This window comes from Ornithorhynchus anatinus, chromosome 14, assembly GCF_004115215.2.
Source record: "Ornithorhynchus anatinus isolate Pmale09 chromosome 14, mOrnAna1.pri.v4, whole genome shotgun sequence".
Taxonomy (NCBI): Eukaryota; Metazoa; Chordata; class Mammalia; order Monotremata; family Ornithorhynchidae; genus Ornithorhynchus; species Ornithorhynchus anatinus.
The window spans coordinates 33,192,675-33,264,505 of NC_041741.1; the positions used below are offsets into that span (position 1 = coordinate 33,192,675).

Genomic DNA, 71,831 nt, shown 5'->3' on the forward strand with positions numbered 1-71,831 from the left:
AAAAAGGAAGTTTCCAACAACTATTTTTCCTTGAACTATAATAATAATTGTGATATTTTTTAGAGGCTTACTAACTGCTAAGGACTGGATTAGATACAAGATAATCAGGTCAGATACAGTCTCCGGTTTCACGTGGGGCTCACATCTCAGAAGAGAGAGCAGGTTTTGAATCCCCATTTTACAAATGAGGAAACAGAGGCTCAGAGAAGTTAAATGACTTGCCCAAGGGCAAGTGGCAGAGGAGGGATTAGAACCAAGATCCCCTGAAATGTATTTTGTGAATGAGCCAGCAGTACCAGTAAAATCATTTCTCCAATAGCATTTCCAATTTCAAATATATGCTTTAGTCTTTTGGTTATTTTATCATTTTGAGGTTGATAAAGGACATCAACATCAAAAGACACTTCTCCCCCTCTAGACTTCAAGTAAGTTCTTTGTGGGCAGGGTACATGTCTGCCATCTCTGTTATACTGCACTCACCCAAGCGCTTAGTAGAGTGCTCCACACATGGTAAGAGCTCCATAGCTATGATTGACATCAGATACACACATGGTTTGGAATTTTCTTGGGAAACTTATTGTCCTACCATCTCTGTTTTGCATTTACTGTTTCAACTTTAGCTGAATTTTATCATGTTCTCAATGCCTTTGCTAGACTGCTATTTTAAGCGTATGAGGAAACTTTTCTCAAAGAAATGCAGTTTCTTGCAACCAATATTCAAAATAAACATTTCTGACCTTGACAATTCTCAATACGTTTGTTTTTCTGATGTTTGAATTTCAGTGGGAATGAGAAATAAATTAAAGCGAGATTAATATTTTCTCCTGAAGAGAAAAAAGTTTTCATCTGTACCATATTTTCATCACCAAGAATAATAAAGTGAATCACTCATTTAATGAATTCTGTAAATTAATGGCAGAGAATTCCCTATATATTATATTTAAAGCCAACTGTTACCCTTGTCTTTTATTTTCCAAGTGGAAAATAAATTACATGTGGTAGAACTGAGCATTCCTCTTAATATAGAAACTGAATCAAACTATCTTGCCACCCTTGGTTTGATAAATCTCACATAATTTGAACAAATGACACTGATTTCCTTACTCAACTCAGGGACGACACCCCCTTTTAGAATGTAATGTACATACAAGGCAGTAGATGAAATTTGAAAAGGAATAGGAAAAGCTATACAGAATCTCTTCCATATGATTCTGTCCAAATCTTGGAATTGAAATGGACAGAAATTGCTCATTTCTAGCCATGTCCCTGGAGGATGAGACATCCTATGCATTTAAGTTTTAAGTAGTAAAGTTTCCCTGATTTCCCACTGGAAAAAAAAAAAAACACAAAACAATTCCACTCCAAAATATCTCACTTTTGGCAACATTTGTAAGATATTCACCCCAAATCAGTGATTCCCAACTTCTTTAAAGGAAAACAATCCACCTGACCCTTAGCCAGCTCCCCAAGGACTTGGAAGAAAAATATGTCGGGCTTGGAGAAAGAAAGGAAGAATCCTGAGGGAGGGGAGATTGATTAATAAATAGCTTCAGAAAAATCAATGATATTTATTGAACACTTAAAGTGTAGAGCACTGTACTAGCTTAGTAGAGCAAATCAATCAGTGATATTTATTGAACACAAAGTGTAGAGCACTGTACTAGCTTGTTAGAGCCCAGTAGAGTAGGTAAATATTGTATCTCCACTCAGTGACCTTACACTCTAGGTAATGAAAATCCAACTTTCTATACTATATGTACTTATGAATAATGTAATTATCCCTGAAATGGATAGGGAAAATCAAGAGGCCCATTGAGCTATCAGAAAATTCCAAGGAATCCTTCTAAAATTGAGAATCAATATGGCCCAGTGGAAAGAGCACAGGCCTGAGAGTCAGAAGGACCTGGGTTCTAATCCAAGCTCTGCCACTTGTCTGTTGTGTGATCTTGGGCAAGTCAATTAACTTCTCTGTGCCTCAGTTACCTCATCTGTAAAATGGGGATTAAGACTGTGAGCCCCATATGGCGCATGGACTGTGTCCTACATAATCAGCTTTTATCCACTCTGGTGCTTAATACAGTGCCTGGCACCTAGAGAGCACTTAACAAATACCGTTAAAAACAATGTCTCGATAAAGGTAAAGGGAATCCTGGTTGCCTCTTGATTACCAGGCACTAAAAAGGATCCTGAGAAAAGGATGGCTGGAGAATTCATTCAATTGTACTTATTGAATGCTTACTGGGTACAGAGTACTAAGTGTATGGAAGACTAAAACAGTAAACAGTCACATTCACAAGCTTCCAGTCTAAAGGAGTCACAGTGATCCACAAAAGTAGGCTCGGCTGTGTGGGCAGGGAATGTATTTGCTGTACAGTTTTCTCCCAAGAACTCATTATAGTGTTCTGCACACAGTAAGTGCTCAATAAATATCACTGATTGATTGGTGGAGGACCAGTTGCAATCACCACCTCCCAGCCAGCTCTATCCTCCTGGTGTTTGTTCTGCAGAGTAATGGGAACCACTCCCACCCCCACCCCACCCTATCCTATTTGGGTATAAAACTAGAACAAGGAAGAAAAGCAAAGTCCTCAGAAGTGAAAGTGGGAAAATGAGTGGATGAGTGGCAAGAAACTCGCACTTTCCCTTTTCCCTCTGCTCCCTCTCTACCCCCTCCACCTCCCCTCAGCTAAGCCCCCTTTCCCCCTGCTTCTCCCACTCTCCCCCTCCGCACTGTGCTCATCTGCTCATTTGTACATATTTTCATTACCCTATTTATTTTGTTAATGAGATGCACATCCCCTTGATTCTATTTATTGCTATTGTTTTAATGAGATGTACATCCCCTTGATTCTATTTATTGCTATTGTTTTTGTCTGTCGGTCTCCCCCGATTAGACTGTCAGCCCATCAATGGGCAGGGACTGTCTCTGTTGCCGATTTGTCCATTCCAAGCGCTTAGTACAGTGCTCTGCACATAGTAAGCGCTCAATAAATACTATTGCATGAAGAAACAGAAAAGCGGGAACCTTCAAGATGTCGTTTCTTTCCTGTTTCTCTACTCTATAGACTGTGACTGTAGGACCCCTGAGGAACTGGAGAAGCAGTGTGGTCTAGTGAATAGAGTACAGGCCCGGGGGTTGGAAGGACCTGGGTTTTAATCCTGGACTGTCAGTTGCCGGCTGTGTCATCGTGGGCAAGTCACTTCACTTCTCTGTGTCTGTTACCTCATCTGGAAAATGGTGATTAAGACTGAGCTCCATGTGGGACAGGGTCTGTGTCTGACCTGATTCGCTTGTTTCTACCCCAGTGCTCAGTAGAATGCCTGGCATGTAGTAAGGCTTTAACAAATACCACGATTATTATTATTCTCTCTGCCTCACTTATCTCACCTATAAAATAGTGATTGAGACTGTGAGCTCCATGTTGGACTGTGTCCAACCTGATTAGCTTGTACCTACTCTAGTGCTCAGTACAGTGACTGGTACATAGTAAGCACTTGAGAAGCATAATGGCTTACTGGACAGAGCACGGGTCTCGAAGTCTAAAAGTCATGGGTTCTAATTCCCAGCTCTGCCACTTATCTGTTGGGTGACCTTGGACAAGTCACTTCACTGGGCCTCAGTTACCTCATCTGTAAAACGGGAATTAAGACTGTGAGTCCCAAGTGGGATGGGGACTGTGTTCAACCTGATTACCTTGTATCTACCTGAGTGCTTAGAACAGTGCGTGGCACATACTAAGTGCTTAACAAATACCATTATCATTAACAAATACCATCAAAAAAAATTTTCCACCTGTTTCTTCTTTCCTGTTGCTCAATATACACTATCACTACTATATGCAGTATAGATTCATCTAAAACTCTAATAGAGGAAGCTGCAAGGAGGACTTATAGAGACTCTTGGGTGGGATAAGAGTGAATTGGTGGATAACCGGGAGAGAAAATTCTCTGCTGGACTCTCTCTCTAAATGGAAAAATATCAAGCTGTTAGCAAAAAGATACTGCAGTATTTTATGGAAGCAAATAGTTTTCTTCTCCAAGAGGACAATGGCTCTAAAGGAAGGCGGGTAGGGGGAGGGCCAAATTAGTCCACGAGGGGTCCAAACAGTGTAGGGAAAATTAGCAAATCTCACACAATCAATAGCCAAGTAGGCTGGTGAACACAAAACTAAGTTTCCTTGGCCTGACAATTTAAGTTAATCAACCAGTATTATTGAATCCAAACTGCCTGTGAAAGCAAGGGTTTAAAGCGAATAAAAATGTACCCTATTCAGAATCAGATGAAAAATTTTAAACCCAGAGAACATTTTAGTACCCTCATTGTATTCATTGGGGTAATTTAAAAAAAAAAAATTCTAGTCAACCTCTTGAAATGAAAAGATTTACCTTTAAGAGGGAAATCTGAATTGTATCCTAAAAGTGACTTTCTTTTTATTAAAGCAATCTCAGAAAAGGCCCTAATTGGTAAGATGTGTGAAAATCTCAAACTTCACAGGGGTTTTTCCTTCCACTCAGTTGCTATTCTAAATTATACATTTTTATCCTCATCTTGGCCAGGCTTTATGTGTTCACTATATTAGGTGCTTATTATGTGTCAACTCCTAAGTTAGCAATATAACACTGATGATATCCTAAGTAATAATGATAATTATGATTATGGTATTTAAGTGCTTACTACACGACAGACACTGTATTAAGTGCTGGGGTGGATACGAGCAAGTCCGGTCACACCCAGTCCCCGTCCCACGTGGGGCTCACGGTCTCAATCCCCACTTTTGCAGATGAGGTAACTGAGGCCCGGAGAAGTGAAGTGACTTGCCCAAGATTACACAGCAGACAAGTGGCGGAGTCAGGATTAGAATCCACGACCTTCTGACTCCCAGACCCATGGTCTATCCTCGACATTTAGATTTGCCACTCTAAAATCAGGATTCATTTACTTAGTTAAATTTATGGGAGGCTTTTTTATGGTATTAAGTTAAAAACTCACTAGGTACCAGACCACGGTAGATAAGAGATAATTCATTTATTCAGTTGTATTTGAGGACTTACTATGTGCAGAGCACTGTACTAAATGCTTGGGAAGGTACAATACAGCAATAAAGAGACAACCCCTGCCCACAACAAACTCATTGGATTGGACACAACAGAGTTCTCTAATACCGCTTGCAGATGGTCTTGAAAAGATGTTAGAGTGATGTCCAATTGCATGCTTACATAGGTAAACCTCCATTTAATGGAATTCTAAGTACACTGAGTTTTAAGTCCTTTCCTACCCTTTACCTTGAAGGAGAAGGTTTTTTCTTTTTTTCTTTTTTTAAACCAGCCATCATTTTACATACTTGGAAATGACAAATAAAGAATTAAAAAAATGGAAAATCAATCATTAGTATTTATTGAGCACGAGCTTTCAGTCTAGAGTAAACTTTTTAAAAAAATTTTAGGGAGAAATCAAAAGACGTTATATTGCTCAGAAATGCTTAGAATGGCAAGCAGTTCCTGATGAACTGATAAACAGGAGTTTGAAAACCCATTCCAGAGAGTCAGGATATCCTTCAGGAGATAAGGGGTTGAAGAGACATAAGTAAAGTATATGGATCATCCTGGCTCCAGTATACTTTGACCTCAACTGGCAAATATTCTAGACAAAAGGAATTTTATTCACTGGAATATTTTGAATGGTTTAGGCCGTGATGTGCGTTAGAATACTAAATAACCCGAATAATGCTCTAGATTGAATATCCTGTAAAATTAAACTGGAACCACAGGTGTTTGTTTCAAAGCTATCTGAGCTAGATGCCCCACCTCACCTTTCCTGGGTCTCTGGCCAGATCTGAGAGTTTCCATTCAGAGTTTAAAAGATCCCAAATTTTCTGTTAGGTCTTTGAAAGCCCTCGCCTCCCTGTTCTCACCCTCCTCCCTCTTCCTCACCACCCTCTTTTGTCCCTCTACTTAAATCAAAATTTAGCACTGGAACAAAAGTGAAGTTAAAGAACTTCAAAACAATAGTAGTACAACCTGTCACCACGATAATGATAGGAAAAAAACCACAGAAAAACTGGAATGCAACAGAGTTGTGCTGGCTTGCTTTCAAGCAAAGGGCTATTAAGTATGAGATATAAAAAAGCAAGAATTTAAAATGACAGTCCCAAAAAACAAGATACAGGTGCTTATCGGAGATGACTACATGTTTGCCTGGTGTAGAAAGAACCAGGTGCCTTCAGTTTTCTTGGTCACATTTGAGGATCCTGTGATGGATGGTGGGTAGAAGCTCAGGGGACATGGGTTCTAATCCTGCCTTCACCATTTGTCTGCTCTGTGACCTTGGACAAATCCCTTCACTTCTCTGTGCTCCAGTGTCTTTATCTGTAAAATGAAGATTAAAACCGGGCCGGAGACAGAGACCTTCCAACCCTATTAGCTTGTATCTATTCCAGTGCTGGCCACATAGTAAGCGCTTAACAAATACTGCTATTATCATTATTATCATTCCTGGGTTCTAATCCCAGCTCTGCCACTTGCCTGCAGCGTGTGGACTTGGGCAAGTTATTTAACTTCTCTGAGCTTCGGTTTCCTCAACCATAAAATGGGGATTCAATACCTATTCTCTCTACTACTTAAATTGTGAGTCCCTCCTGGACAGGGATGGTATTCTACCTGAGTAGCTGGTATCTATCCCTTATGTTGTCTTGTTTTTGTCCATCTGTCTCCCCTGATTAGACTGTAAGCCCGTCACTGGGCAGGGATTGTCTCTCGCTGTTGCTGAATTGTACATTCCAAGCGCTTAGTACAGTGCTCGGCACATAGTAAGTGCTCAATAAATACTATTGAATGAATGAATGCTTAGAACAGTGTTTGATATAGTAAACATTTAGTAACTTTAATGATAAGAATAATAATACCACATACTTGAAAGGGGCAACGTCAACAGTAGCAATCGAATCACTGGTATTTAATAAGTGATTACTTTAATTTCTCTGTTTGATAAATGAAGACAATGTCTGACCTTCCCTGCTATCTATGAACTACTCTTAATACTTTTATGAATATAAAAACTCCAAGGATAAATAGGAAAATACATATGAACATAATTGAGCTGTTTGAAAGATACTTATATCATTAAAAATGAAAACTTCCAGATATCTCACATCGATGAACATAAGGAAATGTTTCATTTGTCCTAAATGCCAGTTCTTATTTTGATGACAAACTCCCAAAGCATGAGTCTGACCAACATGAAACCACTGCTTCTCTCCTCATAAAACCCAAAACCAGATGCTTCCTTGAATAATGTTTTAACATCAGCTGAAAGCCTTTTGTTACAATCTCTACAAACCAGGATGTTTGGCTACGTGACAGTCCACTGGGTCTCCCACTTAACCCAAGAGACTGCTACATTCCCAGTTGCTTCAGGTTCTGTGAGTTTCCCAAGAAATAAATGGCCAAAGTCATTAAATTGTAAATACAATCTGGAAGAAGGTAGAAATATATAAAAACTTTACATCAAGAAACTTTAGAAACTGCAAGTTTACCTTGGTTTGCCTGGACTCTAGGAATGACCAAGAGGTTTTGCAGGGTGGTGGAGGGAGTGAAGGAAGGGAGTAATAATTGGGTGAGAGAAGAGGATGGTCATTGGTTGAGGGATCCTGTGAGGGATGGTGGGTAGAAAGCTTAGAAATCGTTGAGCTGCAACTGTGTTGTTTCATCATGTTTCACCTGAAAGAGGTGTGTTACTGCTGTCTAAAAGTCACCAGTTTCACACTAAAAGATAGCTAGGCCTCAACCAGATACGGATTACTGAAGGAATTTTCCTCTAGAAAATTTCCTTTAAAAATTGTGACCTGCCCTAGGCAGGCCTAGTTATTAAGAAAAAAAACACTTCCCAGCTACCACATCATCAACCCCATAGGTTAACCCCTAAGCAAATACAAAATAGTTATCAATCAGAAGTACTTACTGAGTGCTAAGTACTGTACAAAATTCGTCATTAGCAAGATACCCGTGCCCTACCTTCAAGAACTGATCATTCAATGGGGGAGACAGACAAAAAAAAGTTTATAGATAATGAAAGCTGGAGGAAAACAAAGATAAAGTAGCATAGCCTATCGGATAGAGCATGGACCTGTGAGTCAGAAGGACCGGGGTTCCAGTCTCCACTCTGCCACTTTTTTCTGCCGTGTGATTTTGGCCAAGTCACTTAACTTCTCTGTGCCTCAGTGACCTCTTCTATAAAAGGGGATTAACCACTTTCTCCCCCAGCCCACTCAAGACCCACACCCCCAACCCACTATCAGTGCCTATTCTTTTCACCCATCTTTAGGCAAGACCAGTAGAAGAGTTTCCACCATCCAGTCCAAGAAGTTTATGGCAGTGACAGGAGAAATATGGAGTCTATAAAGAATTCACAGAAATGGTAGGTAAAATGCATTTTATTCTTTTAGCCTATAACTGTCAACAAGAAATGATGCGTGCCTGAGTTTCAAAAAGACAGCAACCACAAATGTTATTAAAACTTCAACTTCTGTTTTATGTGTGAGCCAGGCTTTTTTGGTTTGAAAGCTCTTATTCCTTCCATTTATATTACTTTAAAAAAACTTTTAGATCTGAATCTGCCCAGGGAGATCCCGACCTTAGCCGTAGAGCTAACGTTATCCGTCAATCAGTCGGTGGTATTGATTGAGCACTTACTGTGTGTACAGAGCACGGTACCGAAAGTTTGGGAACGTCCAACGCAACACAGTTGCTAAATCCATCCCCTGCCCGTAAGGGGAGAGGAATCTGCAGGGGGAGAATTAGCAGAGGAGATGCTAATCAACCAGTCATCAATCAGTGATCAGTCGTTTTTAATGAGTGCTTACTGCATGCAGAGCACTGTACTAAGAACTTGTAACATTTTCTAGAGCAACTGTTATTCCTGCCTCAGAGTCCCAGTCGATCAGAGGGCATTTCAGGCTTTTTTTCATTCTCTTAGTCCTCTTTAAATACTCAACTGTTTCTCCAGGGGAGATTCTGGGCAGTCACAAGTGAGACAATGAGTTGGGGGTGGAGGGTGGTAACGGGAAAAGAGGGTACAACTGAGATGATTAATACCCATTGCCAACTGCTGCCAATCACCAAGACTTATTACTATGGTATTTGTTAAGAACATACTATGTGCCAGGCAATGTAATAAGCGCTGGAGTGGATATAAGCAGATTGGGTTGGACACAGTCCCTGTCCCATATGAGGTGCACAGTCACAATCCCCATTTTACAGATGAGGTAACTGAGGCCGGGAGAAGTGAAGTGACTTGCCCAACACCTCACAGGAGACAAGTGACAGAGCCGGGATTAGAACCCGTGACCTTCTGCCTCCCAGGCCAGCACTCTATCCCCTAGCTAGGAAACACAATCTGCAAAAACAAAAAATAGCTGTTTCTCTGACCTTATTCTAACACATTATATTCCTTCTGTGCTGATTTGCATTAAGCACACCCCCAGTTGTTGGGAGACAGATATTATAAGGGCCAAGAAGAAAAATAAGGATTCTGGGTTGGTTTTTTTTTCCCTCACATTCCTTCTGCCCCTTGTGGAAGCAGTAGCATATACTATAATGCCAATTACACTTGCTGAACACCCTTATTATCTTACATTTGAAGGATCTTTTGATCATCTTATCCCCCCGTGTGGGACAAAAGGCGGAAGCAAGGTATTTTCCTTTGACAACCGTGCTTTTCGAAACTAGCCCTCCACTGTGTCTCTTCACAAATGTCTCCTTCAGCTAACTCCGGAGTTTCAATTAGGAAAGATGTTTCACTCAATGAAAGCCCAGCACAAAAGAAAGCTGAATGAAAAACAAAGCCTTACTTAGAGCTTGGAGGATAACTCATTCTGCAGCTTTCAGTTTACCATGAGGGAAGTGCATTCTAAGAACAATTCTGAGAAGACTGAGAAGGAAATCCCTACCACAGCTGTGGAGTAAAGTCAAATCACCAGCCTCTGAAGCAACTTCAAACCAAATTGCCCATTCTTCCACGTTTTTAAAGACTCCTGTGGGACAGAAGTGTAATCAACTAGAAGAACATAATGTCTGGGTTTTCACATCAGCTTTGCCCCACACAAACCCATCAAGCTGAACTTTCACACTTTTCACAAGATGGGATTACTAAATTAAGTTGCACCCAGACATAAATAAACAGCAAATGCAGTTAGCAGAGACCTTTGAACATGTATGATAAGTAACCAGAGATAAGCCATTTCATGTTAGGCAGCAAGAGATCTGTAACTTAAAGATCTAAGGTCTGGCAATATCTGAAATACGTAATTACCGTCGCCCAACTCACCCAATGGGAGAGACACTGTCCTTTCCGCTCAGCTGAGCAGCTCTGGGGTTTCTCTTCTTTCCCAAAACAGTCCAGCTTTGTCCAACAGCCCCAGATGACTTATCTCCACAGGGCCAGGTCAAGCCACCTGTGATTCTGAGGGGCTCCAGTGTGCTGTGTGACTCCGTTTTACATCATAAGAGGTCAGATCCCATTGAGCCATGACGTACTTCTCCACCACCACGAACCACTTCAGTCTCACCTCGGAGATCCTCAGTTTGCGGCCCCCATTTTGACTCTGTTAGAATGCCTAGGAGAAGTGGTTTTCTCTCTGGGCCGAATTTGGGGCTGCATTGCGAAATACCAATGAACCAGGACCCACGTTAGCAATCCTGTATCAGAACACCGACGACCACGGTGGAACTAGACTCCCAAACAGGTATGGTAAAGAATTCGAATTTAATTTAGAACAAGAATAGATGCGCTTCCGAACACGGAAGGAAAGGTCTGTAAGTTAACCATCCACATCCAGCTCCTGAAGGTTTTTGAGGATTGATTAACCAATCACCCACCTGGAAATCAGGCAGATGAACAAGGCTACGCAGTAGTGAGGCTTAACTGCGTGAAAGAACCTTGAAAATCTGAGTTGAGGCTGAAATTATCCACAGAGGACACTTATGACCAAGGTAGCCCAAACTAGGCTTTCTTTTTACCCCAAATGTGAATTTACTGGGGGCAGGGACCGTATCGACCAGCTCTGTTGTAATATAATCTCCCAAGTGCTTAGTACAGTGGTCTGCACGTAGTAAGTGCTCAATAAATACCACTGATTGATTAATTGTAGCTTGCAGAGAGAGTGGTGGTTCTAAGTCTCTCAGGACAAGAATCAAGCCTTCTGTCCCCTGCTTGGCTCAATCCAAAAGAACTAAGCTTCTTTCACTAGCTCTCCATCAGAGTTGAACATCTCCTCCAGTAGAGGGAAGGGGGAGATAGTGTTTCACTCTACTGGTCAAAAGTCAACCTCTTCCCGGCCCATTTCAAACAACCCTGAAAGGGTGAAGAGGGGGCACAGCTGGGCTGAGCCAATCTACAAGCAGCATCCTGTAGTGAATAGAGCACGGGCCTGGGAGTCAGAAGGTCCCGGGGTTCTAACCCCCCGCTCTGCCGCCTGTCTGCTGTGTGGCCTTGGTCAAGTCACTTAACTTCTCTGGGCCTCAGTTACCTCATCTGTAAAATGGAGGTCGAGACGGTGTCCAACCTGATTAGCTTGTATCTGCCCCAGACCCTTAGAACAGTGCTTGACACAAAATACAAAGTGCTTAACAAACACCGTGGTTATGACTAACCATTTCTGGCTGCCGCTGCCTGAAGCAGAGAATTCCAGGTGCTCTTCAAGGATCATTTTTGTGTTCTCATTCCATGAATAAATGCCACTGTAGTCTGAGAACAGAACGGGCTACGCATGTACGTATATTTAGAGCTTTCATTCCTCCTTCAGGAACAGCCCAGAGAGTCAAAGGAAAATTTAGTGTTCAATACACACAACACATGAAAAATTAATGTTCAGATACCAGGACTAGAATGCTAACTCTTAGATAAAGAGGCTCGCATCTGTTTCCACGCTTGACAATCATGCAGGCCCTTGTGGGAATCTAATGCACTTGATGATCGTTCATAGCTAGGGCAGGCATGCAGGTCAAGTCTAATAGATTAAAATTGATTGGCCCACTCCAAGTTTCCCTTCAAACAATGTACCGTCTTAGATGAAAAATGATCACATGTGAGATGATTTGAGGATAGGTAAGAGAAGATCGACAATACAAAACAACAGAAGAGTGCTATACAGATGTCCACAGAATGACTTCTTGGACAAGGTCCGAAAGAAACGGTTCCTTTTCATTCTGAGCCAAGTTGCCAAACTCGAGAAAAATGATCACACATATTATGGAGTTTCATTCCTCTGCCCTCATTCCTCTTCCTTATCGCCTCTTTAAGAGCAGGGATGCCCAATGCGTGGTGATTGCTGAGGATGATCTTTTCATAAAACCATAGTGAATATTATCTATAATAATCTAGTATTATTTATCATCATTATTATTATCCAACATTTGCTATGACTTCAAATGCTGATCCTACTCTAGAAGACAATTCTAGCTCCTTTAACAATTTCACGTAGGGATCGTTTCTGTCTGTTGTTATATTGTACTCTCCCAACCGCTTAGTACAGTGCTTTGCACCCAGTAGGCTCTCAATAAATAGAATTGAATGAATGAATGCTCCAAACGACATCAAATGGCAGGACCACATTCCCTACATCGAGGGCCTAGAAGGCCGCCAGCTCACCCGCATGGAAATAATGGTCACAGTCCCGTGATGGGGTGAGACAGGTGAGAGCTGTTGATAGCAGGATATCTAAGCAGATACTGTTCGGTGAACTTCAAGAAGACGTGCAAGGAGGGAAGGATCAACGCGAAAAGGCCTAGCAGAGCTCAGTTTCAAGCAGCACACCAGAGCAGTAGGCTTGACAGTTGACTGCAGCAAGAGACGAACCTAGTGAGGCGATTAATAAGGTGGGAAAGGCAGGAACATAACTCTCAATCAATAAGTTATATTTATTGAGTACTTACCGTGTGCAGAGGACAGTACAAGAACGCTTGCAAGAATACAATGCAGAAGAGTTGCGTGGTAACTAGCCTCAAAGAGCTTATTAATAATAAGAATAATAGTATTTGTTAAGTGCTTACTATGTGTCAAGAACTGTGCTAAGGTAATCAGGTTGGACACAGTCCCTGTCACACAAGGGGCTCACAGCTTTCATCCCCATTTTACAGAGATGAACTGAAACACGGAGAAGTTAAGTGACTTGCCCAAGGTCACACAGCAGACAAGTGGCAGAGCCGGAATTAGAACCCAGGACCTTCTGACTCCCAGGACCGTACCCAAGAGAATATAATAACAATCATTAATAATGAAGATAACATTGTTCAATCTTCTCAGCCTGGCCCAGGGCTCTACTGCCAAGTCTCAAATCTCTCCCTCAGCTCTATAAAGAGCAATATCGCTCTGTGCTGAGGTAATTGGAATAGAAACTTTTCTGTGATTTCATGCCCATTTTTATCATGAGGTTAAACATTCAGTAAAGCTTTCCTTAATCTACCATTCCTTTGACAAGTTTCTATATACATAAGAGACCAGAACTTTCTGCTTAGGGTGTGAAATGTACCATGTACCGTCACACACAAAAAAATACAATAAAGCATTTGTTCTTTTGAACAGAATGGCCTAAGTTCTGCAGAGGATTATGAACTCACTGCGTGTTGAAGCTATTTACTCTTTTCTTGATTTAACTTTTTCCAAGTGTTTCTTCATTAATAGAATGGCAAGAGAAAGACATTTTTTTCTTTAAATACTTTTGTAAGTGTTCTTTCTTTGTATTTCTTCCAGGCTCCATTTTTGTGGTGACATATTCTGTCTGTTGGGCAGAAATACTGAAACTGTACTAGATATTGCAACTATTAGTGATCTTGTCTCTCCCAGAACGCCCCACTCTCCATCTTCAATCGTTCTAGTAGTGTATCCACAGGGTTTTCTGGTAAAAACTACCAGTGAGAGGCATCGGTTATTACATCTGCAGTTAGAAATAGCTTATAATATATATGACAGCATTGTGATCTTCATACAGCACTGTAAGTAGCAGACTAACAGAGTCTGAAGCCCAATGTCATTTTTTTCCAGTTCTGCTTCTCTCCTCCTCTCCAAATGTCTACAGATGTTTACATGATCTCAAGTCCACATACTTCTGTGTGCAGCTATAAAAACAAACAAACAAAAAACGGACTTTACTCCTTGGTCCCTATTTTTTAAGACTGTTGAATTTCCCTGCCTCCTGTCTTTCCCCACTCTATTCCATTACTTCACTCTGCTCCCCAAATCATTCCTCTAAAATGAAAAAAAATTCAGTCTTCATCTCCCCACTCTCAAAAATCTCCAGTGGTTGCCTATCAACTTCCACATCAGAGAAACTCCTTACCATTATCACCTTTAAAGCACTCATCAGCTCACCCACTCCTACCTTGCTCTCTAATTTTCTACTAGACGCAGCCTGCGCATTTTGCTCATCTAGCGCCAGCTTGCTTACTGTGCCTCAATCTTTCTATCTCACCACTAACCCCTTCCCCACATCCTCCCTCTAACCTGGGACTCCCTCTCCCTCCGAATATTACAGACCACCAATCTCTACCTTCAAAGCCTTACTACAATTACATCTTCTTTCAAAGGCCCTCCCGAATAATCCTCGTCCCTGCCTCCTTCTCATTCATTCGTATTTGAGTGCTCACTGTGTGCCGAGCACTGTACTAAGTGCTTGGAAAGTACAATACAGCAGTAAAGAGAGACGATCCCTGCCCACAGTGGGCTTACAATCTTTTTTTTCCTCCCTTCTGCATCTCCCATGCACTTGTATCTGTATACTTCAAACACCCTCAGTCCCACAGCACTTATGCACATATCTGCAAGTTACTTATTTAATATTTCTCCCTTTCTGGACTATAAGCTCACAATGGGCAGGAAACATGTCTATTAACTCTGTTAATATTGTAGTTACTGAACATTTGGAGAGGGTAGAATATAACAGAGTTGGTAGATGTGTTCCCTGCCCACAACAAGCTTATAGTCTAGAAGGTACAATGCTTTACACACAGTAAGCACTCAGTAGATGCCATTGATTCATTGATTTTACTTCCTTCTTATATTGGCAAGCACAGTGGGGCAGAAACAAGATAAACATATTAGACCCAGTCCCTATCCCTGACATGGGTTTCACACAGTCTAAAGGGGAGAGAGAACGGGGATCGAAATTCGCACTTGAACATAAGAGGAAACTGAGGCACAGAGAAGTCAAGTGACTTGCCTTCAGTCTCGTAGCGGGGAAGTGGCAGAAGAAAGGTTAGAACCCAGATCTCCTGACTCCCAGTCCTGAGCTCTTTCCACTAGGCAACACTAACTTCTCTGAATAGCTACACTTTGCTATAAGTAACTGTTTTTAGTCCATTTTAATTTAGATTCTTCGGGCTCATTTTTAGTCATTTTGGAAGTTTGCAAGTAGCATGTATGAAAAACTGTGCAATTCACCTTGATTAAATTCTTCTCAGCGTTTCTGTATTTATTTCTTGTAGGTGGGAATGATGCAACCCTTCCTAATCTCACTGTTCCCTGAGCTTCGGACACCAATCGTACATGGGTCGATCCTGACCTGATCCTCAACTTTTTTCTTATATTTATTGCTTTATAAAAGCAGTTTCTAACAGGGTGCTATTTTTAAAGTATTGAGCCTTTGGTTATGCTCTGTGAACTCATATCAAAATGAATCATACGGTCGTTAATGATTAGTGCTTCAGGATCAAATCTTGGCTATCCCAGCTCCGCCGCTTGTCTGATGCGTGACCTTGGTCAAGTCACTTAACTTCTCCGGGCCTCAGTTACCTCCTCTGTAAAATGAGGATTAAGACTGTGAGCCCCAGGCGGGACCGATGGACCGTATCCGACCTGATTAGCTTGTATCTACCCCGGCGCTCAGTGCGGTGCTTGGCGCATAGAAAGCACTTAACAAATACCAGGAAAAAGAAAGAAGGTTAGAAGTTTATGCTGTCTCTTCCCTAACAGATAAACCACTCCATGGGCTGGGATGTATGAGCTTATTCAAATAAATTATTTTGAAAACCATTCCGTGTTGACGTAAAAGGAGATATAAGCCTTTTGGCAAATACATTTTGCCCTTGGCTTCAACTTCACAGACTTAGCTGAAATCATGGAGTATGGAACAAAGTTTTAGTAGTCTCTTATTACTCGTCCTTTTAACTCCTTGGTTAACGGACAAGCTGCTCAAACTTTCCGATCCAGACTGAGGTCTGAGGATTCCACTGTCACCTTAATACTCCCTAGCACTTAATATTTAAGCTCAGTCGCTTCCCTCTAACTATAATTCATTTTAGTGTCTGCCTCCCCCACTGGATTGTAAATTTAGTGAGGCCAGGGATCATGTGGACTACCTATACTGTAGTCTCCAAAGCGCTCTGCACAGAATAAGCCCTCAAGTACTATTGATTTACTTGCCTTTGTCCCATCCAAATCAGAGATTGGGAAAAATGAGAGCATCCACTGTGACAGAGCTAAAATGAAAGATTTCCTCCCCCCCCCCCGGATAGCAAACTAGCTACTTGTCATATACCGGCCCATCCGGCATCTGTTACGCGGGTCCACTCCGGGAAAATCTACCGACAGATAGAAAACATTGCTGAACTTCAAAAATCTCAATGAGGCGACTGTGTTCTGTTGCATTACCACATGGACAGCCGGGGATTAAGTCTTCAGACCGAATCCCTGACGCTTTGTCACAGTTTTGGCCCTTTAGGGTTGGAAGACGCCAAACTGGGTGGTAGATAAAGCAGGCCTCTGTGGGCTCCCATTGGCTATGCCTTCTGGGTGCCTCAAAGTAGCGTGGGTCGGCTATTCTTGGCCCAGAGACATGGCAGTGCGGCGGGAAGATCAACTTAAACGGGTCTGAAGCGGGCCTTGGGAGGTAGAAAGGATTGCCTGAGAACTTTTTTTTGAATAGCGTTTTTATTCCCATAGGACTCTCCCATTAATTGTCTCCTTTTTTATCAGTCATATTTACTGAGTGCTTACTGCGTGCAGAGCACTGTACGCTAAATGTTTTTCCTCCCCTCACGGCTACCTGGGGGGTAAGTAGGAAAGGCGGGCATTATCTTCATTTTTTTTCAGAGGAGGAAAGTTAGGTAGAGAGTGGTCAAGTGCCTTTCCCAAGGTCACACAGAAGCCTGGTGACATCAAACCCAGTCTTTCAGCCACCAGGCCAGTGCTCTTCCACAATACCACACCACCTCCCCCGAACTCACCTCCTCCAGGAAGAGCCCAGTTTAGTGAGCACTATTCATAGGGCTCTGCTCCTTTGATCTGCTCCAGACCCTTTGGGAGGGAAAGGGTCCTCACTAACCTTATTCCAACAGCCGTAAAGATTTTCTTTCAATCGGGAAGGTTCATTAACAATAATCATAGAAAATAGTGGTATCTGTTAAGCACTTACTATGCGTCTACCACTGTTCTAAGCGCTGGGGTACTTACAAGAGAATCAGGTCCTACATGGGGCTCACTGTCTAAGGAGAACCAGTAATGAATCCCCATTTTGCGCATGATATGATGAAGGCACAGAGAAGTTAAGTAACTTGCCCAAGGCCGCGTGGCAGAGCCAGGATTAGGACTCCCAGGCCCGTATTCTTTCCTCGTTGCTTCTTTATCTACCTCCATTAAACAGTGCTAATAATACCCAGTGACATTTCACAAGTCGTAGGCTTTTCCATCATCGATGGTATTTCTTGAGCACTTACTGTGTGAAGAGCACAGTACTAAACGCTTAGGAGAGTACAGAGCTTACAATCTATCGGAGTAGACAGATATTAAAATAAAATACAGGTAGGGAATTTAAGACTGGGTACGTAAAGAAGGTGGGGATGAGGCAGGGATACAGACTTAAGCACATATGTGGGGAGATGAGAGGTTAATCAGGGAAGGCTTCCGGGAGGTGAGATTTTACTAGAACTTTGAAGATGGAGATCGCGGTCGTCTGTGGTATAGGAGGGAGTTCTATGCAGCAGGGAGGCAGCGAGAAAGAGGTCCACCTTTAGAGCTGAAGCTGGTGAGGCACGGGAAGTTATTATAGGCTGATTGAGGAAGGGAAATGTCCCGTATTTTCTACTGGAAAATGATCTCCTAAAAATACTCGCATCATAAAGATACACTGACTATGCTTGATAAACCTTAAGAGAAAGAGTATGAAATCTTTTTCAAGATAAAACTCCTTGCAGGCAGGCACTTAAGCGGTCAGCAGGTGGAAAGTGAAAATTAGCCGGACCGAGGAAGGGCTGGGAGGCAGAGAGGGGCTGGTTTCACTGAAGAAGCAGCGTGGCTTAGTGGAAAGGCCTGGGAGTCAGAGGACGTGGGTTCTAATCCCGGCACCGCCACTTGTCAGCTGCGTGACTTCGGGCAAGTCACTTAGCTTCTCTGAGCCTCATTTACCGCATCTGTAAAATGGGGATTAGGACTGTGAGTCCCATGTGGGACAACCTGTTTACCTTGTATCTACCCCAGCGCTTAGAACAGTGTTTGGCACATAGTAAGCGCTTAACAAATACCATAATAATTATTATTATTGGAGAGGTTTGTAGAGAAGCAGCGTGGCTCAGTGGAAAGAGCATGGGCTTGGGAGTCAGAGGTCATGGGTTCGAATCCCGGCTCGGCCACTCGTCAGCTGTGTGACTTTGGGCAAGTCACTTGACTTCTCGGTGCCTCAGTGACCTCATCTGTAAAATGGGGATTAAGACTGTGAGCCCCACGTGGGACAACTTGATTACCCTGTGTCTACCCCAGCGCTTAGAACAGTGCTCGGCACATAGTAAGCGCTTAACAAATACCAACATTATTAATGAAATCAGCTTTACCTCTCTTTAGGAAAAGACTCTCCCCCCAGGAGGAAGGCTTTATCTGACCGGTCTTAATTTACCTACTCCATCTTAATCCTCATCGACCTCTCATCCGCTTTCGGCACTGTGGACTCCCTTCCCCTGGAAACATTATCCAACCTTAGCTTCACGGACACTGCTCTCTCCTGGTCGCTCATTCTCCAATCCTTTTTTCTGGCTCCTCCTCTGCCTCGAACCCTCTTGCTGTGAAAATCCCTTAAGGCTCAGTACTAGGTCCCCTCCTAGACTCCATCTACACCCACTCCCTTGGAGAACTTATTCATTCCCACGGCTTCAGCTACAATCTCTACAAGGATGATTCCCTAATCTACCTCTCCAGTCTTGACCTTTCCTTCTCTACAGTCTCACATTTCCTCCTGCCTTCAGGACATTTCCATTTGGATGTCCTGCAGACATCTCCAACTTAACATATCCTAACAGAACTCATCTTCCCCCACAAACCCTGTCCTCTGCCTGTCCAGCCCAGTGTCGTAGACATCACCATCAGCCCAGTCTCACAAGCGCAAAACCTTCGCATTATCCTCAACTCATCTTTCATTCAACTCACATATTCAATCTGTTTCCAAATTCTGTCAGTTCCACCTTGACAACATCACTAAAAACCACCCTTTCATCTCCATGGAAACTGTTACTATGTTGATCTAAGCACTTATATCCCCCTTTGATTACTGCACCGGCCGCCTCATTGTCCACCCTACCTCTTGTCTCTTCCCCACTCCGGTCCATACTTGACTCTGATGCCCACATCATTCTTCTGAAAAAACAAATCAGTTTACATCTCCCCGTTTTTCAAAAACCCTCACCGTTTGCCCATCCATCTCCACAACAAACAGAAACTCCTTTACCAAAGGCCTTAATTCACTCAGTCATCTTACCCACTCTTACCTTGCAACTTGCTGATTTCTCACTACAACCCAGCCTATAAATTTTGCTCCTCCAATGCCAACCTACTCAATATACTTCAGTATCTTCTCACTGCCAACCCCTTGCTCACATCCTTCCTCTGGCCTGGTACTCTCTCCCCCTTCATATGTAACAGACCACCACTCTCCCCCCCTTCAAAGCCTTATTAAAATGACAACTCCTCCAAAAGGCCTTCCCTGACTAAGCCCTCTTTTTCTTCATTCCCTCTTTTTCTTCATTCCGTCTCTCTCTCTGTCTCCTATCCACTTGAATCTGTAATATTCACCCCATCATCAGCCCCACAGCACTTATTTACATATCTGCAATTTATGTCTGCCTTCCTCCTTTAGACTGTAAGCTGCCTGTGGGCAGAGAATGTGTCTACCAACTCTGTTGTAATGTACTCTCTCAAGTGCTCAATACAGTGCTCTACTCCAAGTACATACTTAATAAATACCATTGATTGCTTAACCTAGGTTACCAGGTCCAAAACAATCACTCTGAAGTGAGATCCGGGAAACAAAGAATTCTGAGTTGGACCCTAGTTGCACTCAAGAAATCAGGACTGACCACCAGACAGGACCACCTTACTGTTCCCCACTCACTTTGCTGATCTAAAAGGGGATGCGAACTTACTTTTCAAAGTGTAGTCAAGGATCCTTTTAAATGTACAGCGGAGGACACTGCTACGGAGACCTAAATATTCATGTGTTTACCATCTTTGCAAATAGAAAATCCCACACAATCAAGGAGGGAGTGAGGAGGGAGGTAACAAGGGATTTGCTTTTGTTTCATCTCTCCTTTAGAGAAGAGAAAGGACTTCTTAAACAGACAATGGGACCGGCACTGGGGCTATTCCTAGCTATGTACTTATTTGTGACTTTCTGCAAATTGAACAATAGCTTTACATAATAATAATTGTAGAATTTGTTAACCGCTTACTATTCGGCAGGCACAGTACTAAATGCTGGGGTAAGTACAAGAAAATCGGGTTGGACACAGTCCTTGTCCCACTTGGGGCTCACAGTCTCAATCCCCATTTCACAGATGAGGGAACTGAGGTTTAGAGACATGAAGTGACTTGCTCAAGGTCACATAGCAGATATGTGGCAGAGGCAGGATTCAAACCCGTTGCTTTATTGCTGAATTGTATTGTGATGTATTCCAAACGCTTAGCAGAGTGTTCTACACACGGTAAGTGCTTAATAAATATGAATGAACGAATGAACCCAGGACCTTCTGACTCTCAGGTCCCTGCTTTATCCACTCTGCCATATACATCAGATCGTCTATGGTAACGGAAGTATGTACAGTATTAGAGCAGCATTTCTTCATTGTTGAAACCAACTCTTTTATACTGTACTCTCTGCACCGTAAGTGCTCAATAAATATAATCTACTGATTAATCTATTTCCATTATAGCAAAACCGGAGCATGTTATAAAATGCCAAGAACTCGGTTTACCATTTCGAGTTTTTGAGGGGATAAGTTCCCCCAGGATTATTGTATGGGCCAGGTGATTTAGGAAAATCAATGCTCAGAAAGAAAACCTCACTTAAATACATAAAGACATTTATCTCCGCCCCTGTCCTCTCCCCCTCCCTTCAGGCTCGCATCTCCTCCTGCCTCCGGGACGTCTCCACCTGGATGTCGGCCCGCCACCTCAAACTCAACATGAGCGAGACTGAGCTCCTCATCTTCCCTCCCAAGCCCGGTCCGCTCCCAGACTTCTCCATCACCGTGGATGGCACGACCATCCTTCCCGTCCCGCAGGCCCGCAATCTCGGTGTCATCCTTGACTCGTCCCTCTCGTTCACCCCACACATCCTATCCGTTACCGAGACCTGCCGGTTTCACCTCTACAATATCGCCAAGATCCGCCCTTTCCTCTCCACCCAAACGGCTACCTTACTATTACGGGCTCTCGTTATATCCCGGCTAGACTACCGTGTCAGCCTTCTCTCTGACCTCCCTTCCTCCTCTCTCGCCCCGCTCCGGTCTATTCTTCACTCCGCTGCCCGGCTCATCTTCCTGCAGAAACGATCTGGGCCTGTCACTCCCCTTCTTAAACAACTCCAGTGGTTGCCTATCGACCTCCGCTCCAAACAAAAACTCCTCACTCTAGGCTTCGAGGCTCTCCATCACCTCGCCCCTTCCTACCTCTCCTCCCTTCTCTCTTTCTACCGCCCACCCCGCACGCTCCGCTCCTCCGCCGCCCACCTCCTCGCCGTCCCTCGGTCTCGCCTATCCCGCCGTCGACCCCTGGGTCACGTCCTCCCGCGGTCCTGGAACGCCCTCCCTCCTCACCTCCGCCAAACTGATTCTCTTTCCCTCTTCAAAAGCTTACTTAAAAATCACCTCCTCCAAGAGGCCTTCCCAGACTGAGCTCCTCTTCCCCCTCTACTCCCTCTGCCATCCCCCCTTTACCTCTCCGCAGCTAAAGCCTCATTTTCCCCTTTTCCCTCTGCTCCTCCACCTCTCCCTTCCCATCCCCATGGCACTGTACCCGTCCGCTCAACTGTATATATTTTCGTTACCCTATTTATTTTGTTAATGAATTGTACATCGCCTTGATTCTATTTAGTTGCCATTGTTTTTATGAGATGTTCTTCCCCTTGACGCTGTTTAGTGCCATTGTTCTTGTCTGTCCGTCTCCCCCGATTAGACTGTAAGCCCATCAAACGGCAGGGACTGTCTCTATCTGTTGCCGACTTGTTCATCCCAAGCGCTTAGTACAGTGCTCTGCACATAGTAAGCGCTCAATAAATACTATTGAATGAATGAATGAATAAAGACATTTTTATTAAAGAACTATTTTGAAAAAAGTGAGAAAAACTTTGAGGTTGTCTCACCCAAAGCTCCTGGAATGGGTAAATAAACTTTTCTTTCACCCCATCCATTATTTTCAGGCATGATCTTCTCTCAAGAGTAGAATCTCAAGAAGCAGGGTAGTCTGGTGGGGAGAGTACAGGCCTGGGTCAGAGGACCCAGATTCTAATCCTGACTTTGCCACTTGCCTGATGTGCAAACTTGGGCAAGTCATTTAACTTCTCTGGGCCTCAGCTTCCTCTACAAAGTGGGGATACAAAACCTGCCTTCCTTCCCCTTTATACTCTGAACCCCAGGTGGGACAGATTACTTTCTAGCTACCTTATTAATGTCTTCCTAGATGAATTTCCTTTTCCTTTCACCTACCCAATATTGTGCTTTTTGGCTGAGTTATGCCAAAATGTTAAAGCAAAGTAGAGAGCAAAATTACAGTCCACGCAGGAGCACTATTCTGCATTCAGCCACGCTCTCCAACGACACTCTACTTACCAATGTGGTGTAATGCCCTTATCCTCTGCATCAGGTGAAAAGAGGACAATGTGTCAGTGAATGGACTTCTTTATACACTTGAAGCACCCTATCACCCCCTCGAGCAGGGGACAGAATTAGTTTTAGCCTGACTAGCAATCTTAATTTGTTAATAGCTAAATTTGGGTGGGAAACATTGAGGGCAGGGATCGCGCCTAATTATTTGATGCTATTTATTAAGTGCTTACTTTGCACCAGGCACTGTGCTAAGTGCTGAGGTAGATGAAAGAATTAGGATGGACACAGTTCCACGTAGGGCTCACAGCGTGAATTTCCATTTTACAGATGAAGTGGCTAAGGCACAGAGAAGTCAAGTGATTTGTCCGAGGTCACGCAGCAGATTAGTGGTGGAGTTGGGACCAGAACCCAGATTCTGACTCTCTGGCCCGTGGTCCCTCAACTAGACCAGGTTCCTTCTCAATTCTACTAATTTTATTGAACTCGCCCAATTGCTTAGTACAGGGCTTTGCACACAGTAAGCACTCAATGGACTGGTTGATTGGCCTGGGAACTGGTACCCGAATTAATATACCCCTAAAATTCCAAGTAACCTTTAATTGGAAACCTTATTACAACACACTTTCATTTGGATTCACAGAGCCCAAGCTTAGGGCCTGAGAAGACACTGAAGCACTTTTTAGTAAATCCGTGAGTCAGTGATTATCGAAGCAGTTTTGGACGTGACTCAGATTTTTATTACTCATTTCAGAGGGAAAAAGTCAGAGCTAAATTGGTCAGGAAGACATTAGCAACCACCAAATCGTTACCAGTTGAAAAGGAATGGTTTCGTCTTGCAACGATTTGTTTCATGTTTAAATTAACTATTGCCACATGCTTTTGAAGCAAAAATGAAGTCTTAAATAGGGAGGAAAAAGAGCAATTCATTTCTTATTTGTGCCTGGCTCTGTTACAATCTCTGTTAGGGAAGCAAGTGATGAATTAAAAAAAAGAGTAAGCTAATTACTCAGGCTTGGAAGAAATATAGGCATTTGTTCAGGTTAGGAAAGGCTTTTTTGGGGGTTGTTTTTAACTCTGCAACAATCCCATCATAACTGATTAGACAGTCTCCGTTGGGCCAGATACACTAGGTTGCTTATTTATATACACTCCATACAAATGCTCTGCTTTTGACTTAAGTGGGATTTATGAGCGTGGCAGGCCATTATCGGAGATGGGCTCACTGGGGCAAAGAATTTCAGTCCAGTATGAGGCATTTCTAGCGGAGTCCAGGGGTCAGGGGAGATTTACAGGAAAAAGGTTAGGGGAGGAGCTTCAAGGCTTAGGTTCAGGGGTTCAATTCAGAACTACTGCTTAAACTAGATACCTATTTTCTCTGAAAGAACACCACCCTGATGCACTGGCAGTTCTGCCACAAATTAGCAGGGTGGTCTCCGTTTAGTTGGGCTATCAGGCTCCTATTCATAGATCACTGAATCTAAAAAACTTTCGTAGGAGTGGGCTGACTGATCAATTGTGAAGATGTTCACAGGGGAGTGGAGACCCTCAATAAACTATTCATAATCCAAGCCACAATGTTCTATAAACTAAAATCAATTTATTTATGCTGGGGTTGTTCCATTGAAAGCCTTGGAAAAGCCCATTGTTCCTGCTAGTGGGAATTCTGCCAAATAGAGCTCTTCGGTCAATTCACTCCTTAGGCCTTTCGGTCTAAACTAAGCTTACTGTGTTTTAATCATTTAAAGTAATATGGAAGTCGAGTTATTTTGCATATTATTCAGGACCGGTCGTATTATTTGACCCTCACATTAGTTGGTGTCAAATTTTAAAATCCCATGATCACTCACTGACTCACTTTATGGCTGAAGAAAGCTGGTTTCATTATGTTACAGATGCAGCGCAAACCTTGCATCAGGTTTTGCATCACAAAATACCACAAAAGGCCGATTGAAACACGCAAGAAAAGCTCTATGGAGCAAAGAAAGAGGGCAGTTGAACCGTTCAAGTTTTAAACCTTGGACTACTGGATTGTGGTACTGTGACCGTTTCTTCTAAGTCTACATTTAGATTGCTACCTGTCTTTCTATTATTACCAATCCCAGAAAAGTCCAGGTACCTAAGCAGAATTTACACCACTCTGTACTTTAGAGCAAAGAATCGCCAGCAGTTCCTAAAATCTAGGGAGCTTCTAGACCCGCCAAAGGTCTCTCTCAAAGCCTCTGGACAGTTTGTTTTGAGGAGTCCTCTCCATTAGCTCCAACCACATGAAGCATCTTGGTATAAAGAAATGTCACTTCAGCTCAAGGAAGTCTGGAAATAAAATACAGCTCCTTGCCTCCTCAATTCAATTTAAACTTCATACTCGCTTCTTCCAGAAGACAGTTATTTCTTCTTTTCCATCAAGGCGGAGACCACACCGCACCACCTCCAAGAAAAAAGCAATATTATTTACTGAGGCCTCTGAGAGTCGGGCACAGTATTGAGCACTAGAATAAGCTCAGGAACAATACCACTTGGCAAGTAAGGGAGAGCGTTTTTAGGTAAGTGACCTAACCCTTAAGTATTACATAGGGCCCAGTACATTTTCGGAATTTGGAAAATTACGTAGAACAAATTTAATTTCCCGATTGAGGGATGATGCTCACGAGCTATACCAATCACTTGTTTTTTTTTCAAAAATCAGCCACATAACTGTTCTCCTCCCCTTTGCTTTTAAAAATTAGTCCTATATCAATCTTTTTCAGTGAATCCAAGTTATCAGGAATAAAGCGGAAAGGCAATTTTCCCCAGTCAAAACACGGAGCAGAAGGTTGGGGAAGTAAGGGAGCGTAGTGACGGGGAAGTAAGGGAGTTTAGTGACGGAGAAGTTGAAGGTGACAGAACAGCAGCCTGATAATAACGAATAATTATGGTATGTTAAGCACTTACTAAGTGTCAAGCACTGTTCTAAGCCCTGAGGTAAACACTAATCAGGTTATTTAGCCAGAAGAGCAGTATGGCCCAGGGAATAGAGCCCAGGCCTGGGAGACGGAAGGACTTGGGTTCTAGTCCCAGCCCCGCCACTTGTATGCTGTGGGACCTTGAGCAAGTTACTTCACTTCTCTGTGCCTCAGTTACCTCATCTGTAAATGGGAATTATGAGCCCCATGTGAGACAAGGACTGTTTCCACCTGATTACCTCATACCCACCCAAGCGCTTAGAACATTGCCAGGCACATAGTAAGCGCTTATCCAATACCGTTAAAAAAAAAAAAAAAGAAAGAAAAAAGCATCGGGCAGAGTCTCTGTTTCACATGAGGATCCCAATCTAAGTAGGAGGGAGAGCAGTTATAGAACCCCCATTTTTCAGGTAAGAAACTGACACAGAGAAGTTGAATGATTTGCTTAAGGTCACACGGCAGTTAAGCGGCAGAGCCTCGTTGTGGGCAGGGAACGTGTACGATGCTCTGCACGCAGTAAGCACTCAATAAATACCATTGATTGATTGACTCTGCCCACCAAGCTCATGCTGCTTCCCCAACTTTGAAGCCTAAAGTTTCAAGATGCTAAAATCTAGTGATACAGACTTTCCCAATCATCCCAGATTTAAGCAGGAATAATTATTTTATACTCATTTTATTGGAAATTTGGAGGCTCCTTTCAACATAATGCACAGACTTGAGATGCTAAAAATCTCTCCTCAAATCCCACTCATAATAATGAGTATATCGTGGTATTTATTAAGTGCTCCCTCCCTCTTAGATCGGGAGCCCTGTGAGGACCTCTCTCTAAGTAGATGTCCGGCTGACATCTCAAACTAAACGTGTCCAAAACAGAACACCTTATCCAAGCACTTTTATTCCTCCTTGACATTTGCTTCCTCGCTGACCTCCCTGCCTCCCAGCTCTCCCAATTCCGGTCCATACTTCACTCTGCTGCCCAGATCATTTTCCCATAAACAATTCAGTCACATCTCCTCAGCCAAGAACCTCCAGTGGTGGTCCACCCCATCCACCTCCTTACCGTCGGCTTTAAAACACTCGACCAGCTGGACCCCCTCCTACCTTCCCTCACCAATCTCGTACTTCAGTCCCGCACCAGCTTGCTCGCTGAGCTTCCATCTCATCTATCCCGCTGCCTAGCCCTTTCCCACATCCTCCTTCTCCCTCCATATTCACCAGACCACCACCCTTCTCCCCTTCAAAGCTTTCTGAGGCCGCAACTCCTCCAAAAGGTCTTCATCATTTTGAAGGGCTTTCTTGGTACAGTCATCTTTTCAAAGATGCTTTCTTATCCAGGTTTGCCAGTAACAACCGAAAACCTGCCTCTCAAGAGCTCTGAAAGTATTTATTATTGAGTCAAATTAATCAGTTGCATTTATTGAGCACTTACTGTGTGTGGAGCACTCAGGAGGTGATACAACAGAGTTGATACATTCTTTATGAGACTGTGAAGTACTGAATGCGACAAGGGGTCCACTATCCTTCTAGATCTCCTCCCATTAACTCTAACAATAATTGTGATGTTTATTAAGCACTTTGCATCGATTAATGGTACTTATTGAGTGCTTCCTGTGTGCAGAGCACTGTATTAAGTGCTTGGAAGAGTGCAAGACACATTCCCTGTGCCCAAAGTGAGCTTATGTCCCAAGAATTGCACTAGACGGTGAAGTAGATTCAAGGCAATCAGGTCAGACAGCAGACATTGCTTCCCAAACAATTTTTGACCTCCTGATGCTTTTAGGTGACACACATACCATTCCATCCTCTGGCTTCTTAGTCCTCAAACCAATAGAGTGAAAAGAGTGGAAAACGAAACCATCCGCTAAAGATTCTTAAATCTTGAATTTTTCAACTGAGATCAGACTAAAGGGGCTTCCTTCAAAAGGTATAAGAGTGAATGCGAAGACACCAGCATTCGGTGTGACGGGAACACAGAGCGCTCAAGTGGATTTGTACTATTTTTGTTTTGTTTTGCAGCAGGCACTTTTTCCTCCCCATACCTTCTCTAAGATGTGCAGAAAAGCCAGCTACTTTTCCGGGAAGTCCTTTGTATTTCCAGTGAGCCTCACCTAAGGTTCACCCTGCTCTTTCTCCCTTCCCAGCCCGGGTTCTACTTTCAACCCTAAACCCACACAACAAAATACAGTCACGGTTATGGGCAAACTTGCGGTCACAAATAGGGCATATTGTGCTTCCACCTAGTTTATCTTTATTTCCCCTTCATGAACTCAGTCAAGTCCTTGCTGAATCTAGTTCCCAAGTTTTTTCTGAAGAACTTTTATGGCAAAGTGCCGGACTCCTTTTCAATTCTCCTATCTTCCTTGTAAACCAAAGCTTCTTCTATCTTCAAGCACACAGCTTTTTCCCCTTCCCCACTGCCTTCACACCCAGTTTTCTCTTCCTCCCTTTCCCCTAGCTCCCGCTCATTTCCTTACCTCCAGCTCTGTGCCTTTTCATCCCTAATAATGATAACAACAACGATGTTATTTGTTTGGCAGTTACTATGTGCCAGGCATCTTACTAAGCACTGTGGCGGACACAAGCATATCGGGTTGGACACGATCCCTGCCGTCCCAAATGGGGCTCACGGTCAATCCCCATTTTACAGTTGAGGTAACTGAGGCACAGAGAAGTTCAGTGGCTTGCCCAAGTTCACACGGCAGACAAGTGGAGGAGCCGGGATTAGAACCCAGGTCCTTCTGACTCCCAGGCTTGTGCTCTATCTACTAGGCCACGTTGCCTCCCCGCAGAAGTTACAAACTTATCGCGTTGGACATCGTCCCCGTCCCACATGGGGCTCGCAGTAAGGAAGAAGGAGAACAGGCATCGAAGCTTCATTTTACCGATGAGGAACTTGGGGCACAGAGAAGTTGTGTGACCTGACCCATGTCACAGCAAGCAAATGGCAGAGCTGGGATTGGAACCCAAGTCCTCCGGCTTCCAGACTGGCGCCCTTTCCACTAGGCCATGCTAGGGGACAAGCACGTTAGCAAAGCACTCTGCTTCTAATTACTGTAATTTTGTGTTTGTTCACATCCAGTTATTGAAAATTCTGCAGTTGAGTGTTTCTCAATTAATGGCGGTTTCATCTCATTGGATTGTGACTGTAGCCCAAAGTTAGGAAACCAGACTTTAAAAAGTATTGTCAAAGCAACTGATGAAAGTTTTACTCTAGGAAATCAAGTGTGACTGCTATTAATTCAGCATTTACCCTGTAAGACTCCCTTTCTTGGCAGCCTCTGAATTAGCAACCCGCTTCACAGTATTCACTTTACACCACCTTGGGCTTAATATGTAAAGCACACGTGAAAATAAACCTTCGCTATTAACTAAGAATATATAGAAGTCCTCTATGATTTTGGCCCACATCTTTAAAGCCATCCTAAAGTCTCCCAAGTCAAGCCAGCAGAGTTTTGCTAAAGCAACCATTTTACCCTAGATGAATGTTTTCCAGGAGACTTTAAAAAGTGATCCAATAAGCTTCCTATTTACTGGCTGCTGTTGAGAAACACATTAAAAAAAAAAAAAAACCAGCTGATGTGCTCTAGGCAACAGCTGGGTTTGCATACTGAAATTCCACTAGAGACCTTAGTGTTAAGGACTATATTTCCAGACAACCTATTTTAGGATACAGGAGAAGACGGTCAGACACACCAAGATCCCTATCTTGAACAAGCTCCACCGAAAAATAGAGGGGTAAGACCGCAAAACCAAATCACTGGGACCACTACAGTCCATCTGGCAACAGAGGAAGCCTTTCAATAATGAGTCCTCTGATCAATTCCACCATCACAAAGAGGGGTCCTGCACAGGCAGAACTGCTGTGCGGATGATAGGATAAAAAATAGTCAGAACAGGATGGAAGCAAGAGTGGGCGGAAAGCACAAAGGGAGGACTTTGAAGAGACACGGGGTGGGGGAGATTGGTGCTTAGAAGCCCTTATTTCTAATATTAAAGCCAACTTTAAAAAAAAACTTTGGCAAGCCAATAATTTACAAGCTTAGCCAAACATTCTACAGCAGGCAGAAGGGGGCGGGAGAAATCAACTGACCAGTAAAGACCGGTAACCCTGGCCAAAACATCCGATGGGAAGCCAAAACTTTCCTTGCAATTTACTGAGGTTTCAGTAAACTTTACCAGAAAGTGTCTTGGTATACGCTGTGACCACTACACTATGGCTACAGAAGAGCTTTTCTCAAAGCCTGGCAAAGAACTGTGTTTTCCATATGGATATCACATCTTAGAAAAGCTGGTTTTACTTGCACCGGGAAAATGAAGGCACTGTTAGCTATAAAAGAGGATTAAGGAGAAAAGTTTCAAAAGATTAAATTTCAAAAGTTTCAGTTCAGAGGAAAAGCCAATTTCCACCTGAAATTATAGGCCAAGAACCCTTGGAATGACTGATTACAGTTGTTGCAGATCAAAAATCAGGCACGAATGACCTAGTTTGAGAGGATTAAAATGTTGACAATGTAACACATTTATTCATTTCTACTTTGGGTTACAGGTAGTCATCTCACTCCCTGACATCGGAAGGCGGCCTGGACATTATCCGTTCCGAGGTGGAAACGTAAAACCGTAGGATCGAGACGTGAAGAGAGTCAGCTCACCGGAAACCATACTACTAGTCTTAACTATTGCCTCTCCAAATAAAGAGAGGGGTGAGAAGACAAAGTCAGTTGCCACTCATCTAGATGTGTGTGCTCTGTTGTCTGGAGAAAGGAAGGTTAGAGTTACAGGAAACAGCTGTGAGCTTGTTTCCATCGCCCGCCTGGCCTCTCAAGTCGTACCGTATGCGGTCTATTGGCCTGATGCTTCCCAATGCCACAGAGATATTTGCAGTGAACCTCAGGTGGTAAAACCGAAGAACTGAAAATGGCATCTAAGAACTCGAACGGTGAGAATCGAGGGTACCTTTAATCTGGGCTACTAGAACCTTTTCATCCCGCTCGCTTCTCCCGTCACAGGAAAGGTCACTCGTTCAGACCGTTGAGCGGTCGGGTATCAGAACCGAGTTCAAACAACAACAGCAAAAGCAAAGAAAGAAAAAAGGAAACCAAGTTTGACTTAAGGATATTCCCATTCTGACTTCTGAAAAGTCCAATTTGAAGAGAGAGCCGGCACTGGAGCCAAAGCTTGAGCGCACCCACCGAATGGAGTGAAACGGTCACCCGGTGTAAAGCCCAGCTGCCCGTGTCACCAAAGCTTGGATGGTCTAAAGAAATACTGCACGACTGACTACTGTTTAACCTTAGTAGACTCTCTGGCTTCTGGATACCCTTAGAGAGCCAGCACGTAACGCACCACCACACACCTGAACGGCACCGACACCTCCGCCAACGAGTCTCCTACCACGCACACAACAAGAGCATCGTGAAGCACCGCTCGCGCGTTAACTACGGCAGGATAGGCCACACTCCGGAGGGTGGGCGATTTACTCCGGAAACACACTAAGGTTTGGGGGGAGGGGTGGCGCGCCGAACTGAATGCTTAAAAACTACTCCGCTACTATTGGAAATGGCGAGTCCGGCCCGGGTCAGGCCCCGTACCACCTCCCTCCCTGCCCCCCCCCCGGCAAAAATCTGAGTATCTGCCACTTTAATCCAGGATTACCTACGGCCACGATTACACGGGTTAGAAGAACGGCGGTCGCGTTGGCCATTCGGGTTCTTAGAGACGATCTGCAAATGAGAATCCGAAGAGAAGCGTTCAATTCCAAACGGCCCAACGTCTCGGTCCGGGAGAGAATAGAAAGTTTGCATACGTACCTTCTGTAGAATTCCATCTTAGTGATATATAAGTCTGCCTCGTCGCTGCAGTGAAAAAGCAACCCATCTCTGAGCAGCGATTAGCCTGTTTAAGACTACGGGCACTTTCCCAGAGTTTTCTAATCGAATCCATCAGGGACAGACCCGGAATTTTTTTTTTTTTTTTTTTTCCCCCAACGGCGGGTCAGAAGGGACCCCGTTTTGGTTACGATCTTCACTTCACCGGGAAACCGTTAAAATTTTAATCCTCTGGGTTTATGTGAGTCATCTCTGGAAGAAGTTACTTGGGTCCCTTATGCTCATATCCTGGATTTACTCTCCCTAGAATTAGTTTCTGGATTTTGACGGACTTAAAAAGCGTTTGTTTTTTTTTTGTTTTTTTTAAAAGGCACTGACACGTCACACCACCGTGTTTCTCTAGACCTTCCGGGTACTTTTAATACACCAGCGTCTCCGTCGGTCCGGGCCCGGATCGAGTGTTTCCCCGGCAAGGCCAGTGTGCCTCCGAGACCGACATCCTTCTCAACGGTACCTGGGATACGTCTTCCGGGAGAGAGAGGAGTTGGACCGGTCCTACGTAATCACGACAAGACGTTAATTAAAATGCCAAGATAGGAAACGATTTATTATAGAGAGAAGAAAAATTTCTCATCCAAAATATAGAAATCTGTACAACTTTGCCACAATCAATATACATGAACTGTACAAATTTACACCAGTTCATAATTTACCAAATAAAAGATGACCAACAAAGTTCACAAAATAGATGGCGGTTTGTGGAAAAGACTTTTACCCAATTAAGTACAAGGAAAATTACAAACCAGACCTCCACTTTCTAAAAATAAGAAGTTTACTCAGTCTTATAAAACTACAAGCTAGCAAATGTACAGAGAGCTGGCCGGCGCTAAACGCACACCACAGTTCAGACGGTGTCTTTATCTGGTCTCTTTAAAGCCTGTCGCCGCGGCAGATTCCGGCGGCCCGCTACTTCCGAGGCCGAAGACACGGGGCCCCGACCGTCTCCCCCGGGTCGCGCTCGCTAGATCGACCGTCTTATGTACATTTATACATATCGTAAGTGCTAGGTAAGAGTCTGTCGTACGGTTTCCGGCACCGCCGCGTCCGAACGCTCGAGCTCCGCCACCGAGCCGCCGGGAGGGTCGACCTAGAACGCCCTACGGACGCGACGGCGCAAGGATCCGCTCCGCGAGGTCTACCGCGGAGGGGGCGGCGGATACGGGTCCGAGTCGAAGGAATCGACGGAGAGGTCGAGTCAGAGGGGAGAGGCCGAATCCACCCTGAGACTTCACTCCCTAGCGGACGAGAGCGGTCGTTTATTTGGACTCACGGGCTACCAGATCACCGAGAGGTACCGTCCAGACTATGGCACCGTCGCTTTAAAAACCGACCCTTCTACCCCGTGCCAGATCTTCACAGCCGTGACACGGTATAAATTCCATAATCCATCCCCAAGAGGAGCCCACCCAAAGCCGGGGGAAAAAACAAAAAATAAAAATCGGAAAAAAAAAAAATCGAAATCAAATCGATCCATCCGTAAGACGACCCGTCCTCCGACCGTATCTTAACCCGACACGGTCATCATATTGTAGTTTTTGGAAGGGCTCGTTCTGCCCAAGAGAAGTTCCTCTTTACAGCTGATCCTGCTGTCCACCATCTGCACGCCGGTGCCGTTCTGGGCGCCGCCTCCCGCGGGCGAGGCCTCGTAGAGGACGCAGATGGAGCCGTCCTCCCCGATGCGATAGGACACTTCGTAGGGGTCGACCCACAGGGTCAGTTCGCTGGGGAGCAGCCGGAACAGCTCCTGACCGCTCAGTCCGATGCGCTGGGCCGCCTGTCCGATCAGGGGGTCCATTTTATGGTTGATCCGGATGCAGCGGTAACCCGATCCTTTGCAGGGCTTCTCTGGGAACCAGTGGTGTTTATAATGCTCTGCGAGCGAAACAATGGGGGGGGGGGGGAGGGAGAGGGGGGCCACCGTTAGAGCTCGGCAATTCCTCGGGGAAGGGTGGGCTAGCGTCGGATGGGCGGGTGGGCTCCACTCGGTGCCCCAGGCCCAAGGTGGGCTTTTCTCTTGGGGGTGGGGGGAGGATGGAGGAGGCTTGGAGGGAGCAAAAGCAACTGGGGGTGGGGGGGGGGGGGACGTGCGACCCCTCAAGGAGGCGGAAGGGGGGGAAGAGGAGGGTTGTATACGTGGGGGGGGCTTGTGTGTGTGTGTGTGTGGAGGGGCTTGTGTGTGGGGGGGGAAGGGCTTGGGTGTGTGTGTGTTTGTGTGTGGAGGGGCTTGTGTGTGTGTATGTATGGAGGGGCTTGGGGGTTTGTGTGTGTATGTGTGTGTACCTGTGTGTGGAGGGGCTTGGGGGTTTGTGTGTGTATGTGTGTGTGAAGGGACGTGTGTATGTGTGTGTGTGGAGGGGCTCGGGTGTGTACGTGTGTACGTGTGTGGAGGGATTTGGGTGTATATATGTGTACGTGTGTGGAGGGGCTTGCGTGTGTGTGTGTGTGTGTGTGTGTAGACCCCCCCCCCCCCCCGGGCCCCTCCCGTGTTTACTTTCTCCACTCCCAGTCGCACAATGGGCTGCGGCTCTCCGTGCCAACTCTTCGGCAAGCCTCCCCTCCCCCGACCCATAAACGCCCCCCCCCAAACCCGTAGCCTGTGGGGATGGAGGACGAGGGGGGCCCACCCTCGTGCCCGCGCCCCCCCCCCAGCGGGGGGCAACGGTCGGCAGGACCGACCGCTCCTTTGTCCCCGACCTCCCCCCCCCCCCCCAAGAGCCGTCGGGCTTCGCCCCGGGCCGGGGCCATTTTCGGGGCTCTGGGGGGGGAGGGGGAGGCGAGGAGCGGCGCCCCCCGTCCCCAGCCCGCCGCTCACCGGCCAGCAGCTCCTGCAGGCTCTGGCTGAAGGTCTGCAGCTGCCGCTCGCTCGTCAGCCCCTTGGTGCGGAGGAACTTGGAGATGAAGGCCACGGCGGCGGCGATCTCGCGGATCATGCTGGCGGCGCGGCTGTAGAAGGGATGCATGGGGGCGGCGGGCGGGGGCCGGGGCGCGGAGAAGGACGACCACCACGACGAGAAGAAGGAGGAGAAGGAGGAGGAGAAGAAGAAGAAGAAGCGGCGGCGGCGGCGGCCGAGGGGAAGCACGGTGGGAGGAGGACGGAGCGGCCCCTTGGCGTCGCCCCCTCCGCCGCGCCTCCCCCCCGCACCCTCCCCCGCTCCGAGGGGCCGAGGGACCCGGCCGCCCGCCGCCGCCTCTTATAGCCCCCCGCACGGCCGGAAGTGGCGTCGAAGCGGCCGCCCGCCAATCGGAACCTCGCCCCATTGTGACGTCACCCGGCCGGCCTCGAAGAAGGGGAAGGACTGCGGCGGCGCCGACCTCGCCGGGGGGGGGGGGGGGGGGAGAGCGGAGGGGGCTGACGTCATCCGCGGGCAAACAAATAAAGCCGGACTGCGGGGCGCGCGCGCGCGCGCGGCGGGGGCGGGGAGGGAAAAGGGCGCAGCGGAGGGAGGCGGGTGTGGGAGGGAGAGACCGTGCAGGCGGGGGTGAGCTACTGTGTGTCTCTGAGACTGTGCATGCAGGGGTGAGCTAGTGTGTGTGTGTGAGAGGCTGTGCCTGCAGGGGTGAGCTACTGTGTGTCTCTGAGACTGTGCAAGAATGGGTGAGCTAGTGTGTGTCTTTGAGAGAGAGACTGCATGCAGGGGTGAGCTACTGTGTGTCTGGGAGACTGTGCGAGAATGGGTGAGCTAGTGTGTGTCTGTGTGGGAGAGACTGTGCATGCAGGGGTGAGCTAGTGTTGTCTGTGAGAGAGAGAGACTGTGCATGCAGGGGTGAGCTACTGTGTGTCGGTGAGAGAGACTGTGCATGCAGGGGTGAGCTACTGTGTGGCTGGGAGACTGTGATACATGGGTGAGCTAGTGTATGTGTGTGTGTGAGAGAGAGAGACTGCATGCGTGGGTGAGCTAGCGTGTGTCTGTGAGAGAGAAGAGAGACTGCATGCGTGGGTGAGCTAGCGTGTGTCTGTGAGAGAGACTGTGCAGGCAGGGGTGAGCTGGTGTGGGTCTGTGTGAGACTGTGATACGGAGACTGTGTATACGTGGGTGACTTGGTGTGTGTCTGTGAGAGAGAGTGCGCATGCAGGGGTGAGCTACTGTGTGTCTGTGAGAGACTGTGTATACACGGGTGAGCTAGTGTGTCTGTGTGGGAGAGACTGTGTATACAGGGGTGAGCTAGTGTGTGTGTGAGAGAGACACTGTGTATACACGGGTGAGCTAGTGTGTGTCTGTGTGACTGTGATACATGCGTGAGCTAGTGTGTGTCTGAGACTGTGTATACAGGGGTGAGCTAGTGTGTGTGAGAGAGAGAGACTGTGTATACACGGGTGAGCTAGTGTGTGTCTGTGTGACTGTGATACATGCGTGAGCTAGTGTGTGTCTGTGTGAGACTGTGTATACATGGGTGAGCTAGTGTGTGTCTGTGAGAGAGACTGTATACGTGGGTGAGCTAGGGTGTGTCTGTGGGAGACTGTGATACATGGGTGAGCTAGTGTGTGTGAGAGAGAGACTGTGTATACGTGGGTGAGCTAGTGTGTGTCTGTGTGAGAGAGACTGTATACGTGGGTGAGCTAGTGTGTGTGAGAGAGAGAGACTGTGTATACACAGGTGAGCTAATATGTGTCTGTGAGAGAGAGACTGTATACGTGGGTGAGCTAGTGTGTGTCTGTGAGAGAGACTGTATACATGGGTGAGCTAGTGTGTGTCTGTGAGAGAGAGACTGTATACGGGGGTGAGCTAGTGTGTGTCTGTGAGAGAGAGACTGTATACGGGGGTGAGCTAGTGTGTGTCTGTGAGAGAGAGACTGTATACGGGGGTGAGCTAGTGTGTGTCTGTGTGAGACTGTGATACATGGGTGAGCTAGTGATACATGGAGCAGCGTGGCTCAGTGGAAGGAGCCTGGGCTTCGGAGTCAGAGGTCATGAGTTCGACTCCCGGCTCTGCCACTTGTCAGCTGGGTGACTGTGGGCGAGTCACTTCTCTGGGCCTCAGTTCCCTCATCTGTAAAAAGGGGATTAAAAGTGTGTGAGCCCCACGTGGGACAACCCGATGACCCTGTATCTCCCCCAGCGCTTAGAACAGTGCTCGGCACCTAGTAAGCGCTTAACAAATACCAACATTATTATTATTACTGGTGTGTCTCTGGGAGAGAGAGACGGTTTACGTGGGTGAGCTGGTTTGTGTCTGTATGAGAGAGACCGTATATGTGGGTGAGCTAGTGTGCGTCCGCGTGAGAGGTAAAGGTCGTGTATACGTGTGTGAGCTAGTGTGTGTCTGTGTGAGAGAGAGAGAGGTTGTGTATACTAGTGTGTGTCTGTGTGTGAGAGAGAGGTTGTGTATACACGAGTGAGCTAGTGTGCGTCCGTGTGAGAGAGAGGGCGGAGAGCCCTGAGAGTTAGCGTGTGTCCCTTCGTTGCCGTATTAAACTTTCCCAAGCGCTAACTACAGTGCCCTGCGCGCAGTAAGCGCTCAACAAATACGACTGAAGGAATGAAGGAGTGTATGTGACAGCGCGGAGGGAGGTCAGAGAGGGTGAATGTGAGAGATGGCGCAGAGAGAGAGAGCTCAGAGAGAGTGTTTAGGTGAGAGACAGCGCACAGAGCTCTGAGAGAGGGTGCAGAGAGATAGTGTGTGTATGTGAGAGCGCAGAAAAAGAGAGTGTGTATGTGAGAGAGAGCTCACAGTTAATGTGCGGATGTGAGAGCTCAGAGAAAAAGAGTGTGTGGATGTGAGAGCTCAGAGAAAAAGAATGCATGTGAGAGCGCAGAGAGTGTGTGTGTTTGTGAGAGCGCAGAGAGAGAGTTGATGTGTGTATGAAAGAGAGCTCAGAGAGAGCGTGTGCGTGTGTGTACGTGAGAGAGCGCAGAGAGTTGTGTGTGTACGTGAGAGTGCAGAGAGATAGTGTGTGTATGTGACAGCGCAGAGGGAGATAATGTGTGTAGGTGAGAGAGAAATAATGTGTGTAGGTGAGCTCAGAGAAAGAGTGTGTGGATGTGAGAGAGAGTTCAGAGTTAATGTGTGTATGTGAGAGCTCAGAGAAAAAGAGTGCGTGGCTGGGAGATCTCAGAGTTAATGTGTGTATGTGAGAGCTCAGAGAAAAAGAATGTGTGTATGTGAGAGCGCAGAGAGTGCGTGTGGTTGTGAGAGCGCAGAGAGAGAGTTGTGTGCGTGAACGAGAGCTCAGAAAGAGAGGGTGTAGGTGAGAGAGCGGAGAGAGAGATAGTGTGCGTATGCGAGAGCGCAGAGAGAGATAGGGTGGATGTGAGAGTGCAGAGATAGTGTGTGGATGTGAGAGAGCGCAGAGAAAGGGAGTGTGTGGATGTGGGAGAGCTCAGAGAGAAATAATGTGTGTGTGTGTGTGTGAGCGCAGAGAAAGAATGTATGTGAGAGCGCTGAGCGAGATCATGTGTGTATATGAGAGAGAGCTCAGAGAGAGTCGACGTGTGAAAGAGAGCTCAGAAAAAGAGCGTGTATATGTGAGAGAGCGCAGAGAGCGTGTGTGTATGTGAGAGAACGCGGAGAGAGAGACAGTGTGGATGTGAGAGCGCAGAGAGAAATAATGTGGGGATGTGAGCGCAGAGAAAGAGTGTGTGGATGCGAGAGAGAGAGAGCTCAGAGAGAGTTAATGTGTGGATGTGAGAGCGCAGAGAGAGAGAGTGTGTGTGAGAGAGCGCTGAGAGAGAGAGCGTGCGGAGGTGAGAGCGCAGAGAGAAATCGTGTGTGGATGTGAGCGCGGAGAGTGTGTGTACGTGTGCGAGAGAGCTCAGAGAGGGTCAATGTGGGTCTGTGAGAGAGCCCAGAGAAAAGGAGTTAGTGTGTGGATGTGAGACTGCAGAGAGAGCGTGTGGATGTTGAGAGAGCGCTGAGAGAGTGAGTTAATGTCTGTGTGAAAGGGAGCTCGGAAAAAGTGTGTGTATGGGAGAGAGCGCAGAGGGAGATTGTGTGTGTGTGAGAGAGAGCGCAGAGAGAGATAGCGTGTGTAGGTGAGAACGCAGAGAGATGGTGTGTGGATGTGAGAGAGCGCAGAGAGAGATGGTGTGTGGATGTGAGAGAGAGCGCAGAGAGAGATAGTGTGGAGGTGAGAGAGCGCAGTGAGAGTGTGTGGATGGGGGAGAGCGCAGAGAGAAGTCATGTGTGGATGTGAGCGCGGAGAAAGTGCGTGGATGTGAGAGAGAGCTCCGAGAGAGTTAATGTGGGTATGTGAGAGAGCTCAGAGAAGAAGAGTTGGAGTGTGTCCGGGAGAGAGCGCGGAGAGAAATCATGTGTGGATGTGAGCGCGGAGAAAGAGTGCGTGGATGGGAGAGAGAGCTCAGAGAGAGTCGGTGTGTGGATGTGAGACAGCCCTGAGAAAAGGAGTTAGCGTGTGGCTGGGAGAGCGCAGAGAGAAATGAGTGTGGGTGTGAGAGAGCGCAGAGAGAAATAGGTGTGCGTGTGAGCGCAGAGAAAAAGAGTGCGTGGATGGGAGAGAGAGCTCAGAGAGAGTCGGTGTGTGGATGAGAGACAGCCCTGAGAAAAGGAGTTAGCGTGTGGACGGGAGAGCGCAGAGAGAAATGAGTGTGGGTGTGAGAGAGCGCGGAGAGAAATAGGTGTGCGTGTGAGCGCAGAGAAAAAGAGTGCGTGGATGGGAGAGAGAGCTCAGAGAGAGTCAGTGTGTGGATGAGAGACAGCCCTGAGAAAAGGAGTTAGCGTGTGGCTGGGAGAGCGCAGAGAGAAATGAGTGTGGGTGTGAGAGAGCGCAGAGAGAAATAGGTGTGCGTGTGAGCGCAGAGAAAAAGAGTGCGTGGATGGGAGAGAGAGCTCAGAGAGAGTCAGTGTGTGGATGAGAGACAGCCCTGAGAAAAGGAGTTAGCGTGTGGACGGGAGAGAGCCCAGAGAGGGTTCGTGGGTGTATGAAAGAGAGCTCAGAGAAAGAGTTAGCGTGTGGATGTGAGGGAGCGCAGAGAGAGAGCGCGCAGAGAAAGAGAGCCTGTCTACATCAGAGAAGCAGCCCGGCTCAGTGGGAAGAGCCCGGGCTTGGGAGGCAGAGGCCGTGGGTTCTAACGCCGCCTCCGCCGCTTAGTCGGCTGGGCGACCGCTGTTCAAGTCACTTCCCTCCTCTGGGCCTCAGTTAGCTCATCCGTAAAATGGGCACGAAGCCCGTCAGCCCTACTTGGGCCAACCCGGTCGCCTTGGATCTGAGAAGCGGCGTGGCTCACTGGAAAGAGCCCTGGCTTGGGAGGCCAAGTACTTCTCTGCGACTCGGTGACCTCCTCTGTAAAATGGGGATGAAGACTGGGAGCCCCGCGTGGGACCACCTGATGCCCCTGTATCTCCCCCAGCGCTTAGAGCAGTGCTCTGCGCATAGTAAGCGCTTAACACGTACCGACATTATCATTATTATTACCCCAGCGCTTAGAACAGCGCTTGGCCCACAGTAAGGGCTTAACAAATGCCAACGTGATTAGTATTTGAGAGACAGCGCGCAGAGAAAGAGAGTATGTCTATGTGTGAGAGAGAGAGAGAGACTCCTCCCGGCCTGTAGACGAGTGGGGCTGCCCTGGGCTCGGGCCCCCCGGGAGGGGGCACAACGTTTTTGCTGCAGAGAGTATAGCACCAGACCTCCGTGCTCGGCTGCGAGCAGCTCACGCAACACGACCTCGGCTCCTGCGGGGCCCGGAACGGGCGCTGCCCAAGCTGGGCTACTTACTACACGCCCCCCGCCATCTTAGCGTGGCTCAGTGGAAAGAGCACGGGCTTTGAAGTCAGAGGTCATGGGTTCAAATCCCTGCTCGGCCACGTGTCAGCTGTGTGACTTTGGGCAAGTCACTTCACTTCTCGGTGCCTCAGTGACCTCATCTGTCAAATGGGGATTAAGATTGTGAGCCCCACGTGGGACAACCTGATTCCCCTGTGTCTACCCCAGCGCTTAGAACAGTGCTCGGCACATAGTAAGCGCTTAACAGATACCAACATTATTATCTTAGTACATTCTGTTTATTGCTATCTTGATTCTGTTTATTGCTATTGTTCTCGTCTGTCCGTCTCCCCCGATTAGACTGTAAGCCCATCGAAGGGCAGGGACTGTATCTGTTACCCATTTGTACATTCCAAGCGCTTAATACAGTGCTCTGCACATAGCGCTCAAAAAATACTAATCATAATGTTGGTATTTGTTAAGCGCTGCCTCTGTGCAGAACACTGTTCTAAGCGCTAGGGTAGACACAGGGGAATCAGGTTGTCCCATGTGAGGCTCGCAGTTACAGATGAGGTAACTGAGGCCCAGAGAAGTGAAGTGACTTGCCCACGGTCACACAGCTGACAAGGGGCAGAGGCGGGATTCGAACCCATGACCTCCGACTCCAACTATTGAATGACTGAATGAATGAATGCCCTTCTGCACCCCGTTAGCGCTCAGTACATAGGGTCGCTGCGTGCGAGGAATCCGGCGGCCGTCTCTGGGCGTCGTCGGGGCGGGGTGGGGGACCGGCAGGTAAACGGGAAGAGAAAAATCATCCCAGAAACAATAATAAAGACGATGAATTTCTCCAGGAAAGTGGTTTCTTCCAAGGTTGAGACAGACGGACTCTGGTCGATGCTCGTAGCCTAAATAAGACACGTTACCTGGCTGTGCATCCCGCGCTCTACTGCGGGCGAGAGGGTTTGGGAATTTTCAAAGTTTCATTGCAAAAGCGGTTTTTCGGGGGGGGGGTCATCTGGGAGTACGAAGAGATGAATGGAAATACCGAAAATCCAAAGGCTTAAAAAAAAAATCTTTGTAGGGCTACCAACCTCATCGCCGGGTTAGAGTAATAATGTTGGTATTTGTTAAGCGCTTACTAGGTGCAGAGCACTGTTCTAAGCGCTGGGGGAGAGACAGGGTCATCAGGTTGTCCCACGTGAGGCTCGCAGTTAATCCCCATTTTACAGATGAGGTAACTGAGGCACAGAGAAGTGAAGCGACTTGCCCACGGTCACACAGCTGACAAGGGGCAGAGCCGGGAGTCGAACCCATGACTCCTGACTCCGAAGCCCAGGCTCTTTCCACTGAAGATGAACGATGACCCATTACTAGTTATTTTTTATTATCTTTACCCCCCGGTGAGTGGCCCGTTTAATAGAACCTCCGGCATTCCGGACCCCAATCATCTACAGATGCTACTGTAATCGCTGAATGAGAGAAACCTTACTTTTTACCATTTCAAACATCAGCACATCACCCCCACCATCACCCCCACTTGCTCTACAATGCTTAGAATAGTCCCAGGCACATAGAAAGCACATCGTTATTATTATTATTACAAAACATACACCTTCAGTCCGGAAAGATAACATTTAAATTCACCCAGAGTTGAAAAAGAATCCCCCTTTCAGTTGAGATGAGAAATCTCACACCAGTCGAAAGGAATGAGTAGAAAGGGGTAGGCATTTGGGTTTGGAGTAAGTTTTTGGAGAAATTTTATGGACAGCTGTTCTAAAGCAAAAGTGTTTTTATTAAAGGGGTAAGAGACAAAAGGGAAATAGGGATGAGGAGGGAGAAGTTGAATTTTACCAGATGGAGAAAAAAAATCTTGACTCTAGCCATCAATAGTGCAAAACTAGTGTGTTTTTTTTTTTTTTTCTAGAAGTGACTAGGATAAAAAGAATAAAGGGCAGAGAGGCCACAGGAAAGAAACTGCAGAGAAAAAGCTCTCCCGCAAGGTTAAAAACCAAAGAAAATTTGAAGACACAAAAGAGCCGCTTTGGAGATGGGGATTCAGACATTAGGACTAGATGATAGTTAATTGTTTGGCATTCTTTAGACAATAAAGGAACAGAATGGCATTTTTCCGCAGAAACAAAATAGCATTCCCAGTGCAGCATTGTGGGTTGAAATATTTTAAGCAAGCAGCATATTTTCCCAGGACAGATTATGAAATAGAATCCGAAGAAGATCCAATTTTTCCCTCTTTAGATGGGGGGTGAGAAAGGACCTGCTCGAGCCTCCTACTACAGAGGCGGTGTTCAGGTGGGGCGAGAGGGAGGGACTTTATTTCCAGCACTATCGCCACCAGCGTGGCTCAGTGGAAAGAGCATGGGCTTTGGAGTCAGAGGTCATGAGTTCGAATCCCAGATCTGCCACTTGTCAGCTGTGTGACTGTGGGCAAGTCACTTCACTTCTCTATGCCTCAGTTCCCTCATCTGTAAAATGGGGATTAACCATGAGCCTCTCGTGGGACGACCTGATTCCCCTATGTCTACCCCAGCGCTTAGAACAGTGCTCTGCACATAGTAAGCGCTTAACAAATACCAACATCATCATCATCATCACCACCCCGTGATCTATGGCTCTGGGCGATCCTGAGCGGCATGAACGGCAAGGGATCGGCCCGGCAGTGAAGGGAAGATGCCCGGGACGGATTTGAGGTCATCGAGCGCGGGCCCTGCCTAAAACAGGGTGGAGAGGGGGTGGAGGGGAGGCTGCGGGAAGTGGGTTCAGAGCGTGAAACAGAGGGAAGGGCAGCATTAGAGGTAGGTTGGTCAAGTGGTGTCAGGGTAGGAGAGGGAAGAGGGGTAGGATGGGGCAAGTGAACAAATTTTTGTAAAGGCTCCATGGGCAGAGGGGGCCACGGCACGGCGATTTAATTGGAAACGGCAAGTAAACGAACCCCCTCTGTCTGCACGGTCCTGACGGAAAGAAAGAAAACACCAGACAAATAGGATCTCCATTCATCCAGTCTTTAGCTGGTCTGTCCCCTGCAGAGCACGGGCTTTGGAGTCAGAGGACGTGGGTTCTCATATCAGCCCTGCCACGTCTCTGCTTTGTGACCATGGGCGAGTCACTTCACTTCTCTGTGCCTCAGCTACCTCATCTGGAAAATGGGGATTAAGACTGTGAGCCTTACGTGGGAAAGGGGCCACGTACAACCTGATTACCGGGTATCTATCCCAGTGTTTGGCACAGAGTAAGCGCGGTGGAAAGAGCACGGGCTTGGGAGTCAGAGGTCATGGGCTCAAATCCCGGCTCAGCCACTTGTCAGCTGTGTGACTTTGGGCCAGTCACTTCACTTCTCTGTGCCTCAGGTACCTCATCTGGAAAATGGAGATTAAGACCGTGAGCTCCACGTGGGACAACCTGATCACCTTGTATCCTCTCCAGCGCTTAGAACAGTGTTTCTTTGCACATAGTAAGCGCTTAACAAATGCCATCATCATCATCATCATTATTATTTAACAAATACCACAATTATTATTATCACTGACACAGCTCTTAGAACAGTGCCTGTCACATAGTAAGCGCTTAACGAACAGCACAGTTATTATTTTCTATCCTTGGGTTATTTTCAGCATCACACGTCCATCTGCCGCTACTCCGGCTACCAGCTCCTCAGACTCAGGGGTGCCACCAGAGTTGGTCTGGACTTGGGAAGGGAATGCGAATATTCCAGAGCAAGGAGGGAGTTTCAGGGATTCCCCTCAGGGAAACGTCCTAAGATTAGGTGCAGTTGGGGTACTCCTGACAAAATGGCACACACGACAACGTCACGATATGCTTGTCCCGTGTAGAGTTTGGGGTCACGCCTGACTCTTGGTTTAGTATCACTGAGGGAGGGTCGACGGTGGCCACTATATAGAGAGAAAGTCTGAGAAAAAGAGGGACAGGAGGGAGTCAGGTTGAAAAATACAGAAAAAGAAAAAAGGGAACGTGGGAAGGAAGGGCAACAACCCACAAGCACACACCCCGAGCTGATCTTACAACACGGCCGAAGCCTAATTAAAGCACATCTCCTCCAAGAGGCCTCCCCCAGTGAAGCCTTTGTTTCCTCTTCTCCCACTCCCTACGGCATCGTTCTCGCTCTTGGATTTTCACCCTGTTTTCACCCCTCCCTCGGGCCCACAGCACTTACGGGCATATCCTTAATTTATATTAATGTCCATCTCCCCCTCTAGATCGTGGGCAGGGAACGTGTCTACCAACTCTGCTATACTGTACTCTCCCAAGCTCTTAGTACAATGCTCTGCACACAGTAAGCACTCAATAGATGCGATCGATCGATCTATGTCACGGAGGTTTCCGGGGCTGCCCAAATTACGTCGGACTAGCCACATCAGAAGCCCCTAGGATAAAACCTGGGAGGAGGCCGGCATAGTTCCGACAGCAACGGCGAGGCCTGCCGGAGGGAGAGAACCAGAACGAGAAAGACGAGGAGGAAACTGGACAGCTTTTCCCCTCAAGGACAACCACTTTGCTACATTTGTGTTCCCCTGATTCTCCTGCTTCTAAGAGTGGGACTTTTAGCCCGTCCTTCTGGAAGTGTTTTAGGTGGTCAGGTGAGAAAATGAAATTCATGACCACCCAACTCATGCAAGATGCGGGATCGCTTAAACCTTTTCTTCTAAATAGCCCACTTATCGGTCATCCTCTCTCATCTCTTCTCACTGCATCCTACTACTCCTCGTGCTCAGGCCCAGGATTCCCAGACGGGGAGAGTCTCCACCGCATTAACCCAGCTCCAACGGATCATGAATGGAAACTCCCAAGTATAAGGGGGATGCCGATCTACTATGTATAGAAATGCAAATCATAGGATTGTAGAGATGGTCTTCAAATGTTAATAAAGAAAAATTCATTCATATTTTTAAAGTTCGGCGACTGACTGCTCCTATCTCCAAAAAAGTAACAAGCAAATCTTGTAAATCCTTTTCCTTAAGACTTAAAGTGCTAATTTGCATTTTATTAGGAGAGTAACGAATTATGAATTTAAGGATCTGTCAAATTGCTAGTTTGGTTCTGGTGCCTGTAGAGACAGAGGAATCCAAGAACATTTTTTGGAAAGTGCCGGAATAACACCAACAGAGGGTGTAAAATCAATCCAGATTCTTGGATGGCACAGTTAGCTCGACTTTTCTATCAATGTTATTACTCTAATATAGCTCTAGTATTTGGCACGCGTCTCAAGAGGTCGGTCGCTATTGGTTTTTTTCTTGCAAAATGAACTGAATCGATCCATCGGTGGTCTTTATTGAGGATTTACTGGGTGCAGAACACCGTACAAATGACTTGGGAGAATACGGTACAATACTGTCGGTAGACACGATTCCTGCGCTCAAGGATCTCACAGTCTAGAGGGGTTGATTAACTATGCACTTTAGGAGACATAAGCAACTAGGATCAGGGTATTAAAACAGGTTTCCCTAATCACCGTAGACTAGGGACTATCCCATTCTGAGCGACGCCAGCTTTCATCTCTAAATTAAATCAAATTCAGGAGCATTCAGAGCTAAGGATCTGACCATTTTTCCGGCAACCACCATTTTTTATTTCATCTAAGTTTTAGAAATATGCTCACACAGTGAGATTAGAGATGGTGGCATGATCCCAACATTCAAGACCCACCAGTTAGGAAGCGCCTGAAGAGAAGAGGCTCATTTAGAGTCTGAAACCTTTGGGTGAGTGCACGTTTGCTAGACTGTAAGCTCCTCGAGGGCAGGAGTTGTGTCTACTTATTCTATTGTACTCTCCCGAGTGCTCAGGCACTGCTTTGCACAGAATGTTCAATAAATACCATTAGCTGATTAATATCACACACATGATCGTGAGGTCATGTTTAGAGAGAGACTTCCTGGAAAAGGAATGAAAACATCATATTGAAACGTTTTTCGATCAAATAGAGTAATATAGGTGGAATGAAAAAAAAATCAAGAATTAATATGAGGAAGCAAGCTGGATCATTTCTACCTTTCTACCTGCTACCTAGAGAAGCAGCGTGGCTCAGTGGAAAGAGCACGGGCTTTGGAGTCAGGGCTCATGAGTTCGAATCCCAGCTCTGCCATTTGTCGGCTGTGTGACTGTGGGCAAGTCACTTAACTTCTCTGTGCCTCAGTTCCCTCATCTGTAAAATGGGGATTAAGACTGTGAGCCCCACGTGGGACAACCTGATTCCTCTATGTCTACCCCAGCGCTTAGAACAGTGCTCGGCACATAGTAAGCGCTTAACAAATACCAACATTATTAGCATTATTATTACCTTTCAGGAGAAATGATGTAGGAGCAGTGTTGATTGTCAGAGGTCATAGGTTCGAATCGCGCCTCTACCCCTTGTCAGCTGTGTGACTGTGGGCGAGTCACTTCACTTCTCTGTGCCTCAGTTACCTCATCTGTCAAATGGGGATGAAGACCGTGAGCCTCACGTGGGACAACCTCATTACCCTGTATCTACCCCAGCGCTTAGAACGGTGCTCGGCACTTAGTAAGCGCTTAACAAATACCAACATTATTATTATTATTATTATTAATAATGGAAGGTTCCATTTTGTGGGTTACTTTAACGTCTCCAACTTATTTATAAACCCGTCTCCAATTAAGCTTCAAGCCAACAGTGATGGGTACGCACACAGCGTGTAACACTGGATTAGGCAGTTGACGGCCCAACAAAGATCCAGAATCCTCAGACATTTCTCAATGAGCCAACAAAGTATATGAATTACTCTTAGATGGAAAAAAAACCAGTTTTATCTCTTATTTTTATGTTCCATGTTTACAACCCAAATTAGACACGGGTTCAACCATATTCAATGCAGCTGTCCAATTCATGTCTTTTCAAATATTCCACAGGTAAACAAAATTCAGACAGGATACTGAGGTCACTTAGGAGGGATCACATCTACCAGCTTTAGTGTGCTCTCCCAAGCACTTAGTACTGTGGTTTGCACAGAGTAAGCACTCAAATACTATTGACTCAGACGTCTTACCTATTCAACCCTCGCTTCATTGCCGGTTGGCGTGTTTCAGCCCGAAGGATGAGAGCTATCCTGGGACGAGAGATGGATCTGGAAAACTCCAAAAGCCCTTTAATCAGGAAATCCCCCTAGAAGATAGAAACGTAACTATCACATCTGTAGGTCCGTGGGGTTATACATTGGACACATGTTATTTTTAAAAAAAACTGGTCCATCTGAGCACATCCCAATCTTGACCGTCTTCTCAGCCACCGCGACTGGAGGGCGGTGGAGGCCATACTGGTTACTCCATACTGGGACATCCATATTGCACGTTTCAGAATGCTTTGGGACCTAAAATGGCTGCGGAAGACCAAACATTTAACCGATCAAGAGCAGTTATGACAGGTTTCAAATAGTAGGCTGACCAGTTTAGCTGGACAGGTATATATGTAGGTATATACATGCTTGTGTGTGTGTGTGTATTCTTTTGTTCTAAAAGTTCTGCAACATTAAAAAGTCAGGGACGAAAAAAAATCTGAGCTAAACCAGGATGCATGCATGGTCAGCCTAATTATGAGAGAGAGCAAGAGTGATCCAGTAACTCTAAACAGAAGCTGTATTTTAAAGTTTTCTTGCCCTCACGGTCAGCTGACAGAATTTATAAAGTTTCTTTTCTTTATATAACTAAAAAGAAACAGGAACAACCCGCTTCAAAAACAAAACAGGAACTGTACTGCAACATGTGTAAAAATAAGTATCCCTATGGGGGACATTTTAAATTATGCAGAACTAGGAGACGTCTTTTGAAATTGCAACTGGAAAAAATTATTCTCTATTTTTTGGTAAACATTCTCTGATTAGTCACCTAAAATACACTTTCAGATGAAAGTTTTTCATTTTCTTCAGTGAATGACCAGTTCTTACGACTTGGATCTCGCTGTATTTATGGAAACAGTAGATGCCATTCCAAAGGATCATCTAAAGTAGAAGAAAGAAATATGATGAGCCATGCGGGCATAGTGGCTAGGTTCTCAGACGTAGATCTAGAACACAAATCCTCGGCTTCAAGAAAAGCACGAGGAATGCAGTGTTCTGCTTGGCAACACCCAAATGAAGATTGTTAACAGGGACCTTGCATTCAAGCAGGCCTCTGGCAAAGTGTCTGCTGACTTGGCAGAGAACAGCCTTAATAGTAATGATAATAATAATGATGATAATTGTGGCATCTGTTTAGAGTTTACTATGTGCCAGGCACTGTACTAAGCGCTGGGGGAGATGGAAGCAAATCAGATTGTACACAGTCCCTATGCCACATGGGGCTCACTGTCTTAATCCCCATTTGACAGATGAGGTAACTGAGGCACAGTGAAATGACTTGCCCAAGATCAACCAGCAGACAAATAGCAGAGGCAGAAGTAGAACCCAGATCCTTCTAACACCAGGCCCGTGCCTTCTACACTAGGCCACACATTTCAGTTTAATTTGCTGCCTTCTTGTTTGATCCACACTGAATCAGAGAAATTGTGGATTTAGGACAAAAAAACGGGGTAGTGAGATTTCTTTTTACTATTAAGTTCCCTATAAAACACACATATTGAAGTTTCAAGGATATTTCTTTGCGGTACATCTGGCCCCCACCGACACCGGACTGCTTCGCATCCTGTTTGTGAATGGAGTTTAGTTGTGAGATTTTTTTGTTCTGTCATTTTTTGCTATATGTCAATTTATGTTGGACCAGCAGTAGAATAGCAGGTCATTACAAAATTTCCTATCTGTACTTAAGTTCACATTCGGTAGTTTAATTTTAAGGAAACTGCTATGCGACGAGGAAGACGTAGGATATCAGCAAGAAGACTTTGTAACACTATAAAGATTTGGAGCGATACTAGCACCCTAAATATTGACAAACACCTTTGAAAGGAGATTCTGACTGTCTCTTCACTTGGAAGCCCATTTTACAACTGTACAATAAGTAGGTTGGTATTGATTGGAAACTTTGAGGGAGTCAGACAACAAACGATGAACTCCCAACTGCAAACGCATAAAATGAATTTGAGAATTGTCTGAAATCTTCTGAATCTAAAAGATTCAAATTCCAACTTCATGCTTTTTTACAGATAGTCAAAATACCCATTTCAACACTTTTGTTTTTAAAAAAGCAGTGAGGTGAGCACGGTGTAATTGCATATCAATAGTTACTAAGAAAGAGAAGGGAGGACTAGGAGGACATTTTGGCCATCATCCAATTACTCATTCCAGGCCCTTTGTTACTCTTTGCTCTTCCTCTAACCCTTTGCCATTTGTCAGTTCCTTTGATCCCCAGGCTGTAGACAGAGGAAATAGAAGGCAACCGGAGACACAGACCAATCAGTTTTGCTATTAGTTAGTGGCCCCGGTAAAAAGGTTTCACTTGACGATAGAAAATGAAGCTACGGTTAAAATTATATTGTTGAATGGTCAGTGGATTTTCATTATCCACACTATTCCCAGTCCTCCTGGTCTCAATTAATCAAAGGTCGGCCATCGTGACTAAAAAAAAAACAAAACATGACCTTTAAAGTGCAACTTCTGTAAGATTATTCAAATCTTCCCTGACAGAGTGACGGATCGGATAGATCGAGAACTGTAGAACGGAGTAAATACACTTTATACATTATGTCTTTATAATGAAAAGGTACCGCTAAGGAAAGTGCTTTTTTAAACGTCTCTCCCAATTCAACAGATAATTCAGTGTCCTTCTAAAAGACTTGCAGGCAAAGAACTCACATGGTGTAAAATTTCCCAGCGTTGGTCTATAAACATGTGCCTGCAGTAAGGCTTTGAAAATGGGGAAAGTAATTTTCTGTCAGATATGAAGAGGGAGGGCGTTCCAGGACAGAAGCAGGACCTGTCAAGTGGCTAGTAGTGTGAGTAGGTTGGTGTTAGAAGAGTGAACTGAGTAGGCTGGGTTGAAGAAGGAGAGTGGTGAGGTGAGGGAGGAGAGAGAAAGGTGATCGAGTGCTTTAAAGCTGATGGTAAGGAGTTTCAGTTTGATGCCGAGGTGGACGGGCAATCACTGGGGGGTTCTTGAGGAGTGGGGAAACGTGGACTGAGTGTTTTTGTAGAAAAATGATCCGGCCAGCAGAGTGAAGTATGGCCTGCAGCGGGGAGAGACAGAAGGCAGGGAGGTCAGCCAGCGAGGAGGCCGATAAAGAAATCGAGGTGGGATAGGATAAGTGCCTGGATTAAAAGAGTAGCAGTTTGGATGGAGAGAAAAGAGTGGATTTTAGCGATGTTGCGAAGGTTGAGCTGACAGGAATTAGTGATACATTGAATATGTGGGTTGAATGAGAGAGAGGAGTCAAGGATAATGCCATGGTTCCAGGCATGTGAGACAAGAAGGATGTTGGTGCTGTCTACAGTGATAAGAGAGTCAGGGGGAGGACAGAGTATGGGTGGGAAGATAAGGAGTTATGTTTTGGACATGTTAAGTTTGAGGTGTTGAGTGGGACACCCAAATAGAGAAGTCTTGAAGGCAGGAGAAAAAGGAGAGAGAAGGGTTGGAGATGTAGATCATCTGCATAAAGGTAGTAGTTGAAGCCGTGGAGTGAATGGATTCTCCAAAGGAGTGGGTGTAGATGGAGAATAGAAGAGGACCCAGAACTGAACTTTGGGGGATACCCACTGTTAAGGGGTGGGAGGCAGGAGAGGAGCCCGCAAAAGAGAGTGAGAATGAGCGGCCAGAGAGATAGGAGAAGAACTAGGAGATGACGGAGTCAGTGAAGCTGAGATTGGATACTGTTTGCAGGAGAAGGGGGTAGTCGACAATGTCAAGGACAGCTGAGAATTTGAGGAGAACTAGGATGGAGTGGAGGCCATTGGATTTGGCAAGAAGAAGATCATTTGTGACTTATGAGCAGACGGTTTCTGTAGAGTGAAGGAGATGGATTTCAGATTGGGGAGAGGGTCAAGGAGAGAACTGGAGGAGAGGAACTTGAGATGGGGGGTGTAGACAACTCAAGGAGTTTGGAGAGGAATGGTAAGAGCGAGATGGGGATAAGTGGAGGGCGCCGTGGGGTCAAGGGAGGGGTTTTTTAGGACGGGGGAGACGTTGGCCTGTTTGAAAGCGGTGGGAAAGAAGCCACTGGAGAGCAAACAATTGAAGATGGCAGTCAGGGAGGTAAGAAGAGAGGGGGCAAGTGCTTTGATAAGGTGTGATGGGATGGGGACGGATGCGCAGGTGGTGGGGTTAGATTTTAAAAGAAGGCAGGAGAACTCCTCTTGAGAAACTTCTGGGAAAGATGGGAGAGTAGAAAAGGGGGCAGAAGGAGGAAGGGACTGGAGAGAACCAGGGGAGATTTTCAGGAGATCACATCTGATAGCTTCATTTTTCTCAATAAAGTAGATAACCGGGACACCAAGGATAAGAGTTGGGGTGGGAAGACAAGGATTCGAGGAGGGAGTTAAACATCCGAACAACTGGGGAGGGCAATGGACACAGGTGTCAATAAGGATGGAGTAATAAATTTCCCGGGCAGAGGAGAGGGCAGAGTTAAAGCGTGCAAGGATGAACTTGAGGTAGACAAGGTTGAGCTGATAAAGCATAGGCCTTAGAGCCAGAGGACCTGGGTTCTAATCCCAGCTACGCCAATTGCCTGCTCTGTGACTTTGGGCAAGTGTCAACTCTTCTGTGGCTCAGTTTCCTCAATTCAAATACCTATTCTCCCTCCTACTTCAGTGGTGAGGTGGGGCAGGGACTACATCCAGTCTTATAAACTTGTCTCTACCCCAGATCTTAGAAGAGTGCTTGACATATAGAAAGAGTTTAATGAAGACCCCCCAAAAATGGGGAGGGCAAGAACTGGATTTAGGCATCTTTAAGTGGCAAAGGGGCTGGCTGTTTCCTCCTGCTTCTCTCTCAAGCACTTCCATAAATGATATTTATCGAGTACTTACTGTGTGCAGAGTACTGTATGAAGTGCTTGGGAGAGTATCCACCCCAGAGTTTAGAACAGTGCTCTGCACATAGTAAGCGCTTAACAAATACCAACATTATTATTACAGTCGAGTAAGTAGATACATCCCTGCACTTTAGAAGCTTAGATCTGCCGTCTCCAGTCACCCAACCCATTTCAAAAGGTGTGAATTATTTTGCAAGCTTACATGTCACATAATCTAGAAAATAACCTAGAATGTTCTTAACAAAAGTAGTAAATCATTAGAATGCAAAAGAGACAGCATAGTCCAGATGAGCCCTCCGCTTGTATTTTGAAGCAGGTTTTTCACTATAATTTAGGTTTGACTTTATAGACAACTTAAAATTGGCAGAAGATGGTAAAATAACGAATGCCGTTCAGAAAGATCGTAATATTGCCAAAACTCCATTTATTCTCCACATAAATATACGAATGAAACCAAATCCAAATCGACTGCTTATTTTACAGACATACAGCCAAAGAGAGTCGATCGGCAAAGCTTTCGATTCAGTGAATTAAGTAGCCTGATTTTTAAAATTCAGCCTTTAGAAGCTGATAATCATGTGTCAGTTATCTACAGTTGGGATAAAAGGAACATTTAAATTGAGACCGTAATCGAACTGGTCACGGAGCCCATTTGCTATGAGAAATCATCAACAATATTGTATTGGATTTTTATGCGCGTTCTAGTGTGCATTTAGAAATGACCATCATTGCTATTGGTAAGAAGGTGTGTTAACACCCTTTAAACTAGGCGGTATTATTTGTCGGAGGGATTGTCTTAATGTTTCTGATTTTAAAAAAAAGAAAACTGTCCCTTTCATTTATTAAAGGCACACCAAGCGATAAGAAATCCTGGGCAAATTTTAAATATCTAAAGTTAGGTACTAAGCAAGATTAAGTACCCTATACCTTCACCACTGATTTTTGACAGCTATTATGCCAAATATTTTTTTAATACGAGGACAAGCTGGTTATCTGAACTAAGTCCAGTTTGGATAACCAGAAAGGAGAAAACACGCTGGGTAACAGAATCAAATCACCCATGCACATGTTGAAGATAGGCAAAGCCGATTGTGTTCTGCTATCTCAACTTTCCCTTATCTGAAGCAGCCTCGGTCCTAATTACTTTAGATAATGAAGTCCCTATTGTATAGGAGAGGTTTCACTTTCTAAGCTGATTTTACTATTTTTGGTTTTGTTTTTTTAGCCAACACCAAACGTCACTTTTAATTCCCCTGGGTACGGTAGAGGCTCTCTCTGCCCCATTGGTCAGCAGGGCCATCGTATCCATGAGGGGACGAGGTTTGGCCGCTGTCACTCCAGAGGGGTTTAAGTCTCTCCAGCCGCTAATCCCCTCCGGCCTCCGCTAATTCTTGAAGAATGCTGTTTCTTATACGGTCTCCTAACCAACCCAACCCACAAGAGTCCTCCTCTCGGTGCTCATCATACTAAGTGACTAGCCTGCCCTGATGATAATAATACACTTGTAAAACCACCATTGCTAAATTCCACCCTTTTCTCTCCATCCCAACTGTTACTGTGCTCTTACTTATCCTACCCCATCTTGACTACTGTATCAGACTCTTTGTTGACCTTCCTGTCTCTAGTCCTCTCTACAGTCCACACTTTCGTATTTCTTCACTCCTCAGGAACCTCCAGTGGCTGCCCATCCACCTGCACATCAAACGGAAACCCCCATCCTACCTTATCTCACTGATTACCTCAACCCAGCCCACACACTTTGTTCCTCCCTTACCGACTTACTTTCGGTACCTCAAATCTCATCTACCTCACCACGGACTTCTGGCCCATGTCCTCCTCCTGGCCTGAAACTTACTTCCCCCTTCAGATGGGCCAGACCACCGCTCTCTCCGCCTTCAAAGCCTTCTTAAAATCACATCACGGCGGTCTTCCCCGACCAAGCTCTTATTTCCCCTACTCCCTTCTGCTTCACCTACGCACTTGGAGCTGTACCCTGTAATCCCTTGATATTCACCCTTTCCTCAGTCCCACGGCAATTACGTAGATCTCCATAATTTCTTTTAATGTCTGTCTCCCCATCTAGACTGCAATCTCCTTGTGGGCAGGGAAGTGCCTACAGACCCCGTTGAATCATACTCTCTCAAGCGCTTAGTGCAGGGCTCCTTACGTCGAAAACATTCAATAAGTACCACGGATCGACCGATAATCCCCGATCCTCCACTCGTCTGCTGTTGGGCCAGCCACTTGACTTCTCTGTGCCTCAGTTACCTCATCTGTAAAATGGGGATTAAGATTTTGAGCCCCAGGTGGGACAAACTGATAACCTTGCATCTTTCCCAGCGCTTAGAATAGTACTTGGCATGTAGTAAATGCTTAACAAATACCATAATCATTATTATTATTATTATGTGCCAAGCACTGTACTAAAAATGAGAGTAGATAATAATAATCGTGGTATTTGTTAATCGCTTCCTATGTGACAGGCACTGTACTAAGCGCTGGGGTGGATACAAGCAAATCGGGTTGGACACGGTCCCTGTCCCATGTGGGGCTCACAGTCTCAATAAAATATAAGCAGATTGGATGCAGACAGTTCACAGTCAAAGAGGGAAGGAAAATAGCTATTTAATTCCCATTAGAAGAGATGAAGAAACCGAGGGACGAAGAAGTGACTTACCAAAGGTCACACAGTGGGCCTTGTGGAGCGGGGATTAGAACCCATATCTCCCGACTCCCAGGGTGTGGCTCTTTTCACTAGGTATGCCAGGCAGAAACCCATCTGAAACGACCTGAAACACCCCTGAGTCACTCTCCCCAGGGCCCCGGCCCACCGTAGTGCTTTTTTAAAATAAACATAAGAAACTGATGTGAAACCACATCTCACAAAGTATAGAAATAACATGTTTGTCACATTGCAAGTGTTGAGAATAAAGTGTTCTTGCACCTTCACTGTTACGCTTGCGATAAAAGGTGCAATGTCAAGTTTAACATCTAGGTTTCAACTATCACTTAACTAGGAAGAATTCACCCTATAGCCGTTCTATGTGCCGAGGGCCTCTTTTTTATGGGGCCACTCTTAAAAGAAATCTGGCCTTAAATAGGGCCGGTTTTTAAATAGGCCACTTGAAGCAGTAGAAAGGGATTTTTTCCTGCCATAATTCACCAGAGCGGCATCCTGGGACGGTTTCAGAAATGAGCCACCTTCTCCAGTTTGGAAGCAGGAAGTGAAGAAGAAAGAGGCCCGAATCCCTCACCTCCTTAAATCCTCTCCCCTAACCACGCTTTATTTCCTTGTTTTATTTGTTTTTTATGGTGTTTGTTAAACACTTACTATGTGTCAGGCACTGTTCTAAGTTCTGGGATAGATACAAGGTAATCGGGTTGAACACGGTCCCCGTCCCACACGGGGCTCACAGTCTTACTCCTCATTTTACAGGTGAGGTAATTGAGGCACAGAGAAGTGAAGTGACTTGACCAAGGTCACACAGCAGACAAATGGCAGAGTCAGGATTAGAGCCCAGATCCTTCTGACGCCCAGGCCCACGCTCTAACCAATAGGCCATGCTGCTTAGAACCGTTGAAGATGGCAGCCCCCTCTCCGCCCTCTTTAGTCCCGTATTTTCTTTGCCAAAGCGGAGGATGAATCTCAAATGTATTTATGTGCTGTTCTGTTCAACCCACATGCTCTGTCTGAGTGAAAGGATAGTTCTAAAATGCTTCGGGGATTCAAATTTTTCACTAATGCAGAATGCACCCCTCAGTCGGAATTAGAGATTTCACTGCTAAAATGATATCCTAATCTAAGACCCAGGCGTGACATATAATAATGTTGGTATTTGTTAAGCGCTTACTATGTGCAGAGCACTGTTCTGAGCGCTGGGGGGGATACAGGGTAATCAGGTTGTCCCACGTGAGGCTCACAGTCTACAAACACACAGGGGCACATGATAAACTAGCTTCAAATACTGTAGAAAATCAATTTTCCAAAGATATAGTTACATCGCTCCCCATCGGTCAGGAGTAGTTTTAATGGAGTCGAGTGTGACGCGAGAGGCTAAAGCAGGTGACCTCTGAGGTCTTTCCCTGTGGTAAAGCTCCCGCTACTTAGAAACCTGAGAGGAGTGGTGAAAGCCAAGCCTGCTGCCTGCGCAGATCGTTGTGTGAACAGCTTCCCTGCCCCAGTCATTCTAGGAGAGTTTCAAATGCACCCAAATACACTTTAAAGTGCCTTGGCGCATGAGCACTAAGCTAATTGTTGTTCGACCTTCTCAGAGAGGAGAAAGTGCCCTTGTAATGTCTCTAATGGAAACCAATCCCAAGCTCCCCTGGGGGTGGCCAGTCTCGGGGGCTCCCGGCTCCCCGAAACTCTGCAAGAGCGGGCGAGGTGGGAGACGACAACATAGTAGGCGATCCCTCTGGGGGCAGGGGAATGGGGTTGGGACCGATGGAGGAGACGTTAGTTGTGGGGGGTGGAATTCTAGGGCTTGGGAGGGGCCTCCCCGTGTAGGCTGTGGAAGGGAGATAGGCCTCGCGCCTAGCTCACAGGGGCGGGTAACAGATCCCGATCAACTGACCCCGGTCCCTCCTCGGTCGGGGCAGTGGCTTTCCCTGACACCGTAATATTAACAATCGTCGTGGTATTCGTTCAGCGCTTGCAGCGTACCGAGTACTGTGCTGAGCACCGGGGTGGATAGAAGGTAATCAGGTCAGACAGAATCCCTCTCTCGCATGGGGCTCACAAACGAAGCCAAAGGGTAGAGTGGTATTTAATTTCCAATTTACAGATGAGGAAGCTGGAGCACAGAAAAGCTACCTGACTCACCCGAGGTCACCCAACGGGCAAGTGGCGGAGGCAGAATTAGAACTCAGGTCCTCTGACTCTGAGGCCAGTGCTCTTTTTGCTAGGCTACACTGCCGCTCTGCATCCTGCAGAGACTTTCTGAACCTGTCCACAGAGCACCCTGGAATTGCCAGGGTTCAGGGTTGGGTGGGCAGGGTAGTCTGCAGGGAGAGCCTGGTAGATGGTGGTGAGAAAGGGGCTCAAGTAATAATAATAATGATAACAGTGATATTTGTTAAGAACTTACTATGGGTCAGGCACTGTAGGGTGCACTGTCTAGCTGCCCCCAGTGACTGTGATGGAGGTCTCCAGAGACAGAGACGCTGGGTTTTCCTGCTCAGACTTGAGGCCTCAGACTGCCCCAGGGACTTTCCCCAACACGATGAGAGATTGTCCCAGAATAAAGGGCTCTCGGCCTCCGACAGCTAACCGATCGGTCATGAAGACTTTGAGACGGAGAACTTGTTGTACTGTACTCTCCCTAGGGCTTAGTAGAGTGTTCTGCACACAGTAAGCTCCTGCTAAATACCACTTGATTGCCAGGCTGAAGAGATTATAGCGCCTAGTGGTCTGTGAGTGCCCCGTGCACTCTCTCATCCCTTGAAGGCTGTGACCTTCTTGTGGACAGGAATCACGTCTACCAACCCTAGTATGTGTTGTCCTGAGAGCTCAGCACGAAGCTCGGTACGCGGCCTAGAGAGGCGGCATGGCCTAGTGGAGAGAGCACGGGCCTGGGAGTCAGGACCTGGGCTCTAATCCCGGCTCTGCCACTCGTCTGCTGTGTGGCCTTGGGCAGGTCGCTGAACTTCTCCGTGCATCAGTTACCTCATCTGTAAAATGGGGATTAAGACCGTGAGCCCTGTGTGGGACGTGGACTGTGTCCAGCCTGATTAGCTTGTATCTACTTCAGCACTTACCCAGTGCCTGGCATCAAGTAGGCAGTGCAGCACAATAATTTTATGTACAAAATCCATTTATGCCCCAAATGACCAGAGTGGCTAAAGTTTGGTAGTTACTCCATTCTCTGCCCCCAACCTTAGCCTGTTATTTGCAGCATTTCTGCTGAGCCTCTCCACGACATGAGACGATGTAGGCCATTCTTCAGTCAACCCTTTTTTTTATAGTATTTATTAAGCACTTACTACACGCCAGGCACCGTTCTAAATTCTCGGTGCCGATCTCTCCTGTCTCGCCACTGATCCTTGATCCACATCCCACCTCTGGCCCGGAACAACCTCCCTCCTCAGATTCACGAAACAATCACTCTTCTCCCCTTCGAAGCCCTACTAAAGGCTCACCTCCTCCAAGAGGCCTTCCCAGATTAAGCCCCCTTCTCCTCAGCTCCCCCTCCCTTCCGCATCACCTCGACTCGCTCCCTTTGCTCTTCCCCACCCTCCCCGCCCCGCAGCACTTATTGTATGTGAATATATATGTGTATATCTATAATTCTATTTTTTTATTGATGCCTGTTTACTCGTTTTGATGTCTGTCTCCCCCACTCTGGTCTGAAAGCCCGCTGTGGGCAGGGATCGCCTCTCTTTATTGCTGAATTGTACTTTCCAAGTGCTTAGTACAGTGCTCTGCACACAGTAAGCGTTCAATAAATACAACTGAACGAATAAATATGTTTGAACGAATGAACTTCGATTTGCTCCCGTTATTCATCCCCACTCCTAACTCCACAGCACTTATATACATATCTGTAATTTTATTTATTTATATTAATGGGCCGCCCCCTCTAGACTGAAAGCTCACTGATATCGTTCTGTGGTACTCTCCCAAGTGCTTAGTACAGTAAGTGCTCAGTAAATGTGAGGGACTGACCGAGTGTACTAAGCACTTGGGAGAGTAAAATACGACAGAATTAGCAGACGCGTTCCACGCCCACAGTGAGGAGAAAGATCAAAGCCAAAAGTGACAGGAGAATATGACAGGCCAGTATGGTTGTATCAGAGGTCAGTGTGGTAATGTAGTAATCAATCAGTTATATTTATTGAGTGCTTACCGCGTGCCGAGCACTAAACTAAGCATGTGGGAGAGTACATTGTAATAGTTGGTGAACACGTTCCCCACGCACAAGGAGTTTGCAGTCTAGAGAGGGGAGAGAAATTAATATAAATTACGGATATATTTTTTACAGGTATTTGTTAAGAGCTTACTGTGTGCCAGGCATTCTGCTGAGTTCTGGGTTAGATACAAGGTGGCTCAGTGGCAAGAGCCCGGGCTTGGGAGCCAGAGTTCATGGTTTCGAATCCCGGCTCTGCCACTTGTCAGCTGTGTGACTGTGGGCAAGTCACTTCACTTCTCTGCGCCTCAGTTCCCTCATCTGTAAAATGGGGATCAACGGTGAGTCTCACGTGGGACAACCTGATGACCCTGTATCTACCCCAGCGCTTAGAACAGTGCTCTGCACATAGTAAGCGCTTAACAAATACCAACATTATTACAGGATAAACAGGTTGGACACGGTCCATTTCCTACACAGTCGATCCCCGTTTTACAGATGAGGTAACTGAGGTGTGAAGTGACTTGCCCCAAGTCACACAGCAGAGAAGTGACAGAGCTGGGATTAGAACCCAGGTCCTCTGACTCCCGAGCCCGTGCTTTTTCCACTAGGCCGTGGTGTCTCTCACATACATAAGTGCTGTAAGGCTGAGGATGAGGTGAATAAAAGGTGCGAGTCTGATGCAGAAAGGTATGGGAGAAGAGGAAATGAGCATTTTGTCGGGTAAGATCTCTTGGAAGAAATATGCTTTTAATAAGATTTTGATGGTGGGGACAGTGATAGTCTGTCGGATCTGAAGGGGGAGAGAGTTCTAGGCCAGAGGCGGAATGCGGTCGAGAGCTCAGTGGCAAGGTAGGTGAGATCAAGGTACAGTGAGAAGCCTCTGAGCAAATTGGAAAGGAGTGCTCCCCAAGCATTTAGTCCAGACCTCTGCACACAGTAATAGTAAGTGCTCAATAAATACGATCAATCCGTTGACCGTTCCCAGCAACTGCCTGGCTGCTCCTTCCGGCAGCCACTTTCGTGTACGTAAGCTCTGTGGAGTTAGGAGTGGGGATGAAAAAAGAGAGCCGATTTTACCAAGGAGGAAAGAGCCCTCCAAAAACAGGGTGCACCCAATACCCATCTTCATTAACCCATCTTCGTCGGAGAGATTTCACGGGCTATTGGAAGGAGCATGGCCTGGGAGAAAGGGCCTGAGGTCAAATCCCGTTGCCCCACTTGTCTGCTATGTGACTTTGGGAGAATAGCTTATCTGTGCCTCGGTTTTCTCATCTGTAAAATGGGGTTTCGGTACCTGTTCACCCACCCCGGCCCGTTCCAGATGATATCATTAATCACTATTATGAGGAAGTCCAAGGTGCCTCACTGGGGGCGGGGGACTCCTGCTTCCCATTCCTTTGCACCAGAACCACTGGGCTCCCTTCTAAAGGCTCCGTTAACACGGCGTCTCTTCTAAGGGGTGGGGCGAAGCTGGGCGCTTTTCCCTCATGTGACTACTCTCTCTGATGGCCCCTTTAGGAGGTGACCGTCTTCCTTGCTTGACTTCGGAAGTGGAAAAAGAAATAGGGGGATTTTGTTTGATGAACACGGATGCTGATTCTGTAGTACTGTACTCTTCCAAGTTCTTCGTGCAGTGCTCTGCACGTAGTAAGCGCTCAGTAAGTACCACTGATTGATCGATTGATGTGGCTCTGAGCGCTCTTTGTTAAGTCCAGGATTCAGGAATCACTTCCATTTAGACTCATCTGGGATTCCGGGCCTAGAACCAGAGGATTGTGACTATAATTTTCCCTTCTCATTCTGACGCAGAGGGGAGAAATCAAATGGGTTGAATTGAATTAGGGTGCATATGGTTAATTGTCTCCGTTTTTATTTTCTATTTTGTTCTTCTCTTTATTCTATTTTGTTTTCCCCAGGGAAGAGTATTATTTGTTTTTCTGGTAGTTGCTGCTCTAGGTTTTAGTTATTAAATGAATATGCTAATTTTAACAATATTTTCAGCTCAATACAATAAACAACAGTCATGAAAAATACAAAAGGAACGTGGATTGCATTACATTTGGCCTCCATTAAATGTCAAGCCCCATCTTCCTTGAGCAATCTGAGTTGGCTGTGATCATTTTCCCCTTCTCTGGGCAGAGAGCTTGGACAAGTCAGAACTTCCTTAGGATTGCCTTTTTCAGGTCAGGGGAGTTTTTCTTTAGAAATCTATTAGTGCATCTCTATTTATTTCCTGACACGGTGGCGTGTGGGAGTAGGAGAGCATTAATGACTCACTGCATGTAAATGATAGGACTAAAAGAAAGCAAAATATTGATTCTAGTTTGCAAACAGGCTGGCATTTCTAGGACTGAAAAGTATTGAAGAAAACATTAGAGAACTTCTTGTCGAGATCCAGAGCATCTGAAGTCAGAATTGCCACATTTAAATTGATTTCTAGGTGTCAGGTTCAAAACCCATTAAATTTGGAAAAAAAAATCTATTAATCCCAAATAGAACATAAAAACTTTCTTTTTCAAATGAATCAAGGTCACTGTGAGATTCCCTTTTCAATTATGGTAAATAACCAGTAATTGAATGAATCTTTTTTTATCCTGCAAGCAATTACGTTAAATGTTTACTTCTTCCCATATCACAGTCTCCCCCAAAACTTTAATGTCGAGAATAAATATAACAAATAAGTCCAAATGCCAGCCATCTGTAGACTGGATCTTAGGGACTTTGCAGGGGAGATGAAAACATCTCATTTTGTATAACTAAACAGAGCTATTGTATACAGCAGAAAGCCAAATAATACTATTCTCCTCTGGCTCCTTACTGCCCAATCAGGAATTCTATAAATATGCAGCCTGACCACATAAACAGTTGCTTTCCAGTTTCTAGATTGCAGTTTATCTTTGCTGAGCAGAATCAATTTAGATCTGGGGTGAAAAATTTACAAAAAATAGAAGAGACAAGTATAAAAGCAAACAAAAAAAGGAGAAATACATTTTCCTCCTGATGTAAAGGGTTTCGGTTTTAGAAGATGCCAGAATGTCTTTAAGGACTGGATTTTTCTTGGGCAAAGCAAAACAGAAGTCAATATTCCCTTCGAAAGGGCACGATTTAGGTTAGTTTGTCTTACTGGCCTACATTTCTAGTGTCCACCTGTTGAATTAATGAAAAGAGACAAGAGTTTAGGTGGCACAGATCAGTCAAACTGTTATCCTGCTTTGGTAAAAATATTCACCTGGACTTCGGGGTCCATTTTAAACAAAGCCTCGATTCCCTGAACTTCTACTGGTAGAATCTGCTCTCTCTTGCCAGTTCCCTCAGTTACCTCATCTGTAAAATGGGGATTAACTGTGAGCCTCACGTGGGACAACCCGATTACCCTGTATCTTCCCCAGCGCTTAGAACAGTGCTCTGCACATAGTAAGCGCTTATCAAATACCAACATTATTATTATTATTTAATCGCTTCCACAACTTTTCTTTTCCAGGAGACAGTCCGTCAGTAGGTTTGAGGGTTGGAATCTGCAGCGTTTTTCCCAGATGTTTCGGCCCCAGTTGTGACTCAACTTTCCGATTGCAGCACATTACTTAGATCAAGCTTCATTCCACACTTATGAGTGTCTGCCTCCAGCCTCTCTCTCTGGACAGGTGTTTTTCTGCCAATATACATTACACATTGAAGTGAGGTTTTTGGTTTCTAGTCTTTTCTGCCTAGTGCCCGGGCAGACCCTAATTGGTATATTTTAACTCACTAACCTCTCTTTCATGCCTATGGCTACTCCACAGATCCGAAGATCTTAACCAAGGTTTAGGTTTGCTCTATCCAATAGCCTGGTCTGTGAATCCAAAAGTAATTCGGCTCTCATCGGGGCCTGTTACATCTCCAAAAACATAGCTGTCAAACTTATTTTAAGTTTTCTACACTGCTCTGGGCTTCCATCTGGTTTTTAGACAGATGTAATTCTTCGCAACTTTCAAACATCTCATTCTTTTTGGTACACAGTTTTCTTCAACTCTGAGCACAATCTCACACGCCTTGATTTTTTTTTATAATTCTTTGCATTAGAATGTCATAAACAACCAGTGCTTTCTCTCCAGCAATCTGGAAGCAGGATTCGGTATTGCCACTCGACTCTCTGATTCCAGTCCTAGGTACGAGACACAGTTCAAGCTTCGGCCTGACATTTTAACCAGATTTCTGCAAGGTCGCCTGATATTCGGAGTCAGGGAAGGTGAGCAAAAATTGCAGTTACCCTCTCTCAGAGTAGCCAGAGTCCTGGCTGACAATAGCAGCGACACCAAAGGCTTTACTCTCTCCTCCATGAGTATCTCCAAAAACATTCTCCTTCAAATTTACCTCTGGCCACTTAGTAAAATGCTCTTCTGCTCATTTCTGAGCTTGTTTGTTTTAGAGAATAAAAACCCTTATTCTAGAGCTGAACTTCATCTTTCTATATTGTCCAGCGTGTTTAACCCAGTCAGAGGTTAATTGGTGCCGAGCAGTTGGAAGATTTGTCTTTCTCCTCTACTTAGTGGAGGATTTTGTCTCGTGTTTTTTGGGACCCGTGGGTTTACACTTGGTTTCAACTGTTACAGTGTCTCCGTGTGTTTTCTTATTATAATTATTAATATTATTTATCGATATTAATGTCTGGCTCCCCTTCAGCTCGTTAAGGGCAGGGAATGTGTCTACCAAATCTATTGTGTTATACTCTCCCAAGTGCTTAGTACAGTGCTCTGCACACAGTAAGTGCTCAATAAATATGATTGATCGACTGATTTGGATAAAGTAGATTTAACAGTGAAAATGAACGTATGACCGTAAGAACAAAATGTATCTCAGTTAAAGGTATTTATTAAGCATTTAGGTAAATACATGATCAGATTGGACCCACTCTAAGAGGTAAAGGGAGGGCGCTCAATCAATCAACCATTTATTCATTCAATCATATTTATTGAGTGCTTACTCTGTGCAAAGCGCTGTACTGGGCACTTGGGAGAGCACAACACAACATCAAACTGATATATTCCGTGCCCACAATGAGCTCACAGTCTAGGGGGGAGACAGACGTTTATATAAATAACTAAATTACAGATAGGTATCTAAGTGCTGTGGGGCTGAGGGAGGAGTGAATAAAGAAAGGAAATCCAAGCGCAAGGGTGGTGCAGAAGGAAGTGAGAGAATAATAATGATGTTGGTATTTGTTAAGCGCTTACTATGTGCCGAGCACTGTTCTAAGCACTGGGGTAGACACAGGGGAATCAGGTTGTCCCACGTGGGGCTCACAGTCTTCATCCCCATTTTACAGATGAGGTAACTGAGGCACAGAGAAGTTAAGTGACTTGCCCACAGTCACACAGCTGACAAGTGGCAGAGTTGGGATTCGAACTCATGACTTCTGACTCCAAAGCCCGTGCTCTTTCCACCAAGCCACGTGCTCTTTCCACCGAGCCACGGTGCTTCTCTAAAAGACGAAATGAGGGCTTAGTCAGGGAAGGGCTTTTGGAGGAGATGTACTTTCGGTAAGGCGTTGAAGGTAGCTATCTGTCTACTAGGCCTGGGTTCGAATCCTGGCTCTGCCACTTGTCTGCTGTGTGACTTGGGCAAGTCACTTAACTGCTCTGTGCCTCAGTGACCTCATTTGGAAAATGGGGATTAGGACTGTGAGCCCCATGGAGGAAATGGGCCATGGCCAATCTGAATAGCTTGTATCTGCCTCAACGTTTATCACATTACAACACATAGTAATTGGGCAGCCTGACCTAGTGGGTAGAGCGCGGGCCTGGGAAGGATCTGGGTTCTAACCCCGGCTCTGCCACTTGTCTGCTGTGTGACCCTGGGCAAGTCACCTACCTTCACTGAGCCTCAGTGATCTCATCTGTCAAATGGGGGTTAAGACCGTGAGCCCTGTGTCGTGGGCAGGGAATGTGTGTTATATTGTCATATTGTACTTTCCCAAGTGCTCAGTACGGTGCTCTGCACACAATAAGTGCTCAGTAAATACATTTAACTAACTACGCAGGACAGGGACTGTGTCCAACCCAATTATCATGTATCTACCCCAGCGCTTAGTACAGTGCCCGGCACATAGTAAGTGCTTAACAAATACCACTATCATTATTATTAGTATTATACAGCATTGGAAAATCAAAACTAATGCCACCTAATCAGGAAGTGCCTAGCAAAAGTAAGCTTGTAGTGTTTGGGGAGCTCATAACTCAGGCAAAAAAAAAAAAAAATCGAGTCATGTCTCTGCCTGAAAACAGCTGTGTATTCATTTTAGAGGTCTTATAAACTTCCTCATCGATTAAAATTACACGATGAAAGCTGATAATCTCCCCCATTCCCACTAATATAGGTTCTAGTTTTTGGTGCACTAAGTCAAATGGGCTCATTTAACAATAACATTCACTAAGTCTCACAGAAAATGATTTACAAATGAATACTGACAATGTCCCTAATCTGAAGCACATTTCTTTCGTAAAATTGCAGTGTTCTGCTTCCATGAATTTATAGAATCCTGATGGCCATAACCAAAGCAGATACCTTTTAGCTCCGTGGGCAGTTGGGGCTAAAAGACGAAGACGCACTCCTGTGATATTTTCTTTAATTTTTGTAACCCATGGACGTTTTACAAGAGTTATCAGAAAACCTTGAAGGGAAGCAGCATGGCCTAGTGAAAAGAGCATAGGCCTGGGAGTCGGAAGACCTGGGTCCTAATCCAGGCGCTGACACTTGTCTGCTGTGTGACCTTGGGCAAATCACTTAATATCTCTGTTCATCCATCTCCTCAACTGTAAATTGGGGATTCAATACCTGCTCTCCCTTCTACTTGAACGATGAGTGGAGCAGGAACAGTGTCTGACCTGATTAACTTGACTCTTCACCCCTGTTTAGAACAGTGACAATTATTGTCAACGGTGCTTAACAACAGAAATAATAATTGTAGTATTTGTTAAGTATTTATCATGTGCCCAGCACTGTACTAAGAACTGGGGTAGATTCAATATAATCGGGTTCCACATGGGGCTCACAGTCTAAGTAGGAAGGACACATAGTAAGTACTTAAATACCATAAGTAATATTTACTTTTCCCTCCTCTTGGCGATATGATAATAATAATAATAATGGCATGTGTTAAATGCCTACTATGTGCCGGACACTGTTCTAAGCACTGGGGTGGATACAAACAGATTGGGTTGGACAGAGTTCCTGTCCCACGTGGGGCTCACAGTCTCCATCCCCATTTTGCAGAGGAGGGAACTGAGGCCCAGGGAAGTGAAGCGACTTGCCCGGGGTCACACAGCAGACAAGCGGCGGAGGCAGGATTAGAACCCATTATATTCTGACTCCCAGGCCCATGCTCTATCCACTACACCATGCTGCTTCTATTATCCAGGTTGTCAGGCCAAAAGATAAACATGATTCTTCAACTTGGCCTCGGAAAACTTGACAAATTACAAGGCTCTCAGGAGGAATATCCAGCCCACGAAATCTGCATTAAACAGCATCATTCCCAATCTCCATCCCTGTCTTCATCGACTGCTCCTCAAATTACAAGTTTAAGCTAAAATAAACATCGGAAGCTGTAACACAGAAATATTCAGAGTTACCCCAGAGACTCTGATGCCCAAGTAAACAACTAAAAATTAATTAGAAGGGTAAGTGGAGTATAAAAATCTTTTAGTCCCACTGCTTGGTTTCAAGTAATCGATCAATGATAGTATTTATTGAGGGCCTAGCCCAAGCACAGCAATATGTTGATTTCTTTTAGGGGGATCTTATTTCCAGCTCCGCTGGAAGCCGATCACTGTGGGATTGGACCTATAAGATCAAATATTCCCTTTATATTCATGATTACAATCTCCTCTAGGCTCTAAGATCCTTGTATCAGGGATTGTGTCCGCCAATGCTGCTGCATCGTGCCCTCCCAAGCACTTGACACTGTGCTCTATACATAATAAGTACTAAATAAATACCATTGATTGATCAATAAGCTGACAAAACATTTCCGAGAGAAAGACTACATGAAATAACTTCCCACTTCTCCCTCAAATTTTTCTAAATAGATTAAGTGTTCCTGGGGATTAAATATATTAGAACGCATGTTCTTGTCCTGAAGAACTTAAGCCAGACCAAGCCTTGAATTTCAGAAGTGTCCCTCTAAAGTTTGGCTGCCTAATCACAGCAACCTAAACCACCCAGAACAAAAGCTACAAAACTACATTAGCTTGAGAAGCTAGCTCTGAGAAAGACCTATCCTTAGATTAACTCTGTATATTTTGATCAAGTTCTGCAAGACCCGGAAGAAATTGATACTGATCATAGAGACATAATCATCATTGACCATCCAAAATACTTTTTTCTTTTTCCTCTCCTACTCTGAAATCTCACCTCCTCACTATTCAATCCCACCTACCACACTTAGCTTTTACAGAAAACCCAACATTGAGTCTACCAACAGTTGGATTTATCAACTCGTCCAATAACCCTCCTATCCTCTTTTTTGTTTTGCCACTTCCACGCTAATCTTTCTTTTTTTTTTTATTAGTTTGGACGTGTTTCATCCACACAGCTCTCCTTTAACAAAGGAGTTGTGTTCTTGCAGAACCCACATTAAGGAAGATTCCCATCATCGTACTCAGCACGTCCACTGCCATGCACAACCATTTTTCCAACACTTCAGTGTGCTTTATCTAGACAGGCTAGGGTTGTTGGAAGAATACACCCTAATTCTGCACTTGCATTTTGGCTAAAATATGCAGTGATAATACACTTTGCGGTAGAACTGAGTGCCTATATAAAACATGTATATCTATAAAAGTACAATAGTTTCATTCTTGAAAAACATGAAACCATGTCAAGGGTCATTTGGACTTGTAGGGTTTTTAGCAAATGATATTTCATTTTGTACTCCCTCAGTTCGGTGGTCCGCACATAGTAAGCACTCAACTACCATTGATCGATTTAAAAAAAAAGATATCACAAGCCAATCTTTCTGTCTTGGTTAGTGAACGTGAGATCTAGCGGTTTGTTCATGAAATTGTGTCTCTCTGAATCTCTACTTTTCCACTTACGTTTCAATGGACATGGATCGGTCATGTGTGACTCCTTGTATGAGGGGAATGAGAAGAAGGGGAGGGAAAAGAGGGTTTCAGTGTGTGACTTACCGTTTCTCTCCTTGTGTGGTGGAAAAGAGGTATTTATTCATTCAATAGTATTTATTGAGCGCTTACTATGTGCAGAGCACTGTACTAAGCGCTTGGAATGTACAATTCGGCAACAGATAGAGACAATCCCTGCTCAATGACGGGCTCACAGTCTGATCTTACTTGGGTCCACGTATAAACTCTTTGCTCACTATCTCTTTGAATTTGAGCATTAGAAAGCATTGGTCTCTTTGGTCCTGCTAACTCCCGCCTTGACTTCGTGGTCTGTGTTTATGCCACTCACATGCAGGATTAAACAGAGCTGGGAAGTTTCACAAAGGGAAAGAATTTCACTGTATGCTGGAACCCGCCTTCTTGGGTTAGGAAAAGAGGAGGAAAAAACTACAGGAAGCGAAGGAGTCCCTCTCCCCTTTAGGCAGTCATAAGAAGGGGGGAATAGCTCAAGCCCAAATCCTAGAAATGGGAGAGCTAAATATTCACGATAAAGTTATCCTGAGGATGTGTTTTGGAAATCAGTCACTTTAGGCTAGTCTAAAAGAGTCCTCTCCTTTCTCAGGCAGGTAAGTCATTCATTCAATCGCATTTAGTGAGCACTTACTTTGTGTGGATCCCTCTAGAGAAGCAGCGTGGCTCAGTGGAAAGAGCCCGGGCTTGGGAGTCAGAGGTCATGGGTTCGAATCCCAACTCTGCCCCTTGTCAGCTGTGTGACTGTGGGCAAGTCACTTCACTTCTCTGGGCCTCCTTTCCTTCATCTGTAAAATGGGGATTAACTGTGAGCCTCACGTGGGACAAACTGATAACCCTGTATCTACCCCAGCGCTTAGAACAGTGCTCTGCACATAGTAAGCGCTTAACAAATACCGACATTAATAAGCACTTGGAATGTTGACTGGTGGAGCAGAATTTAACCAGTACAATATCAATGATATTTATTGAGTGTTTACTGTGTGAAGAGTACTGTACTACTCTCATTATGAGAACAATAATGATAATAGAACCTTATATCTATCCCAGCGCTTAGAACAGTGCTTGGCACATAATAAGAACTTAACAAATACCATCATCATCAGTAGAACAGCTGTATACACTGAAAGTATTGTACCCTTCCAAGTGCTTAGTAGAGTACTCTGCATGTAATAAATGCTCAATAAATATCATTCATTCATTCAATAGCATTTATTGAGCGCTTACTATGTGCAGATCACTGTACTAAGCGCTTGGAATGTACAAGTCGGCAACAGATAAAGACAGTCCCTGCCCTTTGACGGGCTCACGGTCTAATCGGGGGAGACGGGCAGACAAGAACAGTGGCAATAAATAGAGTCAAGGGGAAGAACATCTCATAAAAACAGTGGCAAATAAACAGAATCAGGGTAATGTACATCTCATTAAACAAAATAAACAAAATAAATAGGGTGATGAAGATATATACAGTCGAGCGGACGAGTACAGTGCCGAGGGGGTGGGACGGGAGAGGGGGAGGAGGAGAGGGAAAGGGGGGAGAAGAGGGTTTAGCTGCGGAAAGGTGAAGGCGGGGGTAGAGGGAGCAGAGGGAAAAAGGGGGAAGCTCAGTCTGGGAAGGCCTCTTGGAGGAGGTGAGCTACCATTGATCAACTGATTGAGAGAGGGAGCCAGAAAGGGATTTTGGGTGGAGTTGGAAGGGCCAGGCTTCAGCTCCTAAGCAACTTAGACTAGTCCTTCCCCTACGGAGCGGACAATAAGTCAAGAGCCCAGTATAGGAGAAGAAGCTAATACTAGAGCCCAAGGAAAGTACCCCTATTCTCAGTAATTCAAAATGGAGTGGGATCTCTAGGTGCAGGGTAATAAAGCAAGGGAATCAGTCACACAGAGAGTCAACAAGCACACAACTGATATTGACCAAGTGACTATTCCTATCTCATTTGCCAAACACAGTGTGGAGGGAGCAATTTCTACAACCTCTCTTGAAAAACATTGCCCGAAATCTATCGATGCACTTGGAACAAATTCATTTCACCGCACCAACCCACCGCCAGCAACTACTTCTCACTTCATTCGGCACAGGCTTAAGAAATTTCGATTAAAAATTGGCCTTCCCGTTGCTTTGATACAATCTGCCCACATCTTTTTTAGTTTCAAGGAGCGTCTACATCCCGTTATCCCTAGAGTAAATCCGTCAGCTAGGAGGATGATCCTGTTTGGTAACCCACACAGCTGTCCAGGTGTGGGGAATTTATCAGTCCTGAATCCTTCTTGAAAAGGAGGGAGGCAGGCCTTCCTCGTGATTCTGTGCAGTTAAATATTTCATCTCTAGTGGGTCTCATCAGCGTTCTGTCATGTTCTGTGGGCATGTGATTCATTGGGCAATATAGGAGCTCTGGGGATACTTTCAAGCTGAAAAGAAAATCCGTTTTCATTCATTCTAGACCAAAAAACTGCAGTCCAAATACTCATTTGGGTTGAAATTAGCTGACTTGACTCCAGTTTGATATTTAAACAATAATAATGTTAATTCCTTAAGCACTCACTATGTGCCAGGCACTGTACTAAGCTCTGGGGTGGATACAAGCAATTCAGGTTGGACGCAGTCCCTGTCCCACATGGGGCTCACAGTCTCAAACCCCTTTTTACAGAAGAGGTAACTGAGGCACAGAGAAGTGAAGTGACTTGCCCGAGGGCACACAGCAGACAAGTGGTGGATCTGGGATTAGAACCCATGACATTCTGATTCCCAGGCCCAAGCCCCACTACATCAAGCTGCCTCAGTAGATGAATTAAGGAGAAAAATTCTTGCTGGTTTTCAGAAGTTAGCCACTACCTTTGTTTAGGGAATGAAGGAAATGGAAGGGGGAGTTTTGCCAAAACCATTTGACTCGAAAATTCAATTAATTAGCTAATCTCTTGGCCTTTTCTGCCCCTATTCAGGGAAGATTATATTGCCGGTCAGGTCAGAACTTGTCTGAGGGAGCCAAGTGTCAATTTACCACTTATAGATTAGGCTAGCAGGAGTCAGGATGTCTGCTTACACGGGACGAGATCTGTCGCTGACCAGAGTCATGCTACTTGATCTCCGTTGCAGAGACCAGCTCAGCTCCCCTCTCCTAGAGGTTTCAGATTGGGTTGATCTGTGGGAATGAAACTTTCAGACCATTAGCTTTCCCCCACGCAGCAGGTGCTTCTGCGGTAATAGGAAAATAAGACTATGATCTAATTGGAGGAATGACATCAACTCAATACCTATGATCTGGCCTTCATTTGTCAGGAAGAATTCCCATTAAAGTCAGCAAGAGAGGCCCTTTAAACCCCCTCGTCCTACCTCAAAAGAAAGGCTGGGC

The 71,831-nt window shown here is 45.5% G+C and overlaps 1 protein-coding gene and 2 long non-coding RNA genes across 4 annotated transcripts; 1 reads left to right on the forward strand and 2 right to left on the reverse strand.

Moving 5' to 3' along the window:
* The first annotated feature begins 10,558 nt into the window (after positions 1-10,558).
* LOC114816601 lies at positions 10,559-33,316 on the forward strand. 2 transcript variants are annotated; one of them, XR_005660780.1, is made up of 3 exons: positions 10,559-10,739; positions 30,562-31,479; positions 32,211-33,316. It is a non-coding gene; the product is annotated as an uncharacterized LOC114816601 (long non-coding RNA). The 2 variants fall into 2 exon arrangements; XR_003764404.2 differs by having other exon boundaries at positions 30,562-33,316.
* On the reverse strand, positions 13,935-31,749 carry LOC114816603. The gene is made up of 2 exons (XR_003764407.1): positions 31,668-31,749; positions 13,935-14,109 (listed from the first exon to the last, which is right to left on the reverse strand). It is a non-coding gene; the product is annotated as an uncharacterized LOC114816603 (long non-coding RNA).
* On the reverse strand, positions 32,421-35,056 carry BTG1 (BTG anti-proliferation factor 1). The gene is made up of 2 exons (XM_029079139.2): positions 34,713-35,056; positions 32,421-33,772 (listed from the first exon to the last, which is right to left on the reverse strand). The coding sequence occupies exons 1-2, from the start codon at positions 34,858-34,860 to the stop codon at positions 33,405-33,407; spliced, it is 516 nt and encodes a 171-aa protein (XP_028934972.1). The 5' UTR covers positions 34,861-35,056; the 3' UTR covers positions 32,421-33,404.
* Positions 35,057-71,831: the final 36,775 nt, after the last annotated feature.

Excerpts from the sequence above, each read along its gene's own strand:
- BTG1 (XM_029079139.2), bottom strand. The coding sequence starts at position 34,860 with ATGCATCCCTTCTACAGCCGCGCCGCCAGCATGATCCGCGAGATCGCC. Across the intron at positions 33,773-34,712 it reads CCTGCAGGAGCTGCTGGCCG|AGCATTATAAACACCACTGG; the intron begins GTGAGCGGCGGG and ends TTTCGCTCGCAG.